This window comes from Oncorhynchus kisutch, linkage group LG25 (genome assembly GCF_002021735.2).
Source record: "Oncorhynchus kisutch isolate 150728-3 linkage group LG25, Okis_V2, whole genome shotgun sequence".
NCBI classification, from domain to species: Eukaryota; Metazoa; Chordata; class Actinopteri; order Salmoniformes; family Salmonidae; genus Oncorhynchus; species Oncorhynchus kisutch.
This window is the reverse complement of record NC_034198.2, coordinates 26,096,668-26,168,756: the sequence shown is the minus strand read 5'-3', so window position 1 is coordinate 26,168,756 and position 72,089 is coordinate 26,096,668. Positions and strand designations below refer to the sequence as shown.

Sequence of the window (72,089 nt, the reverse complement as noted above, 5' to 3'; positions counted from 1 at the left end):
GTGTTCTACTCCACAATGCCTGATTCGCTATTGTTGACAATGAGACCGCTCACGTTGTTTATAGTTCAAATGTAAACAACAATGACTCGATGAACTCGGCATGTCTGTCTAATTCTCTAACTATCTCGCAATGTGTATATTTGGATTGTTTAAATCAGACGCCATTTTAATCTCGAGAATCTCCTCTTTTTATAATTATGTAAATCATTTCCCCCCTACTTTCGAGTTTTTCCCCCTGTTTCGTCCGACGAATATATTGTAGTGGTAAAATAAAAAGGGATACATTTGCCATTTAGGCGAAATGAAATTCTAAGCATCACTCCAGTCAAAACAGGCTCTGTGAACGTTCGTTACCATTCATCTGCTATGGGCTCGCGCTAGTGTTCCATGTTAGCCAACGTTCTTTTGCCGTTTTTCAGCCTTGGCTACATTTTGTCTCGTTCTATTGTCCAGCCTAATGTTAATGCCAAAGCAGTCTCAATGACTTAACAAGCTAACTAACTTTCCTAAATGTTCAGAAATAACGTATATATTTTTGGAATATAACGTTAACTAATCTTGAAATGGGCATTCTCATTGACTAAACAACCAAAAACACATAAGTTGATATTTCGTAATGTACCAGAAAATTAATAGTTAACGTTAGTTATTTCTAGTTGTTCAGCCTCATTAATCCTGCTTTGGTCTGTAAACCTATTGCCAGGTTTGCCGGCTTCGTGACCTAGCTAATAGCAATAGCTTGGTGATTTGGTTTTCCTCTTCCATTGAAATATTCGTAACTGTCTTGCCTGGTTGTTGGTTGTCATTATTATGTCATTGGAAATTTCAGACAATATCCACAGGAAAGTTATTACATCGACTTCAAAACGTGTCTGTGCGTGGCTCTGACGGTTTGTTGATCACATGTGCATTTAGCACATGGGGATGTGTGAAACCCATAAAGTGTCCCCAGTTGAGTCGTCCGATAGTTTTTCGCGTGCCGCGACTAGTATGACGATTCGGGAGGGCGGTCACTTATGCTAGCAAGGCAGAGGTCCTGGGGTCCGAGCTTGACGTGAGTCAACTCAGGAGGAAGCGGTACTCTACTCTAACCCACAATGTAGGCGAAATGCATGTAATGTATGCGTACTAGTAGAGCTCATGCAGGGGTTTACATGTTTGTTTTTTCTTCTTGCATGTCAGGTGATATAAATCACAATGGCAGTAAAAGTTTAACAATACTTTCCTGTGAATATTTTGTTACATTTCCAAAGACATAATGCCAGATGGACAACTGGCGGAGGATGTTCAAATGACAGTTTATTCAACATTCTGGCTATACAATGCACATTACAAATATTTCCCAAACTAATCAGCAAGCTATTGCTAAAAGGTCAGGACACCAGCAATTGCCAGGTACCATTGGCCAACTAATAGCTACATGCACTGACATTATTTTCCTTCCTTGTGTAGACATTTGCCTGAAGATGACAGACCGCTACAACATTCACAGCCAGTTGGAGCATCTTCAATCTAAATACATTGGAACAGGCCATGCGGACACCAGCAAGTGGGAATGGTTGGTGAACCAACATCGGGACTCGTACTGTTCATATATGGGTCACTTTGACCTGCTGAATTACTTCTCTGTTGCTGAGAACGAGAGCAAAGCCCGCGTGCGCTTCAATCTCATGGAGAAGATGCTGCAGCCCTGTGGCCCACCTTCGGACAAACCTGACGATGCTTAGTCTAAGGAGTTCAACTAGCAGGAATTAGAAAATGTAGTTTTACTGTTTGGCTATCCATCATGTTGATTAGAAGTCATGTTTGAGATGCATGAAATGGAAACAATGTTGATAAAACAATGCATCAATTTTCCTTTTTCCCCCACCCATTTTATATTTGCCTTAAGAATTTGCATTGAAAATAAACATTGAAAAGAACTGGTTGTGGTCACGTGTTATTTGTCTTCAAAGAATTGTCCACTTGCCCGACTGCCATCTTGTCGTTACAAATGCCAGTGAGCATTGAGAATGATCATTGTAAAATGTTCTGAATTTTGCACCCTTATAAGAGCTTGTTGTCAATCACTTCAACAGTTATCTAAACATGTACTCAATGATTTTGATTAAATTCATTCCCAGAACTGGATAGTAATGAGTGCAGACCTGGGTGGAATACGTCAATACTTGAGGTGGCATTATTTATCTTGCCTGGCATGAGGAGTTTGGGATTATTTGAGTTTATTTGCAATTTGAAAAAGTACATATACAGACAGGACATGCATACAAAAAGTCCATGAGTTACTTCCATTGTGTTCCTTTTGGCAAGATTAAGGCAGGTGTCTCAAAGGGCGTGGTTGGATAATTATATAATCACCAACAAAAGTGGTCCTATAAAAGTCCGACTCGCTACTGAGCTCCCATGAGCCTATGGTTCAGTCATCAGCCAGCCATATTCTTTTTAAAATAATGCTTTATTGCTTTGAGTTGTGGTTGTGTTCCCCTCCACTGAGCGGCTATACAGGAAGGAGTTTGAAACAATATCAGAGTCTGGCACTGGTATTAGACAGGTGTACATCTCTAATATAATAATTAGATAGGTAGGTATCTGGGGGTGGAGTCAGTAATTCTGTGGACCAGACCCAGTTGAATTTGTACAACCATTTCCTCCAGAGACGTAGGCATGGGTGGACACAAGCCCACCCAATAAGATTGAGCAAAAACAAAACGTATACATTCTTTTTTTTTAAATACTCCCTGTTTACTGTGCTCTCAGTTTGAGGGAAACCTATGGAGGTACATGGCCCAGATGTATACAGTCCTAGTTACACACAAGATGCCAGTGGTTTGGCTTCAGAATTGTGTAGGCCTACATGGGAGACAATCTGTCTTAGTTTCTTTTTGTAGGCCGTGGTCACAATGTAGAAAATTCACCCTGTTTATTCTTGGCTATTCCATTTCAGATATTGTCCACTGAACTGGGCCTGTAATGGTTATGTTGGCCTTGGTTCTGATTGAAAAGATGCACCCCATTATCTTGTCCACCCACACACAATAAGCCTTATCATTAAAACGCCCATACAGAACCATGACTTTAACTACTTGTGCCTATGACAGAAGTAGAAAGACATTTCATTATGTGAGCGGAAGAGAGGACATGATGATTCAACGTTGAATAGAGAGCGAGCGAGAGATTACGTCATTGTGCCCACGCTGCTGGGGAAGGGGGGGGTGTGTGTGTGTGTGTGTGTGTGTGTGTGTGTGTGTGTGTGTGTGTGTGTGTGTGTGTGTGTGTGTGTGTGTGTGTGTGTGTGTGTGTGTGTGTGTGTGTGTGTGTGTGTGTGTGTGTGTGTGTGTGTGTGTGTGCGTGTGCGTCTGCGTCTGCGTGTGCGTGTGCGAGTGCGAGTGCGAGTGAGTGAGTGAGTGAGTGAGTGAGTGAGTGTGTGTGTGTGTGTGTGTGTGTGTGTGTGTGTGTGTGTGTGTGTGTGTGTGTGTGTGTGTGTGTGTGTGTGTGTGTGTGTGTGTGTGTGTGCGTGTGTGTCTGCGTGTGCGTGTGCGAGTGCGAGTGCGAGTGAGTGAGTGAGTGAGTGAGTGAGTGAGTGTGTGTGTGTGTGTGTGTGTGTGTGTGTGAGAGAGAGAGTCAATCAATTAATTAATTGGCAGGAACATCACCTAGCCGGGGTAAGTACTCACCGGCTGTCCCCACAGTTTGAATCATGGCTGTGGCGATGCTATTTCTGCTGTGTCAGGGCTGAGGACATTGGGAGGCTGCAGAAGTTTCTCTCCCACTGGGCTCCCATGGCCAGATTTGATTATTGTTAATGTTTTCCATTTTCCCAAGCTTGGAAAGATGTATACAATAAAGCAAAGTAAATAGTGGGAGCAAGATCATGTGATATCACTATAAACTATTCTTCAATGAATAAAATCAAATTGTATTTGTCACATGCGCCGAATACAACAGGTGTAAAACTTTGTGAAATGCTTACTTACAAGCCCTTAACCAACAAAGCAGTTTTAAGAAGTAAAAAAATAAAAGAGCAGCAGTAAAATAACAGTAGCGAGGCTATATACAGTGGGTACTGGTTAGTCAAGGTAAGTGAGTTAATATGTACTCTAGGTAGAGTTAAAGTGGCAATTCATAGATAATAAACATAGTGGCAGCAGCGTAAAGGTGTGGGGGGGACAATGCAAATAGTCTTGGTAGCCATTTGATTAGCTGTTCAGGAGTCTTATGGCTTGGTGATAGAAGCCATTAAAAAGCTTTTTGGACCTAGACTTGTAGCCTCCGGTACAGGTTGCCGTGGGTTAGCAGAGAGAACAGTCTATGACTAGGGTGGCTTAGGGCCTTCCTCTGACACCGCCTGGTATAGAGGTCCTGAATGGCAGGATGCTTGGCCCCAGTGATGTACTGGGCCGTACGCACTACTCTCTGTAGTGCCTTGCGGTCGGAAGCCGAGCAGTTGTCATACCAGGCAGTGATGCTCTTGATGGTGCAGCTGTAGAACATTTTGAGGATCTGAGGACCCATACCAAATCTTTTCAGTCTCCTGAGGGGGTATAGGCTTTGTCGTGCCCTCTTCACAACTGTCTTGGTTTGTTTGGACCATGAAAGTTTGGTGATGTGGCCACCAAGGAACTTGCAGCTCTCAACCTGCTCCACTACAGCCCCATCGATGAGAATGGGGGCGTGCTCTGTCCTCCTTTTCTTGTTGTCCACAATCATCATCTCTGTCTTGATCATGTTGAGGGAGTGGTTGTTAACCTGGCACCACACGGCCAGGTCTTTGACGACTTCCCCTATAGGCTGTCTCTTTGTTGTCGGTGATCATGCCTACCACTCTTGTGGTAGGTGGAGTGATGGAGTTGTGCCAGGCCATGCAGTCATGAGTGAACAGGGAGTACAGGAGGTGACTGTGTTGATGATCAGATGTTGTTACCTACCCTTACCACCAGGAAGTCCAGGATCCAGTTGCAGAGGGAGTTGTTTCGTCGCAGGGTCCTTAGCTTAGTGATGAGCTTTGAGGGCACTATGGTGTTGAACGCTGAGCTGTTATCAATTAATAGCATTCTCACATAGGTGTTCCTTTTGTCCAGGTGGGAAAGGGCAGTGTGGAGTGCAATAGAGATTGCATCATCTGGGGATGATGGGGCGGTATTTAAATTGGAGTGGGTCTAGGGATTCTGGGATAATGGTGTTGATGTGACCATATATGTGACCAGCCTTTCAAAGCACTTCATGGCTACAGACGTGAGTGCTACGGGTCGGGTAGTCATTTAGGCAGCCTACCTTAGTGTTCTTGGGCACAGGGACTATGGTGGTCTGCTTGAAACATGTTGGTATTACAGACTCAATCAGGGACAGGTTGAAAATGTCAGTAAAGACCTTTGCCAGTTGGTCGGCACATCCTGGTAATCCGTTTGGCCCTGTAGCCTTGTGAATGTTGACCTGTTTAAAGGTCTTACTGACATCTGCTACGGAGAGCGTGATACACAGTCGCCCGGAACAGCTGATGCTCTTACGCATGCTTCAGTGTTGCTTGCCTCGAAGCAAGCATCGAATTTATTTAGCTCGTGTCACTGGAAAGCTTGCGGCTGTGCTTCCCTTTGTAGCCTGTAATAGTTTGAAAGCATCGGAGCCGGTGTAGCACGATTCAATCTTAGTCCTGTTTTGAAAGTCATTGTTACTTGTAATATCTATGTCTCTAAGGTATATACATACTGTATGGGTCTTCCTATAAATAGTGGGGCCAATGTGTGACATTGTGGATGTGATATTTAAAAATACATGTAAAAAATATTTCTATGCAGTTCCACATGTGTACTTAGAGGAAAATGCAAATTGGCCTGTAACTCCACTTACAACAACATAGGACTATACAAACTTTCAGAACTGTCAGAAACCATGTAAGATAAGCTCCTCTGTGTGCTCATTGTCCTCACCAGGGTCTGATCTGACTGTCGTTCAGCGTTATAACCGCACGTGGTTTGACCACAACAGATTAGCGCAACAAGACAAGTCAATTGAAGTGGTGGAAAACAAGCGAGTGGCCACATCTCACAAAAACGGATCAAAAATGAAATTACGGATAATTATAAGGGAGCAGGAGAACTTAGACATCAGCTAGAATAATTACAAGGACTTTTCAAGCACCAAATTGAGGAAATGTCTGAATTTCAAGGTAGGCCTATTCCAGTACTTGGAATTTCTGAACATCAAATTAAATTTGGCTACTACAAACCCCTTTGCAGTGTAACATGGAAACCGAAATGTATTTATCATGTTTTATTACCAGATCATATTATGAAGAAGCCCACTAGGCTATGTCATTATATCCAGAACAGTGGTGATTTTAGCATGTAAATCTTGTTGAGGCAAACTCCCCCACATTTTCTTTATGCATGCCACCAAAGCCACAACACTAAACAATACATTAATTGCACTATATGGTGATAAACGGTGCCCACAAACTGTTAGGGCCTACATAAAGCTGTCCCAACAGCAAAGATTTATTTCCAGCACCATGGAGTAAAATCCTTACTACTGCTACACCTGGCTATCAGTGGAGCCTTGTCTGGGAGCGAAACAGTTCATTCAACCTCATTTACTGCCTTTAAAAAACATGGCTGACTTGCTTAAACATACAGTGGGCTCCAAAATTACTGGCACTCCTGACTGGCAATGCACAAACAATACTTAAAAAAATATAAACAATATAATTATAGCGATAAACTCAAAATACCAACATGTGAGAAATACTGTACTTTATTAATGTTTCAATGGAACCAACCAAAATCATTAAATTATTTAATACAAAATCAATTTAATCAAAATCAAGGTTTCATAATTATTGGCACTCCTCATTTAGTACTTAGTGCAACCACCTCTGGCAAGGATAACAGCATGGTGTCTTTTCCTGTAATGTTTGACAAGGTTAAGGAACACATTTGGAGAGATTTTGGACCATTCCTCTATGCAGATCCTTTCAAGATCCTTCACATTCTTGGGTTTGTGCGTATCAACTGCCCTCTTCCACTCAGCCCACAGGTTTTCGATTGGATTGAGGCCTGGCGACAGAGATGGCCATGGCAGAACATTGATTTTGTTGTCACAGAACCATTTCTGTGTGGATCTTGAGGTATGTTTTGGGTCATTGTCTTGTTGGAAAGACCACCTACGGCCAAGTCCCAGCCTTCTGGCAGAGGCAACCAGATTGTCAGCCAAAATTGCCTGATACTTGGTAGAATTCATTATGCCATCAATCTTAAACAGTGCCCCTGGACCTCTGGAATTAAAACAGCCCCAAAACATCACTGACCCCCCCTCCATATTTCACTGTGGGTATGAGGTGCTTCTCCTTGTATGCATCTCTGTTTCGATGCCAAACATGCCGATGCTGTATCTGACCAAAACGTTCAATTTGGTCTCATCTGACCAGAGCACCTTCTTCCAGTCATAATTTAAATGATGTTTGGCAAACTCCAAGCGCTGTGTCTTGGGGTCAGAAAGGGCTTTCTTCTGGCAACCCTTCCAAAGAGCCTGTGGATGTGGAGGTGGCGTCTGATGGTGCTTTTTGAAACCTGGTGACCCCAAGACGCCACAAAGGCCTGCAATTCTTTCACAGTGATTCTTGGGGATTTTGTTGCTTCTCTCACCATCCTTCTCCCTATCCTGGGGTCAAAGTGCATTTGCCTCCTCTACCCGTGAGGTTTTAAACTGTTCCATATCTTTAGAATTTTCTAATAATTGCCCTGACAGTGCTCAGTGGTATATTCAATCGTTTGTAGCCATTACCAGGTTTATGAAGGTCTACAACCGTCTGTCTCTTTTGAACTGTTAGTTCTTTTGTTTTCTTCATGGTGTTGGATGACAGCGGGATATTGCATGTGTGTTACCTCATTTCTATACCCTAGTGAAACAGGAAGTGATGTAATGGCTCAATATAGTTCCTTAAGACTTAGATCAACTTAAATAAGTGGAATTTAATTTGTGGTTTAATTTTGGTAGATGTTATTTACAATAATATTTAAGGGTGCCATTAATTGTGAAACCTTGATTTGGAGGACAATGATTTGTAATTAAATCAATAAATTACTTTGGTTGGTTCCATTGAAAGATTAATAAAGTACAGTATTTCTCACATGTTGGTATTTTGTATTTATCTCTATAATTATATTGTTTATATTTGTTTAAGAATTGTTTGTGCATTGCCAGTAATTTTGGAGACCATTGTATGTGGTTTCTACTGACAATTGAGATTAACAAACTATGGCATTAGTGGATGACGAGCGGATGAAATGAGTTATTTCGATTAAGACATTAATGAGCGATCTAGGACAGATGTAGTCAATATAACTATTTGTTCAGCACTTTTGAAATATACAGCGACAGAATTCGGAACATGGGCCGTTCTTACAGTTTTTTCCCTGTACACCAAGTCAGAACCGTAGGCTAAATTATGAGGGGGAAAGGGACCAAATTATTAGGGTGAGGCACATGAGCTACTAACAGCTTACTACACTACATAAACTTAGTATTACTTTCTTAGCTACAGTATACATATCTCCCTGGCATATTACGTCATTTATACAGCAATATACAATACATTTTTGGACTCACTTTGTTGTGCTGTGCTCACTTGAACAGGAAGGTGGCGCGGCAGTCCTCCTTGTAGGCACATTTTGTCATAAAAGTCTGGTGTTCTCTGGATTTATGGTGCATTCAAGACAACTGGGAACTCGGGCAAAAAAACAAGGTTGATCATAACGTCAGTTATCTTCCGGTTGGAGCTCTAGAAAGAGGCAGAGTTTCCGAGTTGGATGACCGTTCAAAACACATTTTACCAGTCGGAGCTCGTTTTTTCCCCCCAGAGTTCCCAGTTGTCTTGAACTCACTGAAGTCTGCGATTTCCCAGTTCGGAATGTTTATCCTTTTAAGCTTAGATAAGAGACCCTTAAACCTAGACTTAGACCACACACCCACTCCACTGAATAACAGGCTAGTGATTTGCTTTGCAATGCTTGCAGTTAGCCACTGATTCCTTCCAAACCACTCATTGTTGAATTTGCGATTTCCAACTTGTGTAAAGTTTATGTCCAATGGCCGATGAGCACCGATACTTTTTTATCTATAATTTCTCTTCATATTATTGAAAAGGATTTGCCAGTAGATTGTCGATGTGATTCATGATGACTGCTTGTCTAGATTGCTAGCTAAGATTTTGAAAGTATGATGTTGACATGATCAGTCCAATCAAAGCTACGGTAGATATAACGTGATTTGACGTCATTTTATCTGTGGACAATGACCTTGAGCCTTCTTGGATGGGCACTTGTAATGTACTAACTCTCTGACAGCACCCAAAGAATTTTCAAAATCTACCTGTAGATTTTGCAGTGACGTAGTCTCCCCATGAGTGACAGAACACTGAGCCAATCACGGCGCAACTAGAGAACATTACCAACCCCTACACTCCGTATTTTCCACCGGCTACCCCACCACCACAGTAAGCACTGAACTAGGCTGACATGCCTGTATTTTGGAGCTGCCTTACTCAAGAAGGCAAAAGATAAACCATGTTTGTATGCAGCTTTATTAACAGTTTTTTTTTACATTGTTTGCAAACTGATATGTGACACATTAATGTCAAAATAACATGCAAAACAGGTGGGGCTCTGCTCAAAACATACGAAGACATGAACTCATTACCTTGATGCTTCCTCTGTTAAATCTAACGACTCCCTGCTGTAAATCAAGCAGACTACCACAGATGATCAACATCAATTTGCTAGGGATATTAGATACATCATCAATCCAGTCACAACTGTCTTCACCGGTTTAACGAATGAGACACAAATATTCTGGACATTCCTCGCAAACCCCTTTTTTTCAGCACTTGGGCTGTTGGCGCTTTTTTATTTATATTTTTTATTTAACCTTTATTTAACGAGGCAAGTCAGATAAGAACAAATTCTTATTTACAAATTACTTGTCCCGAAGCCAATGCCAAGCGTCATGTCTGGAGGAAACCTGGCACCATCCCTATGATGAAGCATGGTGGTGCCAGCATCATGCTGTGGGGATGTTTTTCAATGGCAGGGACTGGGAGAATAGTCAGGCTTGAGCAAATTTCAGAGAGATCATTGATTAAAACCTGCTCAGGACCTCAAACACCTTCCAACAGGACAACAAACCTAAGCACATAGCCAAGACAACGCAGGAGTGGCTTCGGGACAAGTCTCTGAATGTGCTTGAGTGGCCCAGCCAGAGCCTGGACATCTCTGGAGGGAACTGAAAATAGCTGTGCTGCTATGCTCCCCTCCAACCTAACAGAGCTTGAGAGGATCTGCAGAAAGGAATGGGAGAAACTCCCCAAATACAGGTGTGCCAAGCCTGTAGCGTTTACCAAAGCAAACTCAAGGCTGTAATCACAGCCAAAGGTGCTTCAACAAAGTACTGAGTAAAGTGTCTGAACATTTATGTTAATGTCATATTTCAGTAAATGTTTTAAATATTTGTTTTGCAAAAATCCTAAACAGTTTTATCTTTGTCATTATGGGTTATTGTGTGTAGATTAATGAGGGGGAAAAAACAATTTAAAACATTTTAGAATAAGGCTGTAATGTCACCAAATGTGGAAAAAGTCAATGGTTCTGAATACTTTCCGAATGTACTATATCAAGTAATGGAATGCAAATACATCACCCCCATATGTATTTTGACAGTGATGCTAAAATTCAAAATGTGGCTCTATACTACAGTATTTTGGATTTGAGATCTATGTTTCATATGAGGTGACAGTACAGGATGTCAGCTTTTTTAAGGGTATTTTAATACCGTTTAGAAATGAAAGTACTTTATGTATCTATTTGTCCGCCCCAGTTGAAGAAGTCATAAGTATTTGGACAATTTCTTTTGTATTTGGTCCCATATTCCTTATACACAATGACTATATCAAGCTTGTGTGACCCTACAAGCCTGTAGTCATTGTGTGCAAGGAATGTGGGACTAAACTTTTGACTACTTTAATACACTAAGTGAATTTGTCCAAATACTTATAAGTTCTTTAAAGTGTGGGACTAGATACATAAAGCGCTTTCATTTCTAAATGATGACTAGATGGAGCTCTATTCCACATCAAGTAACTCAGTCAAACAGTAAAATCAAATTTTAAACTACACGTTATGGAACAGTGTAGACTGTGAAGAGACATGCACACACACAGCTTTGCAAACACATGCAATCTACACACACACAAAAAAGTTATTTTGCTGTATTATTGATTTTGTATTGTAGATATGTAGTTAATACTAGATATGTAGTATTGTAGTTATGGTAGAGTAGTAATATAGTAGTGTAATAATGTGTTGTGTTATGTATTGTTTTAGTGTATTTAATTGTTTATAGACCCAAGGAAAAGTAGCTGGTGCTTTGTGGCAGCTAATGGGGATCCAGAATAAAATACAAATACAAAAAAAACATAAAATACCCTCAAATAAATGCTGACATTCTGTACTGTTGCCTAATATGAAATCTATCAAATCTAAAATGGAGTACTGCATAGAGCCACATGTATATATATATATATATATACACAGTGGGGAGAACAAGTATTTGATACACTGCCAGTTTTGCAGGTTTTCCTACTTACAAAGCATGTAGAGGTCTGTAATTTTATCATAGGTACACTTCAACTGTGAGGAATCTAAAATAAAAATCCTGAAAATCACATTGTATGATTTTTAAGTAATTTATTTGCATTTTATTGCATGACATAAGTATTTGATACATCAGAAAAGCAGAACTTAATATTTGGTACAGAAACCTTTGTTTGCAATTGCAGAGATCATACGTTTCCTGTAGTTCTTGACCAGATTTGCACACACTGCAGCAGGGATTTTGGCCCACTTCTCCATACAGACCTTCTCCAGATCCTTCAGGTTTCGGGGCTGTCGTTGGGCAATACGGACTTTCAGCTCCCTCCAAAGATTTTCTATTGGGTTCAGGTCTGTAGACTGGCTAGGCCACTCCAGGACCTTGAGATGCTTCTTACGGAGCCACTCCTTAGTTGCCCTGGCTATGTGTTTCAGGTCATTGTCATGCTGGAAGACCCAGCCACGATCCATCTTCAATGCTCTTACTGAGGGAAGGAGGTTGTTGGCCAAGAACTCACTATACATGGCCCCATCCATCCTCCCCTCAATACGGTGCAGTCGTCCTGTCCCCTTTGCAGAAAAGCATCCCCAAAGAATGATGTTTCCACCTCCATGCTTCACGGTTGGGATGGTGTTCTTGGGGTTGTACTCATCCTTCTTCTTCCACCAAACACAGCGAGTGGAGTTTAGATCAAAAGGCTCTATTTTTGTCTCATCAGACCACATGACCTTCTCCCATTCCTCCTCTGGATCATCCAGATGGTCATTGGCAAACTTCAGATGGGCCTGGACATGCGCTGGCTTGAGCAGGGGGACCTTGCGTGCACTTTAATCCATGACGACGTAGTGTGTTACTAATGGTTTTCTTTGAGACTGTGGTCCCAGCTCTCTTCAGGTCATTGACCAGGTCCTGCTGTGTAGTTGGGCAGATCCCTCACCTTCCTCATGATCATTGATGCCCCACAAGGTGAGATCTTGCATGGAGCCCCAGACCGAGGGTGATTGACCGTCATCTTGACCTTCTTCCATTTTCTAATGATTGCGGCAACAGTTGTTGCCTTCTCACCAAGCTGCTTGCCTATTGTCCTGTAGCCCATTCCAGCCTTGTGCAGGTCTACAATTTTATCCCTGATGTCCTTACACAGCTCTCTGGTCTTGGCCATTGTGGAGAGGTTGGAGTCTGTTTGATTGAGTGTGTGGACAGGTGTCTTTTATACAGGTAACGAGTTCAAACAGGTGCAGTTAATACAGGTAATGAGTGGAGAACAGGAGGGCTTCTTAAAGAAAAACTAACAGGTCTGTGAGAGCTGGAATTCTTACTGGTTGGTAGGTGATCAAATACTTATGTCATGCAATAAAATGCAAATTAATTACTTAAAAATCATACAATGTGATTTAAAAATGAAAAAATCTCACAGTTGAAGTGTACCTATGATAAAAATTACAGACCTCTACATGCTTTGTAAGTGGGAAAACCTGCAAAATCGGCAGTGTATCAAATACTTGTTCTCCCCACTGTGTATATATATATATATATATATATATATATATATATATATATATATATATATATATATATATATATATATTATTATAAAAATAAAAATACATCTTCAGTGTCCAAATATGTATGGAGGGGAGTGTATAATAATAATAATATATTAATATAACCTTATTTAATTTATGAGTAGTGGACCTGGACTCATAGTGATGCACAGAGTGGATGTTCATAGATGTAACAGGAAATATACTTTTCAATTGAGTAAAGATGTATGTGTATTCTTCTACATATTAATCTGTAGTTAAACGCCCACAGAATGGAAGCATTCTTTTACACTAATTCACAGTGATGACTCAGATATAACCCTGAGTGATTTCCAGGTCACAAATGTAACATCATGCTGTCTGTAATTATACTGCTGGGTCTAATGTTGACATTGTCAATTAATTGTCTGTTTAAATGGATTGAATGCATTGTGTCATGAACTTCTGTGCAATTTATTCATTTATTTAACCATTCAAACCACATCTGTGGTTTGTATTTGCTCAGATATTTACTTTCACATATTTCTTTAGATACAGTGAGCTCCAAAACTATTGGGACCGTGACACGTTTTGTTGTTTTGGCTCTGTACTCCAGCACTTTGGTTTGGAAAAGATACAATGACTATGAGGTTAAAGTGTAGACTGTCAGCTTTAATGCGAAGGTATTTTCATCCACATTGGGTGAACGAGTTGGGACATTGCTTACATCCGCTATGACAGGCTCATTCTCCACCCTCCCTCCCAAAAGCCTGGACGGGATGAGAACCAAGCCTATGGGTTCGTTGGTTCAACCCCGCAACACACACACACACACACACACACACACACACACACACACACACACACACACACACACACACACACACACACACACACACACACACACACACACACACACACACACACACAGATTATGGACTGCTGAATGTATATTTTTTTTTCTTGCTTTGTTTGCCCTTTTCCATGTCTATCTCTGATAACCTACCCAGGAAAGGCCTGAAAATAGTCCATATTAATATATTTAGCCTTAGAAATAAGATTAATAAAATCTATAATTTGCTAACATCAGATAACATTCATATATTAGCTTTTTTTTTCATTTGATGATAAACCAGTAGCAATACAAGGTTATAAAATGTATAGAATAAACCGGAATCTGTATGGGGGAGGTGTGGCTGTATATATTCAGAGCCATATCCCTGTAATGCTTAAAGAACATCGTATGTCAAGTGTTATTGAAGTGTTGTGGTTGCAGGTTCACCTGACACATCTAAAGCCTTTTCTTTTGGGGTGTTGCTATGGGTCACCAAGTGATAAGTCAGTATCTAAATAATATGAGTGAAATGCTTGATAGTGTATGTGATGTGAATCCAGAGGTCTACTTTTTTGGGGACCTGAATATTGACTGGTTTTCATCAACCTGCCTGTAATCAAGTGCCTGTAATTTGGTTCAGGTTAATAATCAACCTACCAGGGTGTTTACAAACATTACAGGAACAAGATGTAAGATGTATTGATCACTTAGATGGAAAGCTACTGTGGATGGTAGCTGACACTATAGCCACTCCTAACTGTCGTAATTATCTTTAATCTGAGCCTAGAGGAAAGTCTTTGTCCTCAGGGCTGGAGAGAAGCCAAAGTCATTCCGCTACCCATGAAGCGGCCTTTACTGGTTCTAACAGCAGACCTATCAGCTTGCTTCCAGCTCTTAGCAAACTGTTGACATTTCTTTCCTCTTGAACAAATTCAATGCTATTTCTCTGTCAATAAATTAACAGACTTTCAGCATGCTTATGTTCCTCAATGACATACATGACCGATGATTGCTTGAAATAAATTGATAAGAAGATGCCTTTGATATGATTGACCTGTTGTTGAGAAAACGTATGCGTTAAGGCTTTTCAACCTCTGCCACATCGTGGATTCAGAGCGACACAAGAAGCACTTTAATCTCACTGTATCTCTCTGTTCTCTAAACTCATTAGGAAGTAATAGAAAACATTCAAATGGATAAATCCCAGGTTCACAAAAAGGAATCCATCTGGGAGAAAAACGGATTGAACACTGCCTTTTGTGAAATATTTATAGATCAAGATGGAATACAAACCTAGGCAGTGTACCAGATGGGGAAAGTCATCCTGCTAGTGAAATCACATTTTCCAGGTGCATGACATCTACAAGATAGTCTGAGGGCAGATTGAGCAAAAGTGTCATCATTTAGTCAGAGCCTTAGCTAGGATGAGCCGCTTCCCTTAACCCGTTCACAGAGGCACTTTCATTACACACATGCCGCCAAAGCCTCTGCAGATAGCTGGCAGGCTGGTATGGCAGATGAGCTGTGAAAAATTGGGTTATCAATTTATCCTTTAATGTACTTTGGTAGCAGTCTGTGACCAATTAAAGTGACATGCAGTCTGCGAGGAGCACAAAGAGGACATGTGGTTCATTTAGCAACCTTTAAAAAGCATTTACCTGCCACAATACAGTAACTTAAACTTGTATAGTGGTATTTAGTAGGGGAACAATACTTGATTTATCGTGAAAGCCATTTGCAACCTGTTCAGAGCAGTATATCACAACCCTTATAATAGGTTCAGCTATCCTAGTCTGAAATTACATTGCTACCAACAACATCTATTAATATTCAAGTTGGATTTGTATCGACTCATTTTAATTTCTCCTTAAAATATGTATTTTTCCATTTGATTCATTTCACTTCATTGCAGTCGTTCACTAAATTAAAAGGTCAATTGGAAAGCACAGAAATGATTCAGTCCTGAGGGATTTGTCATACGTTGGTGTGTACACTGAGTGTCCAAAACATTAGGAAGACCTGCTCTTTTCATGACATAGACTGACTGACCAGGTGAAAGCTATAATCCCTTATTGATGTAACTTGTTAAATCCAATTCAATCAGTGTAGATGAAGGGGAGGAGACAGGTTAAAGGATTTTTAACCCTTGAGAGAATTGAAACATGGATGTAAAGCCTGGCTTCATCAACTTCAATTAGAGTGGGCCGCATTGCATTTGTATAACTATTAGTCAACGTATGTGGACTGTATACCAGAAAATCCAGAACACTCCAACCAGGATTTCTATAAAACCTGAGATTTTTGGAAAGTTACCAGAATTTTGCAACCCTAGGTCTGTGATATATAATTATGAGTTATAATAGTAGCTACACTGTGTTCCATATGATTAGAAGAGCGTTAAATGACCACGAAACACTAAACAACGTCAATGCATAGTCTAGGTCTAGGAGGTAAATTAAAACTTTCTATAGTTGTGAAATAATTCTTACAATACATCAAATTATCAAGCCAGGACACCATTTTTTAAAGTATTTCATTTCACTTGATCTCTACCTGAACAAATTGTGGACATTTCAGGAGCAGGGGAGTAAACAAGACGCGAGAAAAACACTGTAAATATAATTTAAATCTTCTATTACAGGCCTGGCGCCTCTGATGATAGCAGCTATGCTGTTTTGATCAAAACAGATTTGATAGGAGACTTAGTAGAAAAGAGTTTAAATATTTCAAGGTGAGGGAGTACAATGTGGAAGTGGCGCCTCGGACAATAAAGGCTATTAAGTGGTTTTGATCAAAAAATATTTGATGGGAGAGTTATTAGAAAGAGTTTCACTCTTTCAAGGTGAGGGTGTACAATATGAATGTTCTGTCCCTTACTGGCTAGACTGCTCCATTGATTACAGCATACTTACTCATCAGTATGACATCAAATCAAATCAAATTTGATTTGTCACATACACATGGTTAGCAGATGTTAATGCGAGTGTAGCGAAATGCTTGTGCTTCTAGTTCCGACAATGCAGTAATAACCAACAAGTAATCTAGCTAACAATTCCAAAACTACTACCTTATAGACACAAGTGTAAGGGGATAAAGAATATGTACATAAAGATATATGAATGAGTGATGGTACAGAGCGGCATAGGCAAGGTACAGTAGTTGCCCCACACAATATATATATCTATTTTTTTAACCTTTAATAACTAGGCAACTTGATGCTTAAAGATGTCAATAACTAATCTGCCAAGTCTGACACTTCTTTTTCAAAGGAGATCCCCAAAATGTACTCATCACTAGCCCTGTTTATACCTAGTTCTTACATGTGTCCTTCATCCAGATATTGTGCTGATCATGTCAGTTTACACTTATAAGATCTGATCACAATAAGTCTTTTAAATTGTCTACACCTGTCTAAATATACGGGCACAATCATAATGTAGACAAGATTAGGACAAAGGACACATGTTAGCACCAGGTATAAACAGGGCTAGTGACTGATCAATCTACCTTAGCCGCCCCATTATTTTCCTACCTTCAAGCCCTACCCCTTCTTTTTGTTTCATGTTTCTTCCTGTTGTTAGTCTGGCATTGTTTAAGTTTCTACAATTGTAAAGAGCTATATAAGTCCCATGTATTATTATTACTACTATTGGCTCTTCCCATTGTAGGCATGCCGCAAAGGAGGGCACAATTTGGAAACAGCCAATAGAAGCAATGTTGGCAGATTTGAAATCGAGCGAGCTTGTTTTGCAAGGCCTGGTCCCTTGGCTGTTGCCCGGGTGGGCGGAGTTAGCACTTCAGATTAACAAACGTTAATAGCCATTTGAATCAGAGACAAATGGAAGTGTCATGGTTCTGTCTGTGAAATAAGTCTTGCTTTTTTGATATGTCTGACAATTAGTCCTTATCTGTCGTGTTTTAGTTAGTGACCCACATTTGCCGCCCCCGACTCTACAGCAATTGATTGCAACAGCAAACTCTGCCTTTGGTTACATGGTTCGGTGTCCCCCGGCTGTGCAAAACAAGCTCACACACTCCGTTGTTGTTCATGGCTGTAAACATGAAGTCGCCTCGCTGTATACTGTATGACAATGTTATATTGCTGTGCCTGTGAAACCAATGGCCAATATCACAAATGTGTGCACAAATGTAGGAGGTTGGTGGCACCACAAGGTAATGATGGGAGCGGAATCAGGAATGGTATCAAGTATATCAAACACATGGTTTTTAGGTGTTTGATGCCATTCCATTCCCTCCGTTCCTGCCATTATTATGAGCCGTTCTCCCCTCAGCAGCCTCCACTGACAAGCAATGTCGGTTTGACTGCAACTCCTACATTAACCTACAAACTGAAACCCCATCCATGTGAGTTGTGTTGATGTAACCCAATGGAAAGTGATACAGATGCAGCATGTCAAATTGTCTTGCTTGTGTCTAAAATGTGAGTTTAGCAAGTGTCAAACAAACGGCTCAAAAGTAACCCATTCCACTCCAATAGACATTCACATAAAGTATCTTCCACACACATATTAGCTACATATATTTCCAGCACAGAGATACACTGCTTCAAAATATGACAAAGAATACTACTTGAGAGACGTGTGGTTTTTGGTCAAGTGTGCAGTCCTGCCTGTAAGTTTGACCCTTCTAAGAGACTGAACTTTTTACTTTTGGCACTTGATGCTGTCTAGATCCACAGAGGTGCTTTGGACTATCCCTTCTCAACTGGAATCAATGGCCAAGGACCAGATAGACAGACAATATGCCACTGAGAACGAGTGCACCCCCTCCTGCTCAGCTTTTAATTGACCCACTCAATGGCTTCACAGTTGACTGCACGGTGGGCTCAGGCCAGGCAGACACATTACTTTCCACTGCACAGATGATTATCAACACAAACACACTTTGAAAACATTTGGATCCTGGCCACTTTAAAGCCATTGTGCACAATGATCACAGAAGCAGTACGAAAACAAGGAATCTCATACAAACCAATACACAATGACGGTGAGACATTCAGTGTGTATTTTCATCAATATACATGACATCCTAATGGATGTCTAAGTCAACATGTGACACCAATTCAGTGGCCATGGTGTCACTTTCAGTCTATGTAGCTAATACTGAAGGGTTATGGCATCTTCCTCCTGAGCATACACCGTTGATGTTTCGCAGAAATGGTATCTAGTTATGTGATCAACAACTGAAAAATAAAGACATTTAGAGGCATATGATGCACGTATAGACCTATATGCATGATAAATATGGGAGTGACAATAACTGCATATACATTACTATTATGTGCATGACATAATTCAAAGATACAGTACTCACATATGAACAGCACATAGCGCCATCAATCGAGATTGGGGTGGGTTTAAAAATAAACTACGAAAATTGTCCTCTTCATCACATCAATGTAAAAATCTATCAGGTAATTGGCAGTAAAGTTGTGATCATGCATCAGATATACATTTTCTTACAGAAAATCTATAGAATGAGAAAGAAATGGACATGAATACTGTGGTTCTCCTCCAATATTCTACACCTGCTCTTAGCAGTCTGAAATTAATATACATTCTGATGGATTGGTGTACCTGATCACAGAAATGTCAAAGAAATACTTTACAAAAGACATTTTGGACATTTTATGATCAGGAAAAAAGCTCCTGATGGATTTATCTCGGTCTGTAAAATGCTAACATTTACCACATCCTTTCAAACTACACAGACCACCCATTATGAACAGCTCAACCAATCAAAAGCAGACCAATTTTGTCTGAACTTGTTCTAAATTTGGAAACTCACTGGATGACTTGCAGATAGAGGGGTATTTGCAAAGAATCGCCTACACCAATCCAAAAGGGTCCACTCTGCTCTGTCCCCATAAAGATATGCTCAATAATGGTAACTTACAGTTCCAAAATGCATGACACATATAGAAATGATACATAATGCTTAGTTTCTAGGCACAATTCATGTAGTCCCAGCCACTTTAAGATCAGCATGAACAATCACCCCTTAAAACAAGACCTAAAACACCTTTATTTCCACCATCAAAACCACATGGCATTAAAAGTGACCATTCTTCCTTCAACACTCCTTTCCATGCACTTACATTACGTTAAGCTTATGAATATGTGTTTCATTTTTTAATATTTTTCATTGCACTGTTGAGGAAGCTCGCAAGTAAGCATTTAATTGCACCGTTTAAGCTGAATTGATTTGATTACCGTTACCCTTGGCTGGACTTGCCTAACCTACAACATCGCCATAGTTGCAAAACCATTTCCCTTCCACAGGGACTTGGTCAAAGTTTGTTAGGGGGCGTTAGGGGAAGCCAACAGGTACAGTATGTGGGTAATTCAATCAGCGCTGTGTTACAAAGTGCAACAGTTTTGTTTCTTCATGGTGTGCAAAGACGGTGAATGGGCATGGGCTCGGCCCATTCACATTCTCTGGATGGATATTGGTCTCTCTCTCTCTCTCTGTATCTTTCCACACAACACTAAAGCTCAGTCTGGTCTGTGTAACCAGGTGTGGCCCAATGTCATTGATCTCTAAGGCTGGAGACAAGTTGGCCCCAGGGGACATTGTCCATGTGTCCGTGCCTAGGGGCATCTAGGCTCCAGGCTTCGGTGAAGCCCACAGCGGGACACAGGGCAGCTGGAAGAAAGAGCCCTCAGGTAGGGCCGGCAGCTGACCAGGACCCCCATTGGAGAAATAGACACCTCAGGGTCGATGGAACCTGCCAAGAAGGCACAGGGAAAACAGATGCTGTTGGTTCAGAACGGCAGTCTACCTATTATAGTACACTGCATACTAGGAATAAATCAATTAGCAGTTCATTATCTTGTATGACTCATAACATAATGTAGTATAGTGGCTGGGGGTCAATAAGGTCAAAGTTGTCATTACCTGGTGAATTGCTTGCTCTCTTCATGAACTTCCATCTCTTTACTTTTGAACTCATTCAGTTCTTTACGGATAGCAGCCTGATGGAATATAAACATTCAAGATCAAAGTCTTAATTTACAAAGAAGAACTACAACAACAAAAAACTTGTAAAAAAACAGTCAGAACTTCAATACTTTCAGACAGGTAAACATGTTTCATATAACTGAAGATTAAAGATGCAATATGCAGAAATGGCTCCACCATTTCCTGGTTGCTAAAATTAGAATAATTTGCCTAACTTCAGCTTGTGACAAAACAAGCAATGCATAGTGTAGAGAATCATTGTACAATCTAAACCACTGTGAAATATATTTTCAATAACCCAAAATATTGTATTTTCAGCTGTTTGAAGCTAGTGTACAAAACTGAAAGTTAAAGGTGCAAAATCAAAACTTAAGAATGGGAAACATAGAAATAGTGCACATAGAAATGTGAGTTATAGATATGTCATTCTCATTGAAAGTGATGTTCTATGTGAATTTGGTCAGGTTTCCCAAAAAGTTACATATTGCCGCTTTAAATGATACATCTTTATTATTGTTTGTGAGTAATGTAGTTACTGTATGGTTCAGTTGCTGGCCAGTATGTGGTATGCATGAGGAATACAATTCTAACAAAACGTTTTTTAATTACACCTTTTTATAACCTGTCTTATTCCAAGTATTTAATCACATTATGAATGTCATGTATTTTAGGTTCTCTTGCAATAAAATCATACAGTAGGAGTCTGGGACCCACTTTGTCAGCTGGAGTGAGCCTGGTCCAGGGTTTGTCTGCACGGCGGTCATAGTCCTTAGCATCTGTGCACTCCACATACTCATTGAAGCGCAGAATCCGCCGAGCCACCAGCTCTGCTACTGTGGGCCTCACACTCAGCTACACACACGCACAAGTAACCAGTGATTGACAACTGTAAATTGGGACTTGTAGATAAAACATTTGGGGCCCGGGAGAATATGGGTAGAGAGTTATGGGAAAAGCTGAACTCCTTCAACAGTGCCATACGGGAGCACAGTGTTGGAACTAGACTCCGGTTCTCAATATAGCTGAGGTCAAGCCTCGTTGGCCTAACACTGGCCAATCCCCTCTTCCCTCCCTACCACCACTGGGGGCGAGCAATCTGGGGAATTTCAAGCCTGATGCTACACTTTGAGGCATGCTGCTCACACGGAGTTGGAATGCCCTACAGTATGCACTGTGGCAACTATGCACTGACTATGCACTCAGTATGCACTGAGTCATACGATGGCTGAATTTTACAATTCTTACACATTTGTAAAAAAATAATACTAACTGACAAGGATCAAATGAGTTAGAAATGTGTTTGGTAATTCAGAAATCAAGACATTGTTTGGCAATTCATTATATTGAGTTCAGTCCATATATTCAGTCTACATGAGTTTGACATGTGTTTGGTTCCAGTTATTTCAGTTCCAGCTGTGTCCACCAGATGGATCTGTGTACCAAATATACAGTGCATTCAGAAAGTACTCAGACTCATTGACTTTTTCCACATTTTGTTACATTACAGCCTTGTTCTACAATTGATTAAATCATTCCCCCACCAATCTACACACAATACCTTATAATGACAAAGTGAAAACATGTTTTTAGAAATGTTTGAACATTTATAAAAACTAATGAACAGAAATACCTTACTTACAAAAATATTCAGACCCTTTGCTCTGCGACTCAAAATTGAGCTCAGGTGCATCCTGTTTCTATTGATCATCCTTGAGATGTGGTAAATTCAATTGATTGGACATAATTTGTAAAGGCACACACCTGTCAACAGTTGAAGTTGGAAGTTTCCATACACTTAGGTTGGAGTCATTAAAACTCGTTTTCAACCACTCCACAAATTTCTTGTTAACAAACTATAGTTTTGGCAAGTCGGTTAGGACATCTACTTTGTGTATGACAAGTAGTTTTTCCAACAATTGTTTATAGACAGATTATTTCACTGTATCACAATTCCAGTGGGTCAGAAGTTAACATACACTAAGTTTACTGTGCCTTTAAAACAGCTTGGTAAATTCCAGAAAATGATGTCATGGCTTTAGAAGATTCTGATAGGCTAATTGGCATCATTTGAGTGAATTGGAGGTGTACTTGTTGATGTATTTCAAGGCCTACCTTCAAACTCAGTGCCTCTTTGCTTGACATCATGGGGAAATCAAAAGAAATCAGCTAAGACCTCAGAAAAAAAAACTGTAGACCTCCGCAAGTCGGGTTCATCTTTGGGAGCAATTTACAAACGCCTGAAGTTACCACGTTCATCTGTACAAACAGTACGCAAGTATAAACACCATGGGACCACGCAGCCATCATACAGCTCAGGAAGGAGACGCGTTCTGTCTCCAAGAGATGAACGTACTTTGGTGTGAAAAGTGCAAATCAATCCCAGAACAGCAGCAACGGACCTTGTGAAGATGCTGGAGGAAACAGGTACAACAGTATCTATATCCACAGTGAAAGAGTCCTGTATCGCATAACCTGAGGCTTGCAAGCGGGAGGCTTGCAAGCAGAGGAACACCATCTCAACCGTGAAGCACAGGGGTGGCAGCATCATGTTGTGGGGGTGCTTTGCTGCAGGAGGGACTGGTGCACTTTACAAAATAGATGGCATCATGAGGACGGAAAATGATGTGAATATATTGAAGCAACATCTCAAGACATCAGTCAGGAAGTTAAAGCTTGGTAGCAAATGGGTCTTCCAAATGGACAATGACCCCAAGCATACTTCCAAAGGCAAAATGGCTTAAGGACAACAAAGTCAAGGTATTGGAGTGGCCATCACAAAGCCTATAGACAATTTGTGAGCAGAACTGAAAAAGCATGTGTGAGCAAGAAGGCCTACAAACCTGACTCAGTTACACCAGCTCTGTCAGGAGGAATGGGACAAAATTCACCCAACTTATTGTGGGAAGCTTGTGGAAGGCTACCTGAAAAGTTTGACTCAAGTTAAAGGCAATGCTACCAAATACTAATTGAGTGTGTGTAAACTTCTGACCCACTGGGAATGTGATGAAATAAATAAAAGCTGACATAAATCATTCTCTCTACTATTATTCTGACATGTCACATTCCTAAAATAAAGTGGTGATCCTAACTGACCTAAGACAGGGAATTTTTACTAGGATTAAATGTCAGGAATTGTGAAAAACTGAGTTTAAATGTATTTGGTTCAGGTGCATGTAAACTTCCGACTTCAACTGTGTATAAAAGGTCCCACAGTTGGCAGTTCATGTCAGAGCAAAAACCAAGCCATGAGGTCGAAGGAATTGTCTGTAGAGCTCCGAGACAGGATTGTGTCGAAGCACAGATCTGGGGAAGGGTACCAAAACAATTGGGTCCCCAAGAACACAATGGCGTCCATAATTCGTAAATGGAAGAAGTTTGCCACCACCAAGACTCTTCCTAGAGCTGGCCACCCGGCCAAACTGAGCAATCGGAGGAGAAGAGCCTTGGTCAGGAGTTGACCAAAAACCCAATGGTCACTCTGACATGGCTTCAGAGTTCCTCTGTGAAGATTAGAGAATCTTCCAGAAGGACAACCATCTCTGCAGCACTCTACCAATCAGGCCTTTATGGTAGTGTGGCCAGGCAGAAGCCACTCCTCAGTAAAAAGTGCATGACTGCCCGCTTGGAGTTTGCCAAAAGTCACCTAAAGACTCTCAGACCATGATAAACAAGATTCTCTGGTTTGATGAAACCAAGATTGAACTCTTTGGCCTGAATGCCAAGTGTCATTCCTGGAGGAGACCTGGCACCATCCCTACGGTGAAGCATGGTGCTGGCAGCATCATGCTGTGGGGATGTTTTTCAGCGGCAGGGACTAGGAGACTAGTCAGGATAGATGGAAAGATTAACGGAGCAAAGTACAGAGAGACCCTTGATGAAAACCTGCTCCAGAGCGCTCAGGACCTCAGACATAGGCCAATGTTCACCTTCCAACAGGACAACAACCCTAAGCACACAGCCAAGACAACGCAGGAGTGGCTTCGGGACAAGTCTCTGAATGTCCTTGAGTGGCTCAGCCAGAGCCCGAACATCTCTGGAGAGACCTGAAAATAGCTGTGCAGCGCCACTCCCCATCCAACCTGACAGAGCTTGAGAGGATCTGCAGTGAAGAATGGGAGAAACTCCCCAAATACAGGTGTGCCAAGCTTGTAGCGTCATACCCATGCAGACTCGAGGCTGTAATCGCTGCCTCGAGTCTGTAAGGTGCTTCAAAAAAGTAAAAAAGGTCTGAATACTTTTGTAAATGTGACATTTCATTATTATTATTTTATTTATTTATTATTGTGCAAAAATGTCAAACATTGTTCTCTTTGTCATTATGGGTTATTGTTTGTAGATTGATGAGGAGCAAAAAAACAACAATTTAATACATTTTAGAATAAGGCTGTAACGTAACAAAATGAGGGGAAAAAAATCAAGGGGCCTGAATACTTTCCAAATGCACTGTATCAACACGAGTCATTACATTAATTTTATGTCTAATGAGATGCAGACATTTAGCAAGCCTAGTATTGGCATGCCTAAATAAAGTATAAATGACAGTACCTTTCGGGAGAGTCTCCTTTTAATCTCTTGTATGGCTTCATGTTTATCAGCTTCATTCGTCTCTGCAGTGAAATTAAAAAGAAGTTGTAAGTAGGCTAAGGTGGTACTTCACTGCACAATATAGTGATTATTAATTAAGCAATGTGGTTAATGGAAAGTCTGGAAATGATACAGTGCTTATCTTTCCCATTGATTTTGGAACGTGCCATATGGCTGCATCTACAAAAACAGATGGCCTGGAACATGGACTTATCTCAACAGTCTGCTTTTTAGGTCTGAAAACATCTGACAAACTTTGATTTGGTGTCCTATTTTCTTAACCATACATTGAGTCAACTCTTTAAACCAGAGCACAGTGTAGACCTGTGTTATATTCTTCAACAGGTAGTTGTTGAGTGTGTGACAGATGTGCATAGAGTCCCTGGGAGGCATGCAACCTTTGCCATCTGCTTTCAATAAGGCAACAGTCAGTTAACTGCCCTCTCCCTCTTAGCCTCATGCATTATGATTCCACCACAAAGATCTCATAAATAATGCAGTAAACACCCCAGCAAGATTACAACAACAAAATGGCCCCTTCTTTCACTGCTTCCTGTTTAATAGACAGGAAGTCTCCACGTGAGCATTGACTGTATTTCAGGAACATGTTTTAAGCCTGTTGATCAAATGGTAGCCCTTAGATTTTTCTGTAAAGTGTGTTCCGATGCACTTTAGATTAAGTTTGATTTGCTCAGAACAAAGTTAGCTTCTAGGAGATGAGCTTCTAGAGAATGACCAGGTAAACATAAATAACACATTCCTATGGACTTTTATCCTGACCTTCTCTGACCCAAAAATGTAAAACATTGTCTGGCACGATAAGAGCTCAAGATGTTATTCTCTTAAAAATGTTAATGTTCACTGGTCATGCTCAATCTGGTGTAATGTGTTTCACAAAATTGATTTACTAACCAATAAACTGGGCAAGTAGATGAGCAATCAGTCGATAACTGGCCTCCCCCCACATCAATGCACCATTAGACCTTGATGCACAGCTGTCCAAGCCAGGAGAACAACTTCACCTTTGTCTTGGATTCCAGCGGGGCTAATTTATTCACATACACCGTCTCCTTATGAAAACGTAACTGGTCTAGCATCAACCTTTGACTGAATGGGATAAAGTCATCAGCTGTTTAGGTCATGTGGAACTGAACTATCTACACTGAACAAAAATAAACGCAACATATAAAGTGTTGGTCTCTGCCAAGATAATCCAAGAATCTGATTAAACAGCATGATCATGACACCGGTGCACCTTGTGCTGGGGACAATAAAAGGCCACTCTAAAATATGCATCTTTGTCACACTACACAATGCCACAGATGTCTCAAGTTTTGAAGGAGTGTGCAATTTGCATGCTGACTGCAGGAATGTCCACCAGAGCTGTTGCCAGATAATTGAATGTTAATTTCTCTTCCATAAGCTGCCTCCAACGTTGTTTTAGAGAATCCCAGACCACGTATGGCGTCTTGTAGGCGAGTGGTTTGCTAATGTCAACGTTAAAAAAAAATGGCCCATGGTGGCGGTGGGGTTATGGTATGGGTAGGCATAAACTACAGACAACAAATACAATTACATTTTAAATCGATGGAAATTTGAATGCACAGAGATACCGTGACGAGATCCTGGAGGTCCATTATCGTACCATTCATCCGCCACCATCACCTCATGTTTCAGCATTATAATCCACGGCCCCATGTCACAAGGATCTGTACACAATTACTGGAAGCTGAAAATGTCCCAGTTCTTCCATGGCCTGCATACTCATCAGACATGTCACCCATTGAGCATGTTTGGGATGCTCTGGATCGACGTGTACAACAGCGTATTCCAGTTCCTGCCAATATCCAGAAATTTCGCACAGCCATTGAAGAGGAGTGAGACAACATTCCACAGCCCACAATCAACAGCCTGATCAACTATGCAAAGGAGATCTGTCGCGCTGCATGAGGCAAATTATGCTCACACCAGATACTGACTAGTTTTCTGATCCACGCCCCTATCTGTTTTTTTAAAGGTATCGGTGACCAACCGATGTATACCTGTATTCCAAGTCATGTGAAATCCATAGATTAGGGCTTAATTTTTTTAATTTAAATTGACTGATTTTCTTATATGAACTGTAACTCAAGTAACAATTTCAAAGATTTGACTGTTGCGTTTATATTTTTGTTCAGTATATAATCTGAAAAACACACATGACCAAAGCCAGAAGACAAACAGACCGTGTGTGGGGGAAATGTCTTGTACAGTACTAAGGGATTGTCTGACTGGGGCCAATGTGGTGCTGTCTGTCTGTGGTGGCATCTGTCTGTCGTCACTCACGTTTCAGAATGTTCCTCTGCTCCAGTTCCTCAGTGCTGGGCCTCTGACTAAGTCGTCTGTGAGGGACAGAGGGAGAATGAAACGAGACAATACCTCAGTGATTTGGGAACAGGGGTGAGTTCCCCAAAAGCTTTGTAGCACTAAGATCATCTTAAGTCCCTTGGATGAAAGAGGATTTTAGTGCTACCAGGTTTTCGGAAATCTCACACCAGAACAGTTATTTCAGATTAAATACAATCTTAAATACACACAATGCATGTGTAGGCGTGTGTGTGTGTGTGTGTGTGTGACTCCATGGGTGTACTCTGTACCTCACTAGCTTGGAGTGAATCTGTTGCCGGAGTTCCTGCCTCTCAGTCTCAGAGGTGCGAGGCAGGATGTTCTTCTCCTCCAGCTCTCTCTTGCTGGGCCGGTTGCCCAGTTTGATGGCCAGGGTGTCCCTGCGGCGGATCTTACTGGCTAGGGAGCCTAAATAAACAATAATAAACATGAAAATCTAGCTAGCCCCTTCCCCCAGCCAATGCCATGCAGGCTGCCCCCAGAGAGTCTTAAAATGGGCTGAGTCAGAGGACAAGAGTATGGCTTTATAGGAATGTGTGCTGTGCAGTAAATATAAAATATAAGTCAAAAAGTACATATAAAACCAACAATAAAGAGTGTGGAAACACAATTAATGAGATTGTTATCAAGGTTGTTCTCATTGTTTCTAGTCCTTTTTTTTGTTCTTGTTTCTAGTCCTTGTTTCTAGTGTACGAGTGGCTACGGACTAATTTGTTGCAAAGGCTGGACAGAAAGACATTTAACACATGCTGACTGACTAAAAAGGCTAGAATACAATGAGCTTTAAGCTTCTATATCTGCGACGGATTCCTTACTTGTGGTATACTCGTCTTCCTCATCCTCGTCTTCGTCTCGGTAGAGGATGGGCCCATCTGAGTCAGAGTCGCTGACTGTGGACTGGTAGTCAGACTCCGTAGTGCTATCCGGGATGACTGTAACCTCTGGGCTCTCCAGGTTAACACTGTGGAGCTTCTTCTCTCCAATCCCATTGGTAGGCCTGGAGTCACATCACCAAAACCCTGATAAACCATTCTTACCCGATTGATTTATCTTGTCTTCTGATTTATTTATCATGTCCATTGTTTTCCTTGTTGCATAATGGAAAATGTCGATATACAAACTCTAATGAAGGGTATATAGACCAAATACATTGGTGAAAACGGGCCTTTTCTTTCCCAACAGACTTTTCCTCATGAATCTGTTATCATGCAAGTCATGTGAACTATCATCTTTCCAAATGGTTTAAGGCCTATAACACAGACAGAGCTCTGTGACTTACTGTCCCAATTCAAGTTAAACCAGTTCAGCTCAGGGCTATGAAGGCCATTTATGACATCTATGCTGACTCAGACGTGTGTGTGTGTGAGAGAGACAACCATTTGCCACACCACCAAATGTTTAAATAGAGGGCTAAATAGGTTACTCCCTGTTACACAGCAGCCATTATGAATTATGACAATACTGAATCCAGGTAGCGGTAAATGGTAAACTAGGCTGCTAATGCTGCTAAAATATTAACAGCATTTTCTGGGCTTTGAACTCAAGCTGTGGTGCCGTTCATCATCAGAACAGTACTTCGGCAATGAGGAGCCATCTAAGAATACAGCACATAGTAAAATGTGAAGGTTGAAAACTAAGCACAACAGCTTTTAGAATGCATACTGTGAGGTGGTAGTGGCTATAAGGTAGAGTATTGTACATTTATAGACTTTGACCTTTGTGATGACCTTACTGTTAAACACATGACCAAGTGCAATACCAGTGGGAAATAATCCAGTAAAGCAAAACCTATCATAATTATGTTTCCACACAGGATAGCTTTTCACACTGCTGTGCCATTTTCTGCAGTACTGTGTGACTCCCAACACTAACCATCTCAAGCTGCAAAACACTGAGAATGACGAACATTGCCACATCATGTAATACACTTGAAACTTTTCATATTGATTTACACTACACATGCAGCAAGAATTACACCAGGTATTCAATGGAGTTTTCTAAAGCATACTGTACTATTTTGGGAATCATGATTGCGGTAAAGAGCTTTCCCTCCAATGCCACCAGATTTCATTCTCAAGTTTGATGACCGCAATTATGATGTAAGACAACATTTTATTTTCTTCAGTTTGGAGGAGACGTTTAATTCCAACCTGGGTCAAATATATAACTCAATTATTTTCAAATACTTATTTAATTTAATTGGTCTGGTTCAATGGAACAGTCCCAAAAGTGCAGAATTCAAGCTACATCAAGTGTACCTCACATACAGTGCCTTGCGAAAGTATTCGGCCCCCTTGAACTTTGCGACCTTTTGCCACATTTCAGGCTTCAAACATAAATATATAAAACTGTATTTTTTTGTGAAGAATCAACAACAAGTGGGACACAATCATGAAGTGGAACGACATTTATTGGATATTTCAAACATTTTTAACAAATCAAAAACTGAAAAATTGGGCGTGCAAAATTATTCAGCCCCCTTAAGTTAATACTTTGTAGCGCCACCTTTTGCTGCGATTACAGCTGTAAGTCGCTTGGGGTATGTCTCTATCAGTTTTGCACATCGAGAGACTGACATTTTTTCCCATTTCTTATTGCAAAACAGCTCGAGCTCAGTGAGGTTGGATGGAGAGCATTTGTGAACAGCAGTTTTCAGTTCTTTCCACAGATTCTCGATTGGATTCAGGTCTGGACTTTGACTTGGCCATTCTAACACCTGGATATGTTTATTTTTGAACCATTCCATTGTAGATTTTGCTTTATGTTTTGGATCATTGTCTTGTTGGAAGACAAATCTCCGTCCCAGTCTCAGGTCTTTTGCAGACTCCATCAGGTTTTCTTCCAGAATGGTCCTGTATTTGGCTCCATCCATCTTCCCATCAATTTTAACCATCTTCCCTGTCCCTACTGAAGAAAAGCAGGCCCAAACCACGATGCTGCCACCACCATGTTTGACAGTGGGGATGGTGTGGTCAGGGTGATGAGCTGTGTTGCTTTTACGCCAAACATAACGTTTTGCATTGTTGCCAAAAAGTTCAATTTTGGTTTCATCTGACCAGAGCACCTTCTTCCACATGTTTGGTGTGTCTCCCAGGTGGCTTGTGGCAAACTTTAAACAACACTTTTTATGGATATTTTTAAGAAATGGCTTTCTTCTTGCCACTCTTCCATAAAGGCCAGATTTGTGCAATATACGAGTGATTGTTGTCCTATGGACAGAGTCTCCCACCTCAGCTGTAGATCTCTGCAGTTCATCCAGAGTGATCATGGGCCTCTTGGCTGCATCTCTGATCAGTCTTCTCCTTGTATGAGCTGAAAGTTTAGAGGGACGGCCAGGTCTTGGTAGATTTGCAGTGGTCTGATACTCCTTCCATTTCAATATTATCGCTTGCACAGTGCTCCTTGGGATGTTTAAAGCTTGGGAAATCTTTTTGTATCCAAATCCGGCTTTAAACTTCTTCACAACAGTATCTCGGACCTGCCTGGTGTGTTCCTTGTTCTTCATGATGCTCTCTGCGCTTTTAATGGACCTCTGAGACTATCACAGTGCAGGTGCATTTATACGGAGACTTGATTACACACAGGTGGATGGTATTTATCATCATTAGTCATTTAGGTCAACATTGGATCATTCAGAGATCCTCACTGAACTTCTGGAGAGAGTTTGCTGCACTGAAAGTAAAGGGGCTGAATAATTTTGCACGCCCAATTTTCAGTTTTTGATTTGGTAAAAAAGTTTGAAATATCCAATAAATGTCGTTCCACTTCATGATTGTGTCCCACTTGTTGCTGATTCTTCACAAAAAAATACAGTTTTATATCTATATGTTTGAAGCCTGAAATGTGGCAAAAGGTCGCAAAGTTCAAGGGGGCCGAATACTTTCGCAAGGGACTGTATCTTAAATACTTGAAAGTGTGTTTGACCCAGGTCTTCCCATAGGGTTTTTCTGCACTAGAAACCTATAGATCACTGTTGCAGTATCGATACATACCACTGACGTTTCTCTAACTCATGGTCTGCGTCCCCCGACTGTTGCCCACGGTCAACACCTCCATCTTCCCCAGTCCCCAGGGCTTCCTCCATGGAGCTCTCGCTATGAGACTCGGTGAAGAAAGTGTCCTCAGTGGCGTTGTTGACCAGAGGGGCCTTCTCACCTGGGTCCTGAGGACTGGCTCCTGAGGCATTGTCTTTACCCATTCCAGTCAGAGAAGAGTCATCCTGAGCAGCAGGCCTGCCTTCTGGGCCAGAAGAGGGCTCCTCCTTGCACCCCTGGTTCCCATGCCCAGTGCCCGGGACCCGTCTCTCCCCAGAAAGGCTGACTGTCTCTGGGGAGGCCTTGGGAGCTCCAGAGAAGCTGGAAGGGTCAGTTACTAGTTGGAGGACGCGCTTGTTTGTCTTCTCTGTCCCAGTTGGGTTGGCAGGCCTGTCCTTGGAGGTCTTTGTGGTACGCGGTGTGGACGATGAGGAGGATGAGGACTGGGCCGTGCTCTTGGATGTGCCTCCAGTTTTCTTAGGATGAGAGGATTTGGCTGAGAGGAAAGGAAACTTCATTAGATTTATGTCCTGTAGCATTTTATGCGCTTTTGTTAGTGCCTTCATGTCAAATGACCTGCCCAGGCACTACAGATGAACATGAGCCTTTTGTCTAAGTCTGACACATTAACAGTTAATGATGCATTGTCCCTGACAAATAACATATATTACTTCTATAGAATGTTGGGGGTCATGTGACAGAATAAGAAGAGTAAAATGATTATTATTATTTGGTTGGTGCTTATATTTGTCCTATTTCACACATGTACAAGTGTGTATTATAAGCATTTTTGCATATCCCAACTCTCCCTGAGACACCTTCATAGAGTGGGGTCATGGCCAGGGTCTAAGTCAAATATTATTAGTGGCTATGAAAGAGGTCATAATGTGGATAAGCCATTTGGCAGATATACAAAAGCTATTCAAAACCAAATAAACTACTGACACTCAACAAGAGAACAATGTGCACTCAAAATTATTATAGGAAGAGGATAACAATGGATATTAAACAGAAACAGCCCAAAATCTGGCATTTCTTCTAAGAAACTCATAAAATATCAAGTTAGGCATGCCCATTACAATCAACACAATTGTCCCTGGGTAGTGCAGTTTACTCCAGTGGGGTCAAACAAGTCACATGCACGGACGCTGGCGCACACACAGACACAAGACATGGCCACATTGCCCTGGGAAACCAAACGATCCATGAACCACATAATCATGCACCAAAGACAAAAAAAGCAAGGGTTTTCAGAAACCCTTGGAGGCTGGCAGGCAGGCAGGCAGGGGAACAAAGATGGGACACACAGTACACAGCGTATGTTATTGTAGTGCTATGCTGTCTGAAAATGGAGAAGTCTCTGCACGTAACTCTCTGTACACACTCTCCTCACTTCCTGTTTCACAACAAGAACAATTAAACGTTCAACTACTGTAAATCCCTAGCCTTCTAGCATGGACACTACCATTCAATCCTAAAGGGGAACAAGGAGGGATGCACTGATGGGCAGTGGGAGGCCTTCCACATGCGAAGACGGGTACATTCTCCATGCCAACAGGGCTCTCTCCCAACCAACCAGTGCCACTGATACTCACCGTTCCCAATGTAATTGTTTCGAGGGTTTTGTTTGGGCGGCAGAGCGGAAGCTTGCTTGCCTGTGCTTTTGGGCAGCTTTTTAACACCAGCGGTCCCGTCCCTGCGCCCTGCTGTAGCCCCACCAGCTGATTTGGGAGGAGCGGTGGTGGGATGTTTTTTAGCCTCCCGGGTTCTGGCCTGGTTTCCTTTTGGAGTAGCTTTGATTTCAGTCCTTACTAAGGGAGGTAGAGGAGGGGGGAGCAGAGCAACCTCTCCTGTAATTTACCAAACCCAGAGGGAGGGAGTCAGGGAGAGACAAACAAGGGTGGGACCATGTAGGAAAATGTGTCTAGCTTATACTCGTAAAAGTCGGGAACGTAAAGTGGCTCCATCATGTGCATATCTAAGGTAGGAAGCGAAGTCTAACAGACATGACCTGACCTCCAACCTAATGTGCATTATGATGTTGGGAGAAAAAAAATGGATCCATTTACATATCGGGATATTATTTTAGATGATATATCGTATTGTTTTGACAATATAGCACTAGTTGGCTGCACCAGCACCAAAACTCCAGTATCTTGTTCTCCATCTTCTTTTTAGCACACTTTTTCATCACTTTTATTTCCATGACTGATCAAAACTCGTTGCGCCCTGTATGATACAATGTATGTATGTATGTATTTTTATTTATTTTATTTCACCTTTATTTAACCAGGTAGGCAAGTTGAGAACAAGTTCTCATTTACAACTGCGACCTGGCCAAGATAAAGCAAAGCAGTGCGGCACAAACAACAACACAGTTACACATGGAATAAACACAATATACAGTCAATACAGTAGAAAAAAAAGTCTACATACAGTGTGTGCAAATGAGGTAGGATACCAGATGTAAGGCAATAAATAGGCCATAGTGGCAAAATAAATACAATATAGCAATTAAACACTGGAGTGATAAATGTGCAGAAGATGAGTGTACAAGTAGAGATACTGGGGTGCACAGGAGCAAAAATAAATGAAATAGATAACAGTATGGGGATGAGGTAGTTTGATAGGCTATTTACAGATGGGCTATGTCCAGGTGCAGTGATCTGTGAGCTGCTCTGACAGCTGGTGCTTAAAGCTAGTGAGGGAGATATGAGTCTCCAGCTTCAGTGATTTTTGCAGTTCGTTCCAGTCATTGGCAGCAGAGAACTGGAAGGAAAGGCGGCCAAAGGGGGACTTGGCTTTGGGGGTGACCAGTGAAATATACCTGCTGGAGCACGTGCTACGGGTGGGTGCTGCTATGGTAACCAGTGAGCTGAGATAAGGCAGGGCTTTACCTAGCAAAGACTTATAGATGAGCTGGAGCCAGTGGGTTTGGAAACTAATATGAAGCAAGGGCCAGCCAACGAGAGCATACAGTTCACAGTGGTGGGTGGTATATGGGGCTTTGGTGACTGCATCTACACTTAACCAGCATGGCTACCACAGCATTCTGCAGCAATACACCATCCCGTCTGGTTTGAGCTTTGTGGGACTATCATTTGTTTTTCAACAGGACAATGACCCAACACACTTACAGACTGTGTAAGGGCTATTTGACCAAGAAGGAGAGTGATGATGCTGCATCAGATGACCTGGCCTCCACAATCACCCGACCTCAACCCAATTGAGATGGTTTGGGATGAGTTGGACCGCAGAGTGAAGGAAAAACAACCAACAAGTGCTCATATGTGGTAATTCCTTCAAGACTGTTGGGAAAGAATTCCAGCTTAAGCTGGTTAAGAGAATGCCAAGAGTGTGCAAATCTGTCATCAAGGCAAAGGGTGGCTACTTTGAAGAATCTCAAATATAAAATATATTTTGATTTGTTTAAACCTTTTTTGGTTATTACATGATTCCATATGTGTTATTTCATAGTTTTGATGTCTTCACTATTATTCTACAATGTAGAAGATAGTAAAAAATAAAGAAAAACAATTGAATGAGTGGGTGTGTCCAAACTTTTGAATGGTACTGGTACACAAAATATATGTACATCTATCTATTTCGGAAGGGTTGGGGAAAAAAGCAGAAGACGAATGTCCATCTAGTATGGACTAATAAAGTATACCTTATAGAGTAGGATCATTTCTCTTTACATTCTTCTCATCACGACCAAGCTCCTGCTGCCTTCAATAAAGCAACAGACTATTGCCCTCAGTGCCAGGGCACTTTAGATGAGACATTGTCTGGGTATCTGCCCTGACATGGCGCCATAATGAACTGAGGCCTCATTTGAATCAGTCTTCCTGAACTGCACTGACCAGCTGAACCACTCTGAATGTGTTGTTGGAGAGAGCTCTAGCAGGTCATCCCAGTTTGTCTTTGGTCAGCAGTATTAAGAATAGGGGATTTCTGCTCTTTCGTTTCCCTATCTGACTGTCAAGGAGATTTAACATAGGTGTATCTGGATACATTCTGCTGGAGTGTGCAGCATTATGCCTATCAGTCAGGGGCTACTGCTAAAAGATCAACAGCAATGGAGACGTGTTAATAGATATGGGATGGAAAAATTGAATTGAGGAACCCCCACAACACTTAAAAAGCTTCAGATGGCAATACTCCTGCAGGTCTAAAAGGGTGATATTGACCATTAGTGGATGGGTTATTGTTCTGTTCAGACTCCTGCTTGGAGGTCAAAGCCAAAATAGGAAGCGCTAGTGGACACATTATTCAATTGGAGCTCACCGAATGGATTTAGACCATGCCATTTCATTTAGCTTTGGCCTGCTTGCAGACAAACATGTTAAAAGCATTCCAGTATACCTGCTTTGTCCTCAGCATTCTCCGACCCTTTTGTCTTCTCCTCCAAAGGTGTTTGCGGAGACTCCATGTCAACTTTGACCTCATCTGACCCCACACTAGGCGTTGCATGGCCATTTAGATTCTCAGAGTTCACTGGCTCCTCTGGTGCAAATGAAACATTTAAGAGTTAGCAAGGGGTGAGAATGGGGTACATTTTAGCTGACATTACCTGACATTTAACTGACAGCTATTTTACTACATCCATTAATTATACAGTACACACAAGGAATGTAAGAAGAAAGGAGGCTTCCGTCTCGAGACATTTACCATTGGATTAGCTCCCCTAAGAACAAAATTACATTTGTCTTCCTTGATGCAGATTTGAGGTAATGTTACATTGGTGTTAAACAATGCGTGGGAGGGGACTACAGTACAGTGTACCAGGAGGACACAAACAACTTAGATGGAACTGCAGTTTGGGTTTCTTCCCCATCGTAGCAACAGCTAACATCAGGTGGTATTCCACTTCCTGATGACGTAGAGGAAAACGGGGGTTTGGGGCGGGACTTCTACTCAATACTACAATAAACAAATGGAACACTTAGCACACCGTTAGATTTCATTAATTTTCCCGCCATAACTCACCTTGATCGGGAATGAGAACGCCTCTTCTTATCAGCTCCTCTCGACTTTGCCTCGTGGAGATTTTCCTCTCCAGAACTATGGAGATGAGCATGGCAGAGTTGTTAATCATTGACCAGATGCAGTCATTAATTCTATGCCTTTTGCAATGACATGGGAGGATATTACCCACTGCACCCCCCCCCACCCCACCCCACACACTAAATAAAAGTACAGGAACAATTACACAGAGGAATCAATTACAACAGGCCATGTGAAAGATGAACAGCTTAGGGAAATGGTTCCATGATGCAGTCGGGAAAGTAAGCCCATTAAATATGTAAATTATGATCCCTCGAAGGCTTTATGGAACTCCGATTCTCTATCATGTTTTATTTATTTAACCTTTATTTAACCAGGTAGGATACTGCGACCTAGCCAAGATAAATCAAAGCAGTGCGACACAAGCAACAACACAGAGTTACACAGGAATAAACAAACACCCAGTCAAATATACAATATAAAAAGTCTATCTACAGTGTGTGCAAATGAGGTAGGATAAGGGAGGTAAAGCAATAAATAGGCCACGGTGGCAATATAATTACAATATAGCAATTAAACACTGGAGTGATAGATGTGCAGAAGGTGTGTGTGCAAGTAGAGATACTGGGGTGCAAAGGAGCAAAATAAATAACAGTATGGGGGATGAGGTAGTTGGATGGGCTATTTACAGATGGGATATGTACAGGTGCAGTGATCTGTGAGCTGCTCTGACAGCTGGTGCTTAAAGCTAGTGAGGGAGATATGAGTCTCCAGCTTCAGTGATATTTGCAGTTCGTTCTAGTCATTGGCAGCAGAGAACTGGAAGGAAAGGCAGCCAAAGAAGGAATTGGCTTTGGGGGTGAACAGTGAGATATACCTGCTAGAGCGCGTGCTACGGGTGGGTGCTGCTATGGTGACCAGTGAGTTGAGATAAGGCGGGCCTTTACCTAGCAAAGACTTATAGATGACCTGGAGCCAGTGGATTTGGCGACGAATATGAAGCGAGGGCCAGCCAACGAGAGCATAAAGTTTGCAGTGCTTGGTAGTATTTGGTGCTTTGGTGACAAAACGGATGGCACTGAGATCGGCGATGTCATTTACAAAATAGTCTAAGTCAAGGATCGGTAGGATAGTCAGTTTTACGAGGGTGTATTTGGCAGCATGAGTGAAGGATGCTTTGTTGCGAAATAGGAAGCCGATTCTAGATTTAATTTTGGATTGGAGATGCTTAATTTGAGTCTGGAAGGAGAGTTTACAGTCTAACCAAACACCTAGGTATTTGTAGTTGTTCACATATTCTAAGTCAGAACCATCCAGAGTAGTGATGCTGGGCGGGCGGGCAGGTGTGGGCAGCGATCGGTTGAAGAGCATGCATTTAGTTTTACCTGCATTTAAGAGCAGTTGTAGGCCACGGAAGGAGAGTTGTATGGCATTGAAGCTTGTATGGAGGTTAGTTAACCTGTCTGGGAACGGGGTTCCGCGGAACCCCTCGCCAACAGCCAGTGAAATTGCAGGGAGCCAAATTCAAACAACAGAAATCTCATAAATCACTTTTCTCAAATATACAAGTATTAGGCACCATTTTAAAGATAAAATTCTCATTAATCCAGCCACAGTGTCGGATTTCAGAAAGGCGTTTACAGCGAAAGCTCCACAAACGATTATGTTAGGTCACCACCAAGTCACAGAAAAACACAGCCATTTTTCCAGCCAAAGAGAGGAGTTACAAAAAGCAGAAATATAGATAAAAATTCATCACTAACCTTTGATGATCTTCATCAGATGACACTCATAGGACTTCATGTTACACAATACATGTATGTTTTGTTTGATAAAGTGCATATTTATATCCAAAAATCTCATTTTACATTGGCGTGTTATGTTCAGTAGTTCCAAAACATGCAGTGATTTTGCAGAGAGCCACATCAATTTACAGAAATAATCATAATAAACATTGATAATAGATACACCTATTATACATGGAACTTTAGATAAACTTATCCTTGATGCAACCGCTGTGTCAGATTTTTTAAAAACTTTACGGAAAAAGCATACCATGCAATAATCTGAGTACGGCGCACAGAGCCCAAACCAGCCAAAGAAATATCCGCCATGTTGGAGTCAACAGAAGTCAGAAATAGCATTCTAAATATTCACTTACCTTTTATGATCTTCATCAGAATGCACTCCCAGGAATCCCAGTTCCACAATAAATGTTTGATTTGTTCGATAAAGTTAATCATATATGTCCATATACCTCCTTTTGTTAGGGCGTTTGGTAAACAAATCCAAACGCACGTGCAAGTCCAGCGGAAAGGTCGGACGAAACATCCAAACATTTCCGTTACATTCCATAGAAACATGTCAAACGATGCATAGAATCAATCTTTAGGATGTTTTTAACATAAATCTTCAATGATGTTTTAACCGGAGAATTCCTTTGTCTGTAGAAAAGCAATGGAACGCGAGCTAACTCTCACATGACCGCGCGTCACGAGCCCGTGGCTCTCTGCCAGACATCTAACTCATTCCCCTCTCATTCAGCCCCCCTTCACAGTAGATGCCTGAAACAATGTTCTAAAGACTGTTGATCTAGTGGAAGCTTTAGGAAGTGCAAGATGACCAATATCCCACTGTATCTTCAATAGGGGCTGAGTTGAAAAACATCAAACCTCAGAATTCCCACTTCCTGGCTTGATTTTTTTCTCAGGTTTTTGCCTGGCATATGAGTTCTGTTATACTCACAGACATCATTCAAACCGTTTTAGAAACTTCAGAGTGTTTTATATCCAATACTACTAATAATATGCATATATTAGCATCTGGGACTGAGTAGCAGGCAATTTACTCTGGGCATGCTTTTCATCCAAAAGTGAAAATGCTGCCCTCTATCCCAATGAAGTTAACACAGTGTCCAAAGAAGGGCCAGAAGTATTGTGTCTTCTGCGTAGACGTGGATCAGAGAATCACCAGCAGCAAGAGCGACATCATTGATGTATACAGAGAACAAAGTCAGCCCGAGAATTTAACCCTGTGGCACCCCCATAGAGACTGCCAGAGGTCCGGACAACAGGCCCTCCGATTTGACACACTGAACTCTGTCTGAGAAGTCGTTGGTGAACCAGGCGAGGCAGTCATTTGAGAAACCAAGGCTGTTGAGTCTGCCGATATGAATGTGGTGATTGACAGAGTCGAAAGCCTTGGCCAGGTCGATGAATACAGCTGCACAGTATTGGCTTTTATCGATGGCGGTTGTGATATCGTTTAGGACCTTGAGCATGGCTGAGGTACACCCATGACCAGCTCGGGAAACCAGATTGCATAGCGGAGAAGGTAAGGTGGGATTCGAAATGGTCAGTGATCTGTTTGTTAACTTGGCTTTCGAAGACCTTAGAAAAGGCAGGGTAGGATAGATATAGGTCTGTAGCAGTTTTGGTCTAGAGTGTCTTCTCCTTTGAAGAGGGGGATGACCGCGGCAGCTTTCCAATCTTTGGGGATCTCGGACGATACGAAAGAGGTTGAAAAGGCTAGTAATAGGGGTTGCAACAATTTCTGCAGATACATTTTAGAAAGAGAGGGTCCAGATTGTCTAGCCCAGCTGATTTGTAGGGGTCCAGATTTTGCAGATCTTTCAGAGAATCAGCTATCTGATTTGAGTGAAAGAGAAATGGGGCAGGCTTTGTCAAGTTGCTGTGGGGGGTGCAGGGCTGTTGACCAGGGTAGGGGTAGCCAGGTGGAAAGCATGGCCAGCCGTAAAAAAAAAATGCTTATTGAAATTCTCAATTATCATGGATTTATCGGTGGTGACAGTGTTTCCTAGCCTCAGTGCAGTGGGCAGCTGGGTGAGGGGTGGTTGTTTGACCGTAGACCCATTATAGACACAGGCAATGAGGCAGTGATCGCTGAGATCCTGGTTGAAGACAGCAGAGGTGTATTTGGAGGGCAGGTTGGTTAGGATGATATCTAAGAGGGTGCCCGTTTTTACGTATTTGGGGTTGTACCTGGTAGGTTCATTGATAATTTGTGTGAGATTGAGGGCATCAAGCTTAGATTGTAGGATGGCCAGGGTGTTAAGCATGTCCCAGTTTAAGTTAAGGTCACCTAACAGCACGACACCACCTAACATCATTAACAGTACTTGCATGACAATCTCACAGTGAAGTGTTACATGAGCCTTTAGGTGAGATTGTGTTTGTGTTCAAGATAATGGATTAGTACTAACTAGAGGCTGTCCAAGGTGAGATAAAAGGAGTAAACTGCATAGGACTAATACAATACCTGGTATGACTAGGGCTGTGGAGGTCTTGACATTTTATCAGGCGGTTATTGTCATGCAAATGACTCCCAGTCTCACAGTAATTGACCTTTTAATTAACATAAAAACACGTTTAGCATCTCCAGGCCTACACACATAGGCCTACAAGCCACTGATGCGTGTCTTTGGAACATTTGAATGAATCCATTTACTATACATCACAATAAATCCATTATTTTAGGCATGTCTAAAGAAACATTATGATATGAATAAAATGTATTTCAGAAGAAAAGAATATGAGTTGTCCTACTGTATGTTATCTGGATATGTGCCATACCATAGGCTGTAGGCTTGTTCATTTAGTAGACAAGATATTGCTTATAAATCCTGTGCCATTATTTTATATTATCTGATTTTATAGTAAGAAGAATATAATTGACCTTAGCTGGATAAAATAGAAAATATATATTTTCCCATTCTGGAGTGAGTGAGCATATGGAGTGGCTATGTTGAGCGTAAAAGTGATCATTTGAAACAGGTCCTTATGCTAGATTTGGAGTTATTTGGCCACTTTAGTTGTGAATTATACAAACCTTAGAATGTATATGGGACTGCATGGTGCGTCTATAGGCTATTGAAGACTTGAGAATGCAAGCTTTTTTTGTGGCTCTCTGTTCCTTGCCTCAGGCTGCACACACTCTTCTCTTTTTTTTCACCTTTATTTAACTAGGCAAGTCAGTTAAGAACAAATTCTTATTTTCAATGACGGCCTAGGAACAGTGGGTTAACTGCCTGTTCAGGGACAGAACGACAGATTTGTATCTTATCAGCTTGGGGGTTTGAACTTGCAACCTTCCGGTTACTAGTCCAACGCTCTAACCACTAGTGACCATATTTCACCCATCAGACTATTCTAAATGTAATCTTGTCTTCACTAATATGTCAAAGTTGTTTCGATTTAGAATGGCCCATTATAAAATGGGCAAGAACAGGTGTAGGGGGAAAAAGAGATGTCATCCACATGCCTTCGAATGGAGGCCGCTTTCCCGTAGCTTGTTTTTCAATCATGCAGGGTAGGTTACTCTGGTATTATAGTGGAGCATGTGCTTAATATGAGCAGCTGAAAACTAAATATAGTAGCAGATGGGATCCTCCTCTTTTTAGTGGCAACCATCAAAACTCTGCTTTCACACTGGGCTCATAGGAACACCGATTTCACTCCACTGTTTGAGGAGCATGCAGCCTCTCGCTGTGCGACAGGTTTTTTCCGCCCAAACTCTGTATGCCATGGGATGTCCAACCCTGTTCCTGCAGCTTCATTTGGGAAACAAAGTCAAATCAGTTTGTTAGGGAATATTGATAGTAACTTTTTTTCGCAAGTAAACATTTAATTTAACTATTGACAGCCCCCCTCTCTGCACGTTCGAGAAAGGAGAGAGAGGGAAACGCACAGTGGTGAGATATTCTGTAACTAGGGGTAATGTCAGTCTATTAATTATGATTTTTTTTTTTTAAATGCCCTATTACTAGGCTATTTTGGGTGTTTTGAATTAATCACCCCCTTAGAAAGTGCTGTCCATTTAGTTGTATTAGGCTTTGAAACGAGATTCACAACGACCGTGTTTTCCACTCAGTTTCAACCTGTTGTTGAACTTCTTTCTTCAAATTGATCGATCACAGTGAAGTGAGTTTTAAAAGCATGATAATGTTTTGATGATAAGTGTTTGATGTGATTTTTAATGGCATTTGCATTGATGTCAGAGTGGTTTGAGGGACAATAGAGTGCTGAGTACCAGGCCATTAGCGACCTGACGGTCATTAGTGAGTTGGGTACTACCAAAGCATGTCCAGAGTGCATAAAAGGAGATTACAGTGACTCAACGGTCAAGTGGAATTTTACTGCGGTCATGACTCATGACTGCCGGTGTGGCGGTAATACGGTCACCGCAACAGTCCTAGGTATGACCATTCTTCAGTCCACACCAGAGGAGTATTCTCAAGCCTTCTGAAGCCTTTAGATAATGTAATCTGCTTACAACTTTAATTTAGTCCTAGTTCTTCTAGTTTTCCATAGAAATAGTAACTGACTTTAAGCATAAAGTTTCACTCATACTAGTTACACGAGAAGGTTGGATTTTATACCACCTTGCATGTGACAGATATTTCGATAGGCTGGCATAGACTGGGGATACACTGCTGACTATTGGCGGCCCAGATACAGCCATCCAACACTTTAGCCATGCAAGAGCACAAAAAGCTAATTTTGTTCAAATGAGATGCTGCCAGACAATCACTTCCACTGTAACACAGCTAATGGAGAGCATTTGTGTTCTAAAAACAATTATCACACGAAGAGTTGAACCTGAGAAGTCCTTTCCACTACCAGCCAACAGACCTGGGTTCAAATAGTATTGCTTTTCTTTCAAACAGCTGCACTTGATTGAGCTTGCCTGGCACAATGGAACAAATGGGTTAGAACCAACAATGTAAACCCCACCCAGACAGGCTCCATCAAATGGTGAAAGTATTTGAAAGAAAACGAAAATGATTTGAAGCCAGGTCTAGAATGACATGAAGAGCTCAACATGACTGCATATGATGATCAGATATCACTTCATTTAGTTCTGTTTCATAGTACAGACAGTGGAGGATGCTTGAGAAATTAAACCCATGATCACACTTCTATTCTTTGGCAGCACCGAATTCATTTCAAACCTGCCCATAGCCAGCCTATATTCTATCTCTCAAGATCTTTACATAAATGTAAATTGTCAATATCACAAGATTTACATTAGTTAAGGTATTCACACTATGTAGCTTGCCAGGCATTTCAGCGTCATGCAAGATACAAACAAATGGCTTTGTGTGTGTGTGTGTGTGTGTGTGTGGGGGGGGGGGGGGATAGTGAATAGTGAATATTCCCTATTCAGGGGATAGTGAATAGAACAAGTTTCATGTTAGCATGAAAACATATGGCATGGCAACAAAGGAATAGTTGGCTACAGCATAATAAAACAGTATGTGACCAGGCTACTTCAGATGTACCTTTGGATAGGTCCTGAAACTTGTCACTGGGTTTCTTCTTGCGCCATTTCCAGGGTTTGAAGATCTTCCCTATAGTGGAGAGCTTCCCCTTCTGCTTCAGTGGAGGAGTCTGGGTGCTGCCCACCACAACATCACAGTTGGACAGAGATGCTTTTTCCAGTCCATCAACTGTGGGGAAATCACACAAGGACACACCTGATCAGAAAACATACTTACTTAGCCCTGTTCATTCCTACGTGGAACATAGGGTTGCAAAATTACCGGTAATTTACCAAGTTATCTGAACTTTCTATAATTGTGGTAATTAACAGGTAATCTATGGTAACTTTGGTAATATATTTGAATTACAAATACATATTTATTAATCTGTGTACATATTGTCCATGGGTTTCTAGTAAATAGACCAAAGGTTCAAAGGAAAAGAGCCTAATAAATGAAAAAAGCATTTAAATCAACAATGGCATAATTTTCTATTAACTCTGCAACTCTTCCAACTAATACACTTTTCACAACACACTTTTTTTCACAACTGCCACCAGTTTGGCATCAAAACATTTACAAAAACATATTGACATAGTAAAATAAATAAATATACTTGATATCGAAATTCCTGTAGTTTACTGGTAAACTTTGAAAGTTACCAGTAATCGACCCTCCATTTGCAACACTATGCTTTAAGAATTACTAAACACAACATGAGAAAGCGGATGTTGCACAATGGTGAATTCACTTCAGTATGCGTCAGAAATAAACATGTACTTTCACATGACTTTAAATTAGGTTTTCTAGGTCAATCATTGTCAACAATTAACCCAACTTTGTTGCATTTAATAATATATCTTCTTTGCTAAACAAATCATAATCTCCATAGCAAAGCAAAAGAGCAGATAAAACCTTTTGATAACCCACGTGCAGCCCTGTTTCACAGTGATTCATTTGTTGCTGTACTTGGCCTTAGCAACCAGATTCATGTCCTTCCCTAATCCTTTCCATTCCTGTTTGAAAGTAAGAAACCAGGGGAATGGGAACAGGCTGGAATGCTAAGGCTGGAGGGGGGAAAAAAGAGGTGTGGTGTTTCCTCATGCCTCACTTCTCAGGAATAGGGAGGTTCCATGGCTCATGGCTGCTGAATGTTGTTTTCTCCGCACCATCCATCCTTCCATCCATCCATACATACATACATAAAACATTGCTACCACAGAGGACAGTGGAAGATTATCCACCTACTTATTTGAAAAGATTAAGAAGTGGAATCATCGCCTCAACGATTAACTGTGGCGTCCCCCAAAGCTCCGTCTTAGGACCCATTCCTTTCCTAATCAGGAAACGCAACATCCAATTCCACAAGAACATAAACACAACCCCAGACTCCCTCCTCTTCATAACTCCCAATTCCTCTGGTCCCCAATGCCTCAGTGAACTCTTCAGCCCCAAACAGTCTTCACGTACACGCCGGTCAAATTATCAATGACTCCTTGCAGTTCAAAAGACGCACCTAAAAACAATGGGTCACTGAGCATTCTGCTGTCTCGACCCCCGGCTCTGGAACGAGCCCCCCCCCACCCACCTCCGCATGCCCCAGGCCACCACTGCCTTGAAGTCTGAGCTAAAGAAACACTTCTTCAAACTGGATTTCGCTTAATGTGATTGTTGTGGTATCTGTTGTCAGCCTTATACATTCGTTTCAAGTTATTATTTTGTCCATGTCGCCTCCTTTATTAAATGTATGTATCTCGTATAATATGAGGCTGCTTGCGATCTTTTAATTTCTTGCTTTAAGTTTTTTTAGCTCTTTAATTCAAGGTTTTTCTCCATTTAATGGTAGCTCTCAATTTAAGGAGCTTTGTGATTTATGTCTGTAAATGAAAAGCGCTCTACAAATGCAATTATTATAGTATGTTTGATGTTTGTTTTGATTGCTGAAGGAGCACATCCTTGTTCAGGAAAATAAACACTTAATACCCAAGGATGATTTATTAAAATTGAATTAAAGAAAGGTGTTTAAAAAAACATGGTGGGACAGAAACCCGAACCATCTCAAGAACAACTCAAGCTCTGTTTCATTTAATGTCCAGGTAGCTGTAAATAAGCAGCACAACTGCATATGAAATCATGGGTCTCTGTCTGTTGGAGGGGAAGTGAAGTGAGGCCTGTCCAAACAAAAGGGGAACACAAGAGCAACACATGGGAGGTTCCCAAGACAGTGTAAAAAATAATGTGCTTGAGAAACATAGGAAGTGTCAAACATTTAGGACCTATTCCAACTACGAGAGATGGAGGAGAGTCTAAGGAGCAGAGGGGCCAAATAGATTTCCACTTTTCAATTCACATTACATAATTGCCTTACCTTTCATTGTGGCTTGCAACATGACATTCTTGGTCCGCAGCTCAACTTCACCGTACATATCACAGTGGCCACTAGCTAGTAAGCAAACTATTTATCAATCCAAGTAACTTTTCTTCTAAAACATATGACAATATGTTAAACCAAACCATATTACACTCTTGAATAAAGCGACAATCCACAAGCATGTGCAGACAATTAAAGGGTTTATTTTAACATCCGCTACACCATTTCCTGGTTGCTAACATTCTAATAGCTCACCTAATTTCAGTTTGTGACAAAGCAAGCAAATATAGTATAGAGAATCATTGTACCATCTAAACCGGTGTGAAAAATCCTTTCCATAACCAAAAATATTGTATTTTCAGCTGGTGTACAACTCTGAAATTAAAAGACACAAAAGCAAAACTTAACGGGAAGCATAGAAATAACGCACATACAGTTGAAGTCGGAAGTTTACATACACCTTAGACAAATACATTTAAACTCAATTCCTGACATTTAATCCTAGTACAAATTTCCTGTTTTAGGTCAGTTGGGATCACCACCTATTTTAAGAATGTGAAATGTCATAATAATAGGAGAGAGAATGATTTATTTCAGCTTTAATTTCTTTCATCACATTCCCAGTGGGTCAGATGTTCACATACACTCAATTAGTATTTGGTAGCATTGCCTTTAAATTGTTTAACTTGGGTCAAACGTTTTGGGTAGCCTTCGGGTAGCCTTCCACAAGCTTCCCAAAATAAGTTGGGTGAATTTTGGCCCATTCCCCCTGACAGAGCTGGTGTAACTGAGTCAGGTTCATAGGCCTCCTTGCTCGCACACGCCTTTTCAGTTCTGCCCACAAATTTTCTATAGGACTGAGGTCAGGGCTTTGTGCCACTCCAATACCTTGACTTTGTTGTCCTTAAGCCATTTTGCCACAACTTTGGATGTATGCTTGGGGTCGTCGTCCATTTGGAAGACCCATTTGCGACCAAGCCCTAACTTCCTGACTGATGTCTTGAGATGTTGCTTCAATATATCCACATAATTTTCCGTCCTCATGATGCCATCTACTTTGTGAAGTGCACCAGTCCCTCCTGCAGCAAAGCACCCCCACAACATGATGCTGCCACCCCTGTGCTTCACGGTTGGGATGGGATTCTTTGGCTTGCAAGCCTCCCCCATTTTCCTCCAAACATAACGATGGTCATTATGGCCAAACAGTTCTATTTTTGTTTCAGCAGAACAGAGGACATTTCTCCAAAATGTATGATATTTGTCCCCATGTGCAGTTGCAAAAGGTCTGGCTTTTTTATGGCAGTTTTGGAGAAGTGGCTTCTTCCATGCTGAGCGGCCTTTCAGGTTATGTTGATAAAGGACTCGTTTCACTGTGGATATAGATACTTTTGTACCCGTTACCTCCAGCATCTTCACAAGGTCCTTTGCTGTAGTTCTGGGATTGATTTGCACTTTTCACACCAAAGTATGTTCATCTCGGTGTTAATACTTGCGTGCTATTGTTTGTACAGATGAACGTGGTACCTTCAGGCATTTGGAAATTGCTCCCAAGGATGAACCAGACTTGTGGTGGTCTACAATTTTCTTCTGAGGTCTTGGCTGATTTATTTTGATTTTCCCATGATGTCAAGCAAAGAGGCACTGAGTTTGAAGGTAGGGATTGAAATACATCCACAGGTACACCTCCAATTGACTCAAATGATGTCAATTAGCCTATCAGAAGCTTCTAAAGCCATGATGTCATTTTCTGGAATTTTCCAAGCTGTTTAAAGGCACAATTACTTGTGTCATGCACAAAGTAGATGTCCTAACCGACTTGCCAAAACTATAGTTTGTTAACAAGAAATTTGTGGAGTGGTTGGAAAACAAGTTTTAATGACTCCAACCTAAGTGTATGTAAACATCAGACTTCCAACTGTAGAACAAATCGACCACTTCTTAGACATGCTTTTAATGAGAATGACAGATCTATAACTCACATTTCAATGTGAATTTGGTTGGGTCGCCCCAAAATTTATTGCAACTTTAAATTAGCTGACAAAAAAAAAAACTATTCCTGCTCTCTAGCTAACTAACATTAACAACATTCGTCATAATCAAGTAATGTTAGCATATAATAATGAACGTATACCCCTCCCATACGAATATAAAAGTACCGTACTGTTATCATACAATGCCATTCATATTATAGTATAGGCTACACAGCTATGTAACACTAGCTAGCTCAACAAAATAATTTCTGCATCCTCACATAAACATGCTGGCTATAGATGAATGCTGACGTTTAGCTGAACCATAGCTAGATAGTAGCTAGTGTAAGCCTAAAAGCTCCCGTATTAAAGTTACCTTGCCATGCCAGGCTTAATTTTATAAATATCATGGAAGTCATAATATGAGGTACAAGCAAAATCGCGACTGAAAACATTGATCATTCCCTTGGGAGCTGCTTCTCTCGGTGGAGGCCCAAAAAACAAGCAAAAAACACTATTGAAATGCAAAGCTACGGCGACAATTTCAGAATGAAACAGGCTGTTACTACAATTTCATGTAAAGAAAATCAATAAAACAGGAAAATATGGAAAATATTTGGAGTGGAGGCTCCTCAGAGGAGGAAGGGATGGACCATCCTCCTCAGTGAAATTTCATAAAAATAGTGAAACACTAAAGTTCTCCTTTTTAGATAAAACTATACTAAATATATTCATATGTCACCAAATAATTTATTAAAAACACACTGTTTTGCAATGAAGGTCCATAGTAACTTCAACAGCACTCTCTGGTGTAGCCAGAGGACAGCTAGCTTCTGCCCTCTTCTAGGTACATTGACTTCAATACAAAACCTAGGAGGCTCGTTGTCCTCACTTCCTTCCATAGTCCAACATGGTAATTTTGACCACCTCTGGAGGACGGCCTCCAACCAATCAAAGCTTTTCCAGTAGGAACTGAGATGTTGTCCATGTTGTCCATCCAATCATAGGGTTAGGATCAGATAATTAACCTAGTGTGTTGTATTGGGGTTGTGCCGCAGACCATTATGGGGGATGTTCCATGTGTTGAGAGGCTTGGTGAGTTGGTGACATTATTAGATAGAGATTGAAAAGTGATAGTTGAGCATTTTTTTAAATATTATTCAATTCAAATTTCTTCAAATTACAGGAGACGGAGGTAGATTATAAATAGTTTTCTTGATTTTAGAACTTTATTTTTGTGTCTAGTTACTGCAATTTATATCAAACTTCAGTAGCTTGCTAGCTACCAGCTCGAGTGTGCAGTTCACTGCAAATATTTTTTACTTTTTGTTTAAGTAACCCTTTCATTCTCTGGGGTACACGGAAAAGGTGCAAATTAAAACCGAGGGTCGACCTCTGCCTGAGATCAGTTTCATGAAGAAGGATGAAAAGGTGAGGGCATTTAATATAAATTGGCATCAAAAGTATAGCTGGTTAACAAGGAGCCTTTCATCAAGCCGCCTGTATTGCTAGCCTTGTCTGCTTTTTGGAAAGTGAGTCTTGGGCGAAAGGGGGAGGTATAGTGACCCGAAGAACATTGATCGTTCAGCTAAACGGCAAAACAAAAGCAGGGAGCATATAAATGCCCACATCAGATTCAAGCTTCAGGGAAAAAGCTGCATCGATCATGACAAAGGTCTGCGTATTCAAACTGCGCAACACAATGAGAAAGTAAGAATAAACAGGGATGATGTTCTCAAGCGGGTTATCAACACCACTGCGTTTTTGGGCATGCAAGAATTGGCTTTTAGAGAACACGACAAGAGGGATAGTTCCGCTAAGAAGTGCAACTACACGGAGCTTGCAGCGGTAATTGCACATTATGATGCTTTCTACTGTCTTTTCTGGGATGTCAAATCAATTCAGGACGATTTGATAGCTTCCATCACATCATCCATTAAAAGTTAGATTAAAGAGAGGTTGACACAGCGCATTTTTGGGGGCTTTCCACTTTCCTCCGGCATTTATTTAGCAAAGATGAGAACACATAATCACTCCGGACAGACAAGCAAAACCTCATTACATAAATGTTACAGCAGCCTAGGCTACACCTAAACATTAGAGATCTGACATTCTGTATGGGATAAAAACGGGAAAATCTTTCAGTCTGATCAACTGTAGGCTACTAATAAGAGCAGCTGCATACAGCCGATGTGCGCTGTCCATTTGGTCAGGGTAACTAATTGGTAATGTTATGTATTTATAGTCCATTTGTGTGTCAGGAGAAAATGTGAATGTGATCAAATTTGGTTTATATTCCAAATTGGGCTGGCAATTCTGTTCTTGCCACAATATGGACTTAGCCTTATGTGGTAAAAGACTATCTATTCCTGTGGCGGTCCTCATGACAGCCAGTAGCACTTGACGGTTTTTGCGACTGCACTTGAAGAAACTAAAAGTTGTTGACATTTTCCAGATCGACTGACCTTTATTGTCATTTCTCTTTGCTCATTTGAGCTGTTCTTGCTATAATATGGACTTGGTCTTTTACCAAATAGGGCTATCTTCCGTTACCTTGTCACAACATTGGCTCATTGGCTCAAACGCATTAAGAAGGAAAGAAATTTCACAAATTAACTTTTAAGAAGAAGAAGCATACCTGTTAATTGAAATGCATTCCAGGTAACTACCTCATGAAGCTGGTTGAGTGAATGCCAATGGCTACTTTGAAGAATCTCAAATATAACATTTACATTTGTATTTTTTTCTTTTTCATGGTATCCAAATTGGTAGTGGCAGTCTAGTCTCATCGCTGCAACTCCCGTACGGACTTGGGAGAGGCGAAGGTCGAGAGCCGTGCGTCCTCCGAAACACAACCCAACCAAGCCGCACTGCTTCTTGACAATGCCCACTTAACCCGGAAGCCAGCCGCACCAATGTGACGGAGGAAACACTGTACACCTGGCAATCGTTTCAGCGTGCACTGCACCCAGTTCGCCACGGAAGTTGCTAGTGCGCGATGGGACAAGGACATCCATGCCGGGCAAAACCCTCCCCTAACCTGGACAATGCTGGGCAAATTGTGTGCCGCTGCCCCATGGGTCTCCCTGTCGCGGCCGGCTGCGACAGAGCCTGGACTCGAACCCAGAATCTCTAGTGGCACAGCTAGCACTGCGATGCAGTGCCTTAGACCACTGCGCCACTCGGGAGGCCCTATATTTGTTTAACACTTTTTTGGTTACTACATGATTCCATATGTGTTATTTCATAGTTTTGATGTCTTCACTATTATTCTACAATGTAGAAAATAGTAAAAAATAAAGTAAAACCCTGTAATGAGTAGGTGTGTCCAAACTTTTGACTGGACCGATATATATATATATATATATATATATATATATATATATATATATATATATGTGTGTAGCCGAGGTTATTTTTGCAAAAAGTCTAGTAAATGTGAAGACCCTCTTAAAAGCAGCAATTCTTAGTTGAAACAATAACAACTCCAACTCCCCGCCCGTTTCAGTAAAAGGCTAAAAGATGGGGCTGGCGAAATGTAACCACTAAAATTAATATAGCTATGGATGCAAGGACTGACCATCCATGATATCAAAACCATAGTTTTATCCATGTTTTGAGGCTATATAGTGTTTGTTTACATTCATACTGTACAAAAATATAAATGCAACCATTTCAAAGATATTACTGAGTTACGGTTCATAAAAGGAAATCAGTCAATTTAAATAAATAAATTAGGCCCTAATCTATGGATTTCACAAGACTGGGCTGTGGTGCAGCCATGGGAGGGCATAGGCCCACCCACTTGGCAGCCAGGCCCACCAACTGAGGAGCCAGGCCCAACCAATCAGAATGTGTATTTCCCACAAAAGGGCTTCATTACAGACAGAAATACTTCTCAGCACCCCCCCTCAGATGATTCCACAGGTGAAGAAGCCTGATGTGGCGGTCCTGGGGTGGCGTGGTTACACATGGTCTGCAGTTGTGAGCCCGGTTGGACATACTGCCAAATTCTCTAAAACTATGTTGGAGGCAGCTTATGGTAGAGAAATGAACATAACATTTTCTAGCAAGAGCTCCGGTGGACATTCCTGCAGTCAGCATGCCAATTGCACGCTCCCTCAAAACTTGGGACATCTGTGGCATTGTGTTGTGTGACAAAATAGCATATTTTAAAGTAGCTTTTTATTGTCCCCCAGCACAAGGTGCACCTGTGTAATGACCAGTAGTGAAAAAATTCCCAATTGACATACCTGAGTAAAATTCTAGAAACGGACTTAAGTAAAAGTGGAAGTCATCCAGTAAAATACTACTTGAGTAAGTCAAAGTATTTGATTTTAAATATACTTAAGTATCAAAAAGTAAAAGTATAAAAATCTTCACATTAAGCAAACCAAGACAGCACAATTTATTTTTCATTTACTGATAGCTAGGGCACACTCCAACACTCAGATGTAATTTACATACGAAGCATGTGTGTTTAGTGAGTCCGTCAGATCAGAGGCAGTAGAGGGATGTTCTCTTGATAAGTGCGTGAATTGCAATTCAAATTGTTATGAGTACTTTTTGTGTCAGGGAAAATGTATTTTACTTAAGTACTTACACCACTGGTAATGATCATGTTGTTTAATCTGATTCTTAATAATCCATCCACCTGACAGGGTTGGCATATCTAAATAAGGTTTTTGTGCATATGGAACATTTCTGGGATTTCTTTTAAATTTCAGCTCACTAACACTTGACATGTTGCGTTTATATTTTTGTTCAGTGTACTTTGCTTACAAACATTGGATTAAAACAAGGTTATATGTTGGGTTCTGATGGGGTATGACAGCTGAACTAAGCTCATGAGACATTTATAAGTTATATTCTTCTAGAATCAAATGGGTACATATCATTAACTTAGAACTCCAAAAATGTACATTACCATTCAAAAGTTTGGGGTCACTTAGAAATGTCCTTGTTTTTTAAATAAAAGCACATTTTCTCTCCATTAAAATAACAAAATTGATCAGAAATACAGTGTAGACATTGTTAATGTTATAAATGACTATTGTAGCTGGAAATGGCTGCTTTTTAATGGAATATCTACATAGGCGTACAGAGGCCCATTATCAGCAACCAAACCAATGGCATATTGTGTTAGCTAATCCAAGTTTATCATTTTAAAAGGCTTAATTGATCATTAGAAAATAATTTTGCAATTATGTTAGCACAGCTGAAAACTGTTGTGCTGATTAAAGCAGCGATACAACTGGCCTTCTTTAGACTAGCTGAGTATCTGGAGCATCAGCATTTGTGGGCCCAATAATAGGCTCAAAATGGCCAGAAACAAAGATCTTTCTTCTGAAACTCGTCAATCTATTCTTGTTCTGAGAAATGAAGGCTATTCCATGCGAGAAATTTCCATGAAACTGAAGATCTCGTACAACGCGGTGTACTACTCCCTTCACAGAACAGCACAAACTGTCTCTAACCAGAATAGAAAGAAGAGTGGGAGTTCCCGGTGCACAACTGAGCAAGTGGACAAGTACATTAGAGTGTCTAGTGTGAGAAACAGATCCCGCACAAGTCCTCAACTGGCAGCCTCATTAAATAGTACCTGCAAAACACCAGCCTCAACGTCAATAGTGAAGTGGCGACTCCGGGATGCTGGCCTTCTAGACAGAGTTGCAAAGAAAACTGGACAATAAAAAGTGGACAATAAAAAGAAAAGATTCAGATGGGCAAAAGAACACCGACACTGGACAGAGGAAAAAAGTGTTATGGACAGACAAATCTAAGTTTGAGGTGTTCAGATCACAAAGAAGAACATTCGTGAGATGCAGAAAAATGTAAAGATGCTGGAGGAGTGGGAGATTTGTACAGGGTAAAAGGGATCTTGAAGAAGGAAGGCTATCACTCCATTTTGCAATGCCATGCCATACCCTGTGGACAGCACTTAATTGGAGCCAATTTCCTCCTACAACAGGACAATGACCCAAAGCACAGCTCCAAACTATGCAATAACTATTTAGGGAAGAAGCAGTCAGCTGGTATCCTGTCTATAATGGAGTGGCAAGCTCAGTCACCAGAACTCAACCCTATTGAGTTGTTGTGGGAGCAGCTTGACCATATGGTACGTAACAAGTGCCCATCAAGCCAATCCAACTCGTGGGAGGTGCTTCAGAAAGCATGGGGTGAAATCTCTTCAGATTACCTCAACAAATTGACAACTAGAATGCCAAAGGTCTGCAAGGCTGTAATTGCTGCAAAAGGAGGATTCTTTGACGAAAGCAAAGTTTGAAGAACACAATTATTATTTCAATGAAAAATCATTATTTATAACCTTGTCAACATCTTGACTATATTTCCTATTCATTTTGCAACTCATTTCATGTATGTTTTCATGGAAAACAAGGACATTTCTAAGTGACCCCTAACATTTGAACGGTAGTATATGTAGCAACTACAGATTTTCCCTTTGAGTAATAGCACGTAGTACAAAAGCACACCAACATCTCCAGTATACTCAACACTTCCTTTTTAGATGTGCTGTTCACTGCAGTGCACAAGGATGAGCCTATATGTATATTTTTCTCAAGGATTCAAAAGCGGAAGCCGGAAGGTAGTTCAAAGGTTAATTGCTGGAAGCGTCAAAAAGGCCATATAGGTTAACATTACCTACCTTAGGAGGTGTGGCTCTACAAAGACCATAAGATTACGACAGACAAGAGGTATCGTATCACTAACAACCAGGAACCGTGTGTCCTACACCTTATGATGGATTTCATTAGCAATTCTATGTTATATGAGGAGTCAGACATGGAGACTACGCAGTATGCACTCCTACACACCAGTCAAAGGAGCACACCCACATTCCCTGCCAAGGACACTCCCCCAAGATCCAGTGATCTTGAGTCCTTGGTTGTTTTTGGATTCCTAGGCTGTAAAATGTGACCTTGTGTATTCTTTCTGACTTTAGCTTGACCTAAATTGAAAAAAGGAAAGGAGGTAGGGAACTGTCACGAGGAAAAGAAAAGCAAAAAGATAATGGAATTTGAGTTAATCACACCATCCTTGTTCTCTCTGTCACTCAACTGAATTCTGATTCAAAGAAAGTTACATAGCCTACGTCAAATCACTATTCACTGTCACACACAACCTATATTCACACACATCTATAGAGTAGAACCCAGTAGAATCAAAGACAGATGTATTTGATTGGTCTGAATGTATTTGATTGGTCTGATGTATTTGATTGGTCTGAAAGGTATCATGTCTGCACAACATTTTGAGTAAACGAATAACAGGTAATAAGCTAATGCGGCGCTTTAACTGTGAGAGTTTTACCCCAGGCACCGGTCCTAGAGAATAATCAAATGTGTCACAGCCAGTGTTTATACACGGAGTGTAGAAAACATTAGGAACACCTGCTCTTTCCATGACAGACTGATCAGGTGAAGAGGTCAAAGCCATGATCCCTTATTGATGTCACCTGTTAAATCCACGTCAGTGTAAATTAAGGGGAGGAGACAGGTTAAAGGAGGATTTTAAGCCTTTAGACATTGATTGTGTATTTGTCATTCAGAGGGTGAATGGACAAGACAAAAGATTTAAGAGCCTTCAAACAGGGTATGGTATTAGGTGCCAGGCGTACCGGTTTGAGTATGTCAAGAAATGCAACACGGCTGGGTTTCTCACGTTCAACTTTCCCGTGTGTATCAAGAATGGTCCACTACATCCAGCCAACTTGACACAACTGTGGGAAGCATTGGAGTCAACATGGGCCAGCATCCCTGTGGAATGCTTGACACCTTGTAGAGACCATGCCCCAACGAATTGAGTCTGTTCCTAATGTTTTGTACATTCAGTGTATATTGCAAGTGCTCCAATGTGAAGAGAAGCACAGTATGAGGCAAGTGTGATTTCTAGCAACTTGAGCGAACACCTCCATTTCAGCTAATCTTGTTTTTGTCTAGCTAGCTTATGTGACACTGTTCGAGGGTTGGGTTTTGATTAGAGAATGACAATTGTCCATCATTCTAAGGCGATTCATATCGTATGCAATTGCAATGAAAAAGTACTTTTTCAAGCAATCAGGCAGGTTTATAGCCCGAATTGTGTTTACACGGTCGACATATCATTTCCAATATGTATTGACCATTCATCCTTTCAGCAGAGTGCCAGTTCCAAGTTCAAACATTCTACCCATATAAAACTGATTAGCCATATAAAAAGTGATAACTCTCTCTCATTGCAAATGGCAGTTACCAAACATTGGTGCAATTATTACAACCATGATGACTCGTGATTATTAACATGAATGACCAGACCGGCAGGGATAATGTCTTACCTGAGGCCTGACATTGAATTTTGAAAAGGCCTGAGGTGATCAGCATTGAATACTGCAAGAACATGTCATAGACAACTACAGCAGATCAGTAAATACCTTCCCTTCAGACTTTGCTCCTCAATTCTGACAAGGAATTTACAGTGAATGTCATATTCACAGAAATGTTTATTGTGCATAGAAAGTTTATTTCTCTCAAATGTTGTGCACAAATCTGTTTATATCCCTTTTAGTGAGCATTTCTCCTTTGCCAAGATAATCCATCCACCTGACAGGTGTGGCATATCAAGATACCTTCTGCTGGGGACAATAAAAAGCCACTTAAAATGTGCAGTTTTGTCACACAACACAATGCCACAGATGTCTCAAGTTGAGAGAACGTGCAATTGGCATGTGGACTGCAGGAATTTCCACCAGAGTTGTTGCCAGATAATTGAATGTTAATCTCTCTCACAACCACAGACCACGTGTAACCACACCAGAAGTGAAATTCTGTCTGTAATAAAGCTCTTTTTGGGGGAAAAGCTCATTCTGATTGGCTGGGGCTGGCTCCCCAGTAGGGGGATTTATAGATAGCTGTTTGGGATATAGATAACTACCAACAAAAAAAACAACACACAAAAAAAGTTTGACACAAACAACCACAAACTGTTTGGGGCATTTTGGGGTAAACCTATTGAAGGACACATTATATTTATTTTCTACAATAATCACATTTAGTCTCAATTAATCAAGCTAAGCTTACAAACAAATATGAAAGAGGTGGGGCCAGCTGCATTCCAAACTTCCAATCCCATGGTTTCATTCCCAGATTGATATCGAATAGGAACAATGGGACCGTTACAGTAGGTTCTTTGTGTGGTTAATGACAGAAAAATCTGTAAAGCTCACAATTATCACCATTAGACTTCAATAAAAAGACTAGAACTGCCTGGGAGCGAATGGACAATGGCTTCACTTGTTGCTGCTCAGTGGAGAGAGTTAGAGAGGTTGACTATTTGGGAGAACTAATTTGGGACATAGCTCTATATTTCAAATCAATTGAGAGACATTGAAATGTACAGTACCAACTTTTAAATGGGGCTACTGACAACTTTAGTCTGTTCTTAGACAAGCAAATTTCATTGACAGAGGGAACAGTAGTCCTTCTCAAAAGTGTTTGATTATCTTGTGAATTAATTGACTGTCAAACCAAACAAACAGAAAAATCTAAGCCACATACAGAAGAATGCCGATCTGCTAGGGGAAAAAAACATTCAGGATTTGTTGTCAATGTGGATCTCCTAACACATACACATACAGCCTAAAATTAGATTAGTGTTGATCTCTGGTATAGTCCAGGCAGCAGCTTTCATGTTTGGGTGGAGGTATAACTCACAGACAGTATCAAACAAAGTACTGCATGACAATAATAATTCAAACAGCTGCTTGACAAGGAAGAAAATGGTTTAGGGACACAAACAAAGTTAGTCCTCAGCTCTAACAATGCCTCCCTTCAGAGTCAAGGAGAATGACTTGGAGCCATAACGAAATGAAGGACACAGAAAATGCCACTTCTGTACAGTCCCAGTCATAAATGTGTATATAAGCCATATTCACACAGGACTAGTATTACTATAGAACGTCATGTCCGGACGGGATTAGTTTCACCAAACTGCCCCTGTAATTATATTTTTTCCAGCTATGACGGAAACCTGGAGGCTCTTCTAGACGTGAATATTTCAAATGTCTAGGGATAGCCTAATATTGGCCTGATGGTCTTCAGTTCGGAGAAACTGTAACCTATGCAGACATTTAATAACCTGACGGATTTGGCAATTTATCAATTAGCCTGAAGTTTTATTTGAAGCTGTGTGACTCGTACTGAACGGATGATGACATCATTGGAAAGGCATGTCATAACCAAAAACATCAATACCGTTTGTGCCTCAAATAGAACTTTGAGTAGCCAAATGACATACGATGGAACTACACGCCAAATCAAAAAGCATTCAAATGCTTCACATCCATCTGTGTGCTTTAAATTCAATCAGACATGCTGTTTGCTCACCAGATGTTTTTCCCATTGTCTTGCTTTATGTGCCACCGGCAACCAGAAAAATATTTGGTCAAGGGGAAATAGGGAGAGGTTTCTTCAGCTGAAGCCACCGGGGAGGGTTTATACAGTCACAGGGGAGGGTTTATGCACTTAAACATCATGGTATTTTAAGATCCCAAGCTATTTGACATTCAATATGTTTTTCAAATTTAGTGTAACCAACCAAACATGTAAAAAGCTGATATGTTTTATTATGAACAGTGAAAATGATGGGCTATGATTACTTATAGGAGAAAAAAGAACATGGAGAGAACAATGTTGTTACAGAGTATGCATACCTTGCAAGGTAAACTCAACCATAACACCTTGGTTTATGTTGCTGCACTAGAAGGTCCTTTAGGCCTTGAGGTGTTGAAATGTCAGGCATGCATTTACTTGTGAGTAATGTTATTGTTAAGTAAGCACTGTGGTTAGTATTCTACAGAAGATGCACCCCTGCTCCACCCTGTGCCGACAGCAGGGCAGGCCCGCCCTTCAGACAGGATTAGGCGGACGCCTAGAGCTGCAGATTGACGAGGGCGGCATTTTCCGAGCTAAACTGATCAAGACGCACCTCCAACACATAACACCTCACATAACTCAGCCTCAAAACAATGAAAACTTCTCTCACCCAGTGGCATTTGGGCTATTAAATTGAACGCCGATGCCTCCCCATGATAAGCAGTGCACTTTGCCAAAGGCAAGGGTGAAAAATATGTATCTTGTCCATGCACAGCACGCCTCTCCATGGTGCTGTTGGAGACGCAGTGCTGTGGTGCTTCACCAATACTCCATCAAATCATGTAGCCTATAGGGTAGATAGAGTATATAGCCTCTGTGGCCTTTTCTGTAGCCTGCAGGGCAACCAAATGTATAAAAATGTCATGAGAGACACTTTTTATATCATGTATGCTTACAATCAAATAGCCTAAATGGCGTCCTATCAAATAAAACATTTGCTTCAATGTGAATATGAACTATCATGTTAGCAAACACACCATATTCTAAAAACAGGACAGGTCAAATGGACAATAGCCTATGGAATGAAATTAGGCTACTCACTACTGCTGTCCGGGAGTTTCACAAAGTGGGCTAAATTGTCATGATAATTAGCGATTTCAAATTTGTAGGCCTGTTCTTCAATTTCTGATATGATCATGGCAAAGAAGAAAATACAAACTGCATTTTTCAAGATAACGCAACGCATGATAAACTTGGGTAGCTGACAGGCAGCACGTGAGTTTCACTTTTGGGTAAGCTAAGAATGTATCCTACCATTTCTACGTGCCAGTTATGATTTTCATACTCACATTTCATTTCTCAAAATCATTGTCACATGGTCACAAAAATGACAGAACCTTAGTGTATTATTAGTGGTGGTCAGAAATCAGACATCCTCAAATGTCTGATCCCCAAATGTACTTTCCTACATGTGCGCGCTGCAGGCCAGGTAGCCTACTTTATGCTGATCAGGCTCGCGCACTCCATCAACATTAACAGGATAGAGAAACAACCAGACACATGCTCATATGGACCGCTCCAAACAAGGCAATAAAAAGATTGACAAACCTCATAAATCATGGTATGAAATAAACCAAAACTTTTGAACTCTGCAAACAATGTTTCCATTCAGATAATGACTGTAATTAATCCATGCATTAAGAGATATTAATGTAACCAAATGACAGAGATTATATATAAATAGTACATTTACAGTTATATATATTTTTTATTTATTTATTATTATTTATTTATTTTTATATTTTTTATTTGACCTTTATTATTCAATGATGGCCAAACCTGGACGACGGTGGGACAATTGTGCGCCGCCCTATGGGACTCCCAATCATGGCCAGATGTGATACAGCCTACTACCGGTGATATATGTAATGAGGAATTGATACAAATAAACAAAGGGCAAACAATTCACACAATGAAACAATTAATGTGCATGAATTGGCACGAGACAGCTGAGCACATTCTGGAGAGCTGAGTGCATTCTGGAGAGCGATGAGCCTATATCTTCGCCACCAAAACCTCCCCTTCTTTTGTCTTAACATTTCAAATTATACTCAAGACACATCATCTTCACACATATTTTTGATGCTTTTCACTGACAGGCACAACTCAATAATCAGCTAAGTCTATTGCCATGAGTGCTGCCAAAACTGAGGACAACCCAACAATGCAAAGCCTACTCGCCTGTGATTTGAAACAATCCACAGCAAAACAATTGAGAAGTTAATGATCCTCTGAGGCATTTGGAAAATATTCAGACCCTGTCACGTTTTCCACATTTTGTTACGTTACAGCCTTATTTTAAAAAGGATTACATTAATTTGTGTTCCTCAATCTACACATAATACCCCATAATGACAAAACAAAAAACAGGTTTTTAATCATCTTTGCAAATGTATTAATAATAAAAAGCTGAAATATTACATTTACATAAGTATTCAGACCCTTTACTCAGTACTTTGTTGAAGCACCTTTGGCAGTGATTACAGCCGCAAGTCCCCCTGGATATGACGCTACAAGCTTGGCACACCTGTATTTGGGGAGTTTCACCTATTCTTCTCTGCACATCCTCTCAAGCTCCGTCAGGTTGGATGGGGAGCGTTGCGCAGCTATTTTCAGGTCTCTCCAGAGATGTTCTATTGGGTTCAGTTCCGGGCTCTGGCTGGGCCACCCAAGGACATTCAGAGACTTGTCCCGAAGCCACTCCTGGGTTGTCCTGTTGGAAGGTGAACCTTGGCCCAGGTCTGAGGTCTTGAGCGCTCTGGAGCAGGTTTTCATCCAAGGAGCTCTCTGTACTTTGTTCCGTTCATCTTTCCCTCGATTCTGACTAGTCTCCCAGTCCCTGCCGCTGAAAAACATCCCCACAACAGGTTTCCTCCAGACGTGAAACTTGGCATTCAGGCCAAAGAGTTCAATCTTGGTTTCATCAGACCAGAGAATCTTGTTTCTCAGGATCTGAGCGTCCTTTAGGTGCCTTTTGGCAAACTCCAAGCAGGCAGTCATGTGCCTTTTACTGAGGAGTGGCTTCCGTATGGCCACTCTACCATAAAGGCCTGATTGGTGGAGTACTGCAGAGATGGTTGTCCTTCTGGAAGATTCTCCCATTTCCACAGAGGAACTCTGGAGCTCCTTCAGAGTGACCATCAGGTTCTTGGTCACCTCCCTGACCAAGGCCCTTCTCCCCCAATTGCTCAGTTTGGTCGGGCGGCCAGCTCTAGGAAGAGTCTTGGTTGTTCCAAACTTCTTCCATTTAAGAAGGAGGGAGGCCACTGTGTTCTTTGGGACCTTCAATGCAGCAGACATTTTTTGGTGCCCTTCCCCAGATCTGTGCCTTGACACAATACTTTCTCAGAACTCTACGGACAATTCCGTTGACCTCATGGCTTGGTTTTTGCTCTGACATGCACTGTCAACTGTCACTGTCAATTGTGGGACCTTATATAGACAGATGTGTGCCTTTCCAAATCATGTCCAATCAATTGAATTTACCACAGGTGGACTCCAATCACCAAGGATGATCAATGGAAACAGGATGCACCTGAGCTCAATTTCGAAAGTCTCAAAACAAAGGGTCTGAATACTTATGTAAATAAGGTATCTGTTTATGTTTAATACATTTCGTTAAAAAAATCTAAAAACCTGTTTTTGCTTTGTCATTATGGGATATTGTGTGTAGATTGAGGAGGAAAAATATGTATTTAATCCATTTTAGAATAAGGCTGTAACGTAAAACAAATGAGGAAAAGGAAAAGGGGCCTGAATACTTTGCGAATCCACTGTATATAAATTTGGAAAATGTTTTCCGATTTACTTTAGGAACCGCCACCTACGGTAGCTGATATTTAGAGCTTGAATAACCAAAATGTTGTCTTAAATCTTTGTCAGGTATCAGGACTATAAAGCCATTCCAACTGCCTGTTTTATAAACAGAGGCGACCACATGGATAGGCATTAATTAAAGTGCATTGTCGGTTGACACTGCATAGCCTAGGCTACTATTCTGCTGAGGGATAAAAGGAGGGCCGCAATTTTTTTGCTTCGCCAAAGGTGGCATGCCGACTGAGACCATGCAAATTTCTAAACCACCCACATATTACTGTAACTTTGACATCAATACCGTAATGTCAATTTGCTCGAGCATGTGTGACCAACCGGGTATTGAACACATGTTGTCTGCAAGACTACTGTGTTATCCCACTGGTCTCAGTCAGTTGTGGAAAAAGTACCAAAATGTCATTCTTGATTAAAAGTAAAGATACCTTAATAGAAAATGACTCAAATACAAGTGAAAGTCACCCAGTAAAATACTACTTGAGTAAAAGTCTAAAAGTATATCTTTTTTTAAATATACTTAAGTATCAAAAGTAAATAGAATTGCAAAAATTTATTTAAGTATCAAAAGTAAAAGTATAAACCATTTCAAATTCCTTATATTAAGCAAACCAGATGGCACAATATTTGTTATTTTTTTATTGATGGATAGCCAGGGTCACAACACTCAGACATAATTTACAAACAAAGCATTTGTGTTTAGTGAGTCTGCCAGATCAGAGGCAGTAGGGATGACTTTTTGATAAGTGTGTGAATTTGACAATTTTTTTGTCAAAATGTAACAAGTACTTTAGGGTGCCAGGGAAAATGTATGGACTAAAAAAGTACATTATTTTCCTTAGGGATGTAGTGAAGTAAAAGCAGGCAAAGAAATAGTAAAGGACAGAAAACAACTTACTTTAAAGTATTTTTACTTAAGTACTTTACACCACTGGTCATTGTCGAGGTTTCGTTACTCATTGTGTGTATGATAATTCACCAAACCTACATGCCCCTGCTCTCTTTTGAAAAGACAACAGATGTGCTGATCAGTATCTCTCTCCCATTGAGTATGTAGCTCATAGTACTCAAAACCGGTCAAAAGGGAGAGTCAGAGCAGTTTGGTACTGGATTCTTTATTATGGAATAACCGTTCACTATTGCACAAATGATCTGTTTTGCATGTCTTCCAGTTTGCATTGCGATTTAGTTTGGGTATTGAAAACTGGTTTCGAAGATGAGTCATTGTTGACTCATTAGTTCCATGACTGATGAGCATAACGTAACCGTTAGTGGTACAAAGTATCCGATTCTTGTCAAAGTGAATGTTACCATCTCCTAATGCAAGACAATTATTCTAAAAGCTTTCTTTATGCCTTCAAAATCAGTTGCAATGATGTAGATGCTGATATGTACGATCACATTGGAGTAAAAGGAAAATAAGACCGATATTTTCAAGCAAACCAACTCAAACTTGTTGAATATGTGCATTTCAAAAGAGTAAAGTTAGAAAAGTAAGACGAGTTAAAATTGTCAGACATTATCGACTTCCTGAACAATAAGATATATCTGTATGCGCGTGAATGAGGAAAGCAGACTCACCACTCGCATTTTGAGACAAGGAGGAGACAGAAGTCTGGCCCATTCTGTCTTCAATGGACCGCCAAACCAACAATCACGCGGTCCCCGATGAACTTTCACAATAAAGTCATCGCCAAATCCTAAAGTTAATTTGACCTACTTCAGGCCAATTGTTGGGTTAAAACTATTGAAAAAAAACTTCGCTTGGTCTGAGAACCTCTGTTTAACCTCCCTCCGATTCAGCTCAAGAATGCCTGTCATTTCTTTATGCAGATTAGGATACTACCCGTCAGAGGTCGAGGGGAGGAATTCTCTACTACCAGAGAGGAAGAGGCGAAGCGAGAGGGTTTACTCCGCCCAAAATCTGTCCACGCGGTGAGGAATTTGTGTATGGAGGCCAATGAGAGTGTGGAATTTGGTTAAAAAATATACATATTGCAAATTTGCTACGTGAGATTTATTTGATCGAATATAACTTTCGTAATGCTTAGGTTGTTACAAGTGTACTGATATAAGTGGACGCACGTGTCATTCCAGCAACTTTGAACACATATTTGATATCAGAGTTGTGTCTGTTCTCTCATTGGCTATAATGTTCCCACCTGATCTGGCGTCCTCCTGCCTGTCTTCCGCCTTTGTGAACAACGACTCCCGTTGTTAGGGTGGAGACACGAGCATCTCGTCATTATAGCCACAATCTCTGGTATACCGCCCCAATAGCCTACAACCACCTCCGTGCCTATAACAGATGTAAATATTTGGATGTCATTTAATCAACACAGTATAGATATTTTTCAACCACACAGTGACACCATAATATAATTCCAGTGTTCAGATCTTCAAACTGATGGCAGTTGGTTCAACCCCGCAACACACACACACACACACACACACACACACACACACACACACACACACACACACACACACACACACACACACACACACACACACACACACACACACACACACACACACTCACAAACTACATACACTCACACACACAATACACACACATACGCATGCATATCAACACCATTCACACACTTTCACACTCTTCACATACACTGCTACTCTGTTTATTACCTATCCTCATTGCCTAGTGACTTTTACCCCTACCTACATGTACACATTACATCAATTACCTCAACTACCTCGTACCCCTGCACATTGACTCGGTACCGTTACTCCTTGTATATACTGTAGCCTTGTTATTGTTATTTTATTGTGTTAAGATTTCCTTTGTATGCTAATCTTTTCTTAGGTAAGTAAGCATTCCTCAGTAAAGTCTACACCTGTTGTATTTGTTGTATGTGACAATATAACTTTTATTTTTTTTAATCTTTCAAATCACTATAATCATAGTATTGTTTTTTAGTGTTTTTTTTAGTTAGCTAGTTTAAAATAAATATGAACTCAGCACAAATGTTAAAATAGGTATTTGAAAACGGAATAGAAAGTTTGTTTAATAATATATTTGGCCAATGGAAAGCTTAGATCTACAGAAATCATCTCAAATTGGCGGAAAATCGGGAAATTGTGGTGAAAAATTATGTTTTATTAAGACAGTACACATATTTTCCCAGTTTTTTTTCAGACGGTCCACCATTAGCTAGTTGAGGAGGAAAATGATGCCTTTTCAGCCTGAATGGAGGATGCTTTATGTACTAGCCGGTCCACAGGGGACAAGAGTGTATTACCGGGAATGAACATCAATCTTAGAGATCTAGCGGCCACTGTCGGCTGCCTATGCTACTACCTGCACAACTTTATTATATATATTATTTTGTCTTTTCTTTTTTCCCACAACTTTCTTAGAGTGTAACAGCCATCCAAACAGTTCCTCTTTAGCTGTAGGCTATGGTTTGCTGAGAAGGAGAAAAAAGCCCTGAGTGAGCTGTATTGCCAGTGGGTGGGGACCACTCAGGAAGGCTCTCCAATTCCTGCCAAGAGCTGACGGAAACCAGCCCTCTCCTGCCTCCAGACCTTCTCTGAGCATTGGCTCATAGGCAGCTACATGGTGAATTTATCACCATAATCTATTTCCACGTTCTCCCACCTCCCTCCTATTCCATAGTGTATCTCCTAATGTTACAGCACGATCATTTGGAATTGGCAAACCCAGCGCTGTACAATAAGCATATGCTGTTACTTTGGCCCTAAATGCTATGAGATCACCAGCCCTGAGCACACTCACACCATTTAAAAATACACCAAAGATGGCTGACTCTATTTCTTTTCGAGGCAAGAGGCTCAACCCGTGTGTTGGAGTGAACTCCAGCTTTCGACAGCCCGTGGGCAATGCGATTCTTATGTCATAGAGTGCTCTGCGGGGGCTCAGCTGACACCTTGGCTGCATGACGTGTGTTAGCAGGAGATAAAATACCTTCACATACCAAAACATGGGTATACTAAACAGTCCAGCATTGACACACACACTGACTACAACTTATACCTTAAGTAAGAGCATTGGCATTGTACAAATAGGGAAACTGTGAGTGTAGATAAAGTGAAATGTGCAAACTACTATATATAGAAGATCAATTAAAGGACCAGGTAGTGTTGACATGTAGGAAAATTTGAATCATGATTAATGGCCAGAATGTATATACATAATAGGGTCTATGGTGAGTTGATATACAGAGTAGCCTAATGAAAAGAGGCTGTACAAATTAATTGGCCTTTGCAGAGACTGTTTGGTTTAGGTGCAGGGCTGCCATCTACTGTTTAATAAACAATGTTCTGTATACAAGGATTTATTGAAACTATACCATAAATCAAAATCAGACCTAAGAAAAGTGTTACCAAAATGTTCCACAGTACATGGAGAAACATAACATTAGCCTTATAATATTGAACACAATCATGGCTCATATATTTCTACATCACTATAACACTGCTGATTCACTGTGGTCTGACGCTATGCAAATGTGGACAACCTGCCTTGGATGATACAGCATACAAATTATGTTTTGCATTGTAAAACACAGATTGAAGACAATTTACTGTTAAGAACCCATAGGGGGCGCTCAATTGGCCCAGCGTCGTCTGGGTTAGGGGAGGGTTTGGCAGTCATTGAAAAATAAGAATTTGTTCTTAACTGGCTTGCCTAGTTAAATAAAGGTTAAATAAATAAAATAAATATATATATGCTTATAATAATTACAGGTGTAGGATCTTCATTTGATCACTCTTGTTGCTGAGAATATTTCTACACCACAGGAAATTCAGATGAGCTTTGTGATTTACATACATTCTCTGAAAACTCGCACAAATACTAACACCCGGTTATATTAACAGTATTGCACTTTTCATGTAGCCTAATTTTGTCCAGCTAATAGCCAAACCACCGATCAAGTAACATTATGGACTAAACGTTCAAATCCTGTTGCTGCAGAATTATTTTGCTGTGACAATACTGGTCAAATTAAGATCCAACATTTGTACTAAAGCATTACTAGTCAGCTTTAAGTAAAGTGTTACCAAATATTGCTCTAGAGATGAAAGCCTGCAGTGGCATAGGAAGGAAATCCCTGAGGACTATAACCAATGTGCAGTCTAAGTGGATATGGAAGGGAATTGATTTTTGATTGGCCAAGAGTATATTCTTTACTTATCAACCTCTCCACAAGAACCCAAATACAGCCCCATGAATCTATCAGTGCTAATACACTTATTCCCCAGCTAGCCCTACAACTTATTCAGTTCCTGAATGTATTGATAGGTATGTTGGGACAGCCTACTTTTACAAATCACTGGGTAAATACTAAGTTAAAAATAGTACAACATTTATATTGTTTCAATACTGGACAAGTAATTATGTATGACCTAATTACTTTGCTATTCTAGTACAATTTCCGCTCAGCATTATCCTAATGATTAATTATGAAGAAGGCCCAGTAGTAGGAAGTGAAATAGCGTAATGGATACTGACTGTATGTCTTTGTATTGTTACAGTATACCTCACTCATTGACTAATGGCCAAGGATGAAAAAGGAACTGCACTGTAACAGGATGTCTGAGAAAATAGCTGGATGGGCACACAGCTCATCGACATGTGGAGGAAAAAGAGAAAGAGTCATACATTATTAAGCAGCAATTTCAGAAAAAAAATACACGGTAATTATTGTTTAAGTGGTGCTTTTTAGTTCTTCCTCCTTTAGATTATTTATTTATTAACCTCAAATGTGGAACCAAAGGGAATGTGTTCCAAAGTGTTGGTAAACAATCTTTTATATAACCTAGTTTCTATCTGTCTAAAATGACAGCAAAACCTTGATGAACATTTCTAACTGTGTCATAACAAATTTGATACATTCAGTGCTCTGAATCAACTTATGTCCCATTTTATATGACCTGTTCTGCATGAAGGATTGAGTGGAGCAGACAGGACCGTTTGCCCATACAGGTAATTGCTATTAGATCCAAAAAGCAAAGGCCTAGTTTCGCTATCAAGCACTGGGAAATAATTGGATGGTCGTTGAGTTTGTCAAGTTGCTTATAGTCTAATCACACAGAGCTAAGTGTCAGTGAGTGCATTCAGATTACAGGCGGCATTACAATACACATTGAAGTGAATTTATGTGATGGACCCAGCTAATATTGGCTGTTATAGAGGTTTTTAAGAAAGGAATTAAGTTATACCATTTCGGCATTCCATTCCATAGCTAGCAACAGTTAAAAGACAAAAATGAAAATGGCATAATGTGAGCTAGAGAGGTGCAAGCACATACTCATACTTCCAATGGTAGAGACGGGATGGTAACTATGTTTTGCATGTGCAATTTGCACCACAGTTTGATTCTGTAAACTGCAACCTCAACCTTTCATCACATACACAAATCATTAGTGGATTACATACAAATATTATATATACCTGTATGGTATATTAAGAAAAAAAATAACATTGACATATCAGAATGATCTACTTTATACACAGCATGATTAGATTTGATCTTCTCCACAAGCAAACTATTATTGAAACTGATACCAGTTACTTTGTTACTTTGTTTGGATGGCGTGAATCTATCATTACGGGACCACTTCACTTCCTACACCTAAATGTTGTAGATATACAAATCAATACATGGCATCCTGTCAGTAAGTAGATTATTTTCCCTGGTCTGGATGGCTCTTATTTTGAAATCTAGGCTGCTTAATAATAGCCCATTGCAGAGAGAATTGAGAGCATTATATTTCACAGTGCAGAGAAATTGGGGCTTAATGATCAAGTACAGGTTCACTATGAGAGAGAGGAGACAACAACAGACTCAGCCAGAGACAGAGGTCTACACACCCATTGCTCATTCACAAAAAAAGAAACAATGTAGGACTGTTTGTTTCTTGAAAAATCACCACCACTACCTGCAGCAAATGAGAAATCTGATCTTCCTCAATTAGAATCCAATTGTCTTTGTTCAGACGTTTCATGCAGCTAAGGTTATTGATGCTTAGTGTCATTGATTTTTACCATTATTACAGCTACTTTGGTCCCTTTCCAAGACTGAACCATTACACTGCCACAATGAGTCCTGTTGTTTGTACCAAGACTGGTCTGCTGCTTCAAGGGTATACGCTGTCGTACTGTACTAAAGTTCTTTCAATTAAAAGTTTGATTGAAAGTACAACATAAAACTAGACAAAATAATCAAACATTTGTCAGAATGCATTCAATCATTAACCAATGGGAATAGTACAACATTTCCCACCATGGAGTACATCTATTTTGGGGTATGGTTGAATAAACAGAATAAACAAACGTTCAGCATTAGTAATGCCACAGGGAAGTTGAGAAGTTAGTTTTCACTCTTTGTTGAGTTTTGTGAAATAAACAAAGGAGTAAGCAGATCCTATCAATCACTTTAAATGACTTTACAACCATCACATTACAAGCAAGGGTCTATTTGCCTGGCGGTGTTCCCTGAACAGCTGATCTGAATACACAGAGGGAAACTCATAAAGGTCCTTTTCAATAGGCTTGCAAAGTAGGGTACTTAGCAATCACAGCTGGCTCTAGGTGACCCTCTTCATGCACAGTCCAGGGGCAATTTTGTCAACAGAGAACATTAGAGAGCTCCTACTATCAACTACTGTACAGTACACACACACAGTAACTTTGACAACAAGCACAAAGACAAGAAACTCTCTCACACCCACAGACACACTCAAATAGACACAATAACATAGACACACACACAAAGACAGAGTAAAGGACACTCACGAGCATGTTCCATGACTGAAAGAGGAGAAAGCGATCACCCTTGTAAGCAGATCCTTTCTTTTCCTCGTCTCTCTCTCTCTCTCTCTCGTGCAGGAAGATGTCTCTCTCTCTCTCTCTCTCTTTCTCATGCAGGGAGATGGCTCTCTCTTTCTCTCTCTCTTTCTCTCTCTCGTGCAGGGAGATGTCTCTCTCTCTCTCTCTCTCTCTCTCTCTCTCTTGTGCAGGGAGCTAGCTCTCTGACATTCATCAGTGTTCCTCGCTGCCTGCCTCTCTGCAGTGGACCTGACCATGAAGCAGCCCAGGGAGCACAGGGGGATGACACAACAACCATTACCTCCATTAGTAGGGCCTGATTGAGCCAGTCTGGAACCTTCCTGTCCACTGGGGCTTTTAGCTGCAGCCTGAGGCCACGGGAAGAGAGAAATATAGAGGGAAGGAGAGAGAAAGGGGGAGGGTGGGAGGGAGCTCTGCAACCTTCATTAAAGCCAGACTAATTCCATCGCTGCTATTCACCTACATTTTTAGATGATCTCTGCACCCCAGACTCCATGTGTAAATACCCATCACAAATATCAGAGAAAAAATGGGAAAGTTATGTGAGCATGCTTGATGGTTGAAGTCGTTGAACAAGTGGGTTTGAGGGATCCAATCTCCACTGTGTGAAAAATCTTTTTTTTTAAGCACAGTGTTGAAATTGGACATTGTTCTAAAAGGAATGAGTCATACTTGACAAGATAACGACTGCAAGTACTGCCACTTATGTATTCCACTCACATCCTGTCTTGTCTCCCAGGAACCAACACCTGGTAATGTAATAGCTGAAGAACCATGTTTTTTTTATATATTTCATTTATTTTACCTTTATTTAACTTGGCAAGTCAGTTAAGAACAAATTCTTATTTTCAACGAGGGCCTAGGAACAGTGGGTTAACTGCCTTGTTCAGGGGCACAACTACAGATTTTTACCTTGTCAGCTCGGGGATTGGATTTTGCAACCTTTCGGTTACAAGTCTAACGCTCTAACCACCAGGCTACCTGACGCCCCAGGGAGCTCTGCAACCTTCATTAAAGCCAGACATTAAAGCCAGGGTTGACATGAGAAGAGGCCTCAAAGGCTTCAAAGAGTTTCCAAGTCCTTGGCCCTTTTTTGCCCCTGACCAGCTTGATGCCCTTTATTGCACCTGACCAGCTTGATGCCCTTTATTGCCCCTGACCAGCTTGATGCCCTTTTTTGCCCCTGACCAGCTTGATGCCCTTTATTGCCCCTGACCAGCTTGATGCCCTTTATTGCCCCTGACCAGCTTGATGCCCTTTTTTGCCCCTGACCAGCTTGATGCCCTTTATTGCCCCCGACCAGCTTGATGCCCTTTATTGCCCCTGACCAGCTTAATGCCCTTTATTGCCCCTGACCAGCTTGATGCCCTTTATTGCCCCTGACCAGCTTA

The 72,089-nt window shown here is 40.9% G+C and overlaps 2 protein-coding genes across 5 annotated transcripts in view; one reads left to right on the top strand and one right to left on the bottom strand.

The window, feature by feature from the left end:
- sf3b5 (splicing factor 3b, subunit 5) overlaps positions 1 to 1,922 on the top strand; it is a 2,612-nt gene extending 690 nt beyond the window's left edge. The window contains exon 2 of the mRNA XM_020460941.2: positions 1,453 to 1,922. Coding sequence (XP_020316530.1) covers positions 1,467 to 1,727 — 261 coding nt within the window. The 5' untranslated portion in view covers positions 1,453 to 1,466 and the 3' untranslated portion in view covers positions 1,728 to 1,922. The remainder of the gene's footprint in view (positions 1 to 1,452) is intronic.
- Positions 1,923 to 18,761: 16,839 nt separating this feature from the next.
- phactr2 (phosphatase and actin regulator 2) lies at positions 18,762 to 70,758 on the bottom strand. Of its 4 annotated transcripts, none has more exons than XM_020460644.2 (13): positions 70,645 to 70,758; positions 44,287 to 44,454; positions 36,969 to 37,043; positions 36,345 to 36,485; positions 33,575 to 33,829; positions 31,938 to 32,475; positions 28,761 to 28,942; positions 28,197 to 28,353; positions 27,886 to 27,941; positions 25,522 to 25,583; positions 21,691 to 21,828; positions 20,914 to 20,990; positions 18,762 to 20,743 (listed from the first exon to the last, which is right to left on the bottom strand). In XM_020460644.2, exons 1-13 carry the CDS (start codon positions 70,655 to 70,657, stop codon positions 20,728 to 20,730), a joined length of 1,878 nt encoding a protein of 625 aa, XP_020316233.1. In that variant the 5' UTR covers positions 70,658 to 70,758; the 3' UTR covers positions 18,762 to 20,727. The 4 variants fall into 4 exon arrangements, with proteins under 4 accessions (XP_020316233.1, XP_020316232.1, XP_020316234.1 ...); XM_020460643.2 differs by lacking the exon at positions 70,645 to 70,758 and adding an exon at positions 64,446 to 64,711; XM_020460645.2 differs by lacking the exon at positions 70,645 to 70,758 and adding an exon at positions 64,446 to 64,710 and having other exon boundaries at positions 33,575 to 33,790.
- Between the last annotated feature and the right edge of the window lie 1,331 nt (positions 70,759 to 72,089).

What these genes read in the sequence shown, in the direction of transcription:
- phactr2 (XM_020460643.2), bottom strand. Translation starts at nt 64,488, where the DNA reads ATGGGCCAGACTTCTGTCTCCTCCTTGTCTCAAAATGCGAGTG. An exon ending in CTTGTCTCAAAATGCGAGTG is followed by an intron (nt 44,455 to 64,445) that starts GTGAGTCTGCTT and finishes ATTTCCCCACAG; the next exon opens with TTGATGGACTGGAAAAAGCA. An exon ending in GGCTCACTCCAGCTGACAAA is followed by an intron (nt 20,991 to 21,690) that starts GTGGGTCCCAGA and finishes ATATTCCATCAG; the next exon opens with GCTGCTATCCGTAAAGAACT.